We start from the raw sequence: 72,089 nt of genomic DNA on the forward strand, positions 1-72,089 counted from the left end.
ATATGAGAAGAACATAACCCGTGTCATGCCAACAACTGGTTTATTAATAATTAGTGTGTTTAGTTCCGATGTAAAGACCCTATAAGTGAATCAATATTAACGCCAAAATATGCAATCTTTAATAACTTGACAACAGTATCGTAACTATATCCCTTCTTAATAAGTCTATTTAAAGGTTTTGTTAGTTTCTGAGGTGAATACTGACATTTTTGTGCTTTATAAAGAATATTTCCATAAAATATTGGATGTGAAATACCTGAACGTATAAGAAGTCTGCATGTTGAGCTATATTTACGAATGATGTCCTTATACCGATGATAAAATTTAGTAAATGTTTTGACTAGTTTGTGATATCGACAACCCTGGTGTAATAATTTTTCAGTAATACATAAATTTCTCTCGTTAAAATCTAAAACATTGTTACATACACGAGCGAATCGTACAAGTTGAGATATATAAACACCGTAAGATGGTGGCAATGACACGTCACCATCTAAAAATGGATAATTAACGATAGGAAATGAGAAATCATCTCTTTTATCATAAATTTTAGTATTAAGCTTTCCGTTAATGATATATATATCAAGATCGAGGAAAGGGCAGTGGTCATTGTTAGTATTAGCTTTATTAAAGTAAGTTCAACAGGATAAATTTCTTTAGTATACATGCTGAAGTCGTCATTATTGAGAGCCAAAATATCATCCAAATATCTAAAAGTATTATTAAATTTGTGTATCAGATGTTGTTTCGATGGGCCTTTGCTGATTTTTGTCATAAATTGTAACTCATAGCAATACAAAAACAGCTCCGCAATAAGTGGTGCACAGTTAGTTCCCATTGGAATTCCGATAACCTGACGATATACGGAATCTCCAAAGCGAACAAAAATGGTATCTAGTAAAAATTCCAGGGCAGATATAGTATCAAAGCATGTCTAATTGACATAGTTTTTTTGTTTATTACTACTAAAAAATGACCTTAAAGAGTTTGAACATATATATTCACATTCTGACTTTTTAAATGCCCATTTTATTAGGTGTGTGAATTTTTTCTTAATGAGATTGTGAGGCAATGTGGTATATAGGGTAGAAAAATCAAAACTTTGAACAGATTCAAAAGCACCAATATAAGCATGCAATTTATCCTGTACTTCCAACGAGTTTTTGACACTCCAAAAGTAATTAATTCCACTATTTTCGAAGGCCTTATTTGAACAATTTATTATCAGGTTTTTGATTGTACCAAGTGTACTGGAAAGAAGAATAGATAATTTAGTAGTGGAGCAATGGCTAGAAGACGAAATAAATCTATATTTGTAAGGTGTTTTGTGTAGTTTCGGAGGCCAATACATAGTTGGGACTTTCATTTATTTTGGTTCTGCTTGTAAAGCGGTAGCTAAAATTTTATGTTTGTTACAGATGTCGTTTTCTGAAAATGGAGTCAGTTGGAATGTTGGTGAATTGGTGATTTCTTTTTGTAGAACCTCAATGTAAAATTTACGTCAGACAATAATAATATCATTAGCAGCTTTATCAGCCGGTACAAAAACAAATTGCTTGGCTAGTTCTTTTAGTTTATGTTTGATACGAGAAATAGGTTTATTGTGGTTATTGTTAAGAGTAAAATGTTCTTTAAAATGTTGAATATGTATATTAACTATGTTCATTACTGAATTGAAAAAAGAGTTCAAAGATTTTTTGTCAGTTTTTCCCCGTTTTATCCATTTCAAACAGTAAGTACGGAGTGAGTCGTGGATGAGATCACGACACTCATTCCAATTAATAATTGACAGGGGACGATATTTAGGTCCTTTACTGAGGAATGATTTTAACTCTCGGTCTTGAACGATGTTAAGATCTCCTGTTATAACATGGGAAATGGGTCCATAAATGTATTTGGAATTACTATAATTACATGAAGTAGGTGTATTTTCACTGATATTAACATCTTTGCACAATTGGCTATAATTAAACACAAATTTCCGGGTAGATTTCTTGTAAATATAACAAATAAGAGGGAGTTCAGTATCATCAAAATATCCAGGAATTTGTTCTTTAACAGAATGGTCGTTGAAAATACCAGCAATATTAGCAAAATCAAAACCTTTATTGACATACTTTATTTAAATAAAATGTTTTTTATCTTCAGGACGATCAATTTTAGGAAACAGTTTAGAATAACAATATGCTATTATAATTTGAACGATTTCATACTTAGGACTGCTATATGAAATTGTGTTGCAATCCTCTAAAACTTTATTTAACTTATTAATCGGTAATGAACAGAGCTTTGTTAACAGATAATGTTTTCCGTTGTTTTTTGAAATAGAAATTAGGTCCGAAATTTTGGTATGATTGGTCCGAAATTTTCTTTGATTGCGATTTTTTCTACAACCATGAGAACGATTTTTTCGAACAGTTTTAGAAACAATATCCAAAATGTTAACAGAACATTCTTGATATATTGCCAATTTCCATGATATTATCATTAAGACCGAGAGGGTAGACTGTCTGTAATTTTTTAATCCAATTTAATTCAATTATTTTCCGTGATCGTACAAACTTTGAATGAGATTCACCAGGCTGCTTATTTACAAATATTTTGGACACGAGCATCACTGAAGAGACATGTATTGTCGAAATGCGCATCTGGTGCAAGAAAATTGGTACCGCTAATTTTATTACTACTTCCAAAGGTTGAACTGCTAAATATTTAATAGGATGATTGTGCTTCTTAAGGTGTTGATAAATGATACTTTTGAATTAATTGGGTCTTTTAAAAATATACAGATGTATTTGAGTGCGTTTAGATAAATACCGCCAAGTTTCACCTACGTACTGAATACCGCATCCCGGTTTGTTTCATGTGAGTAAATAAATAAGACTGTTTTTTTTTGAAGTTATATCAGTTTCAAATTTTAAAGAAATTGTGGGACCATTAAATGTGGACCTTACCGTATTGTTGGTGGAAAGCCAGGGACATGTAAGTCATTTTTTAGCATGACACTTATCGATAGAAGGGTAACCACGATTTTTATTGTTAAAAATATTAGCGATTGTGGTATTTTTAGATAAGCGATTTTGAAGATTGAGACGTGTAGATACCCTTTAAACAAGTTTAGTATTTAATATTTTTCCATTTCTAATGAAAAACTGTTTTTAAGACTAAACTACAAATTTCCTGTCATATTCAAATATAACATTCTAGACTAAATCGTTATTGTATTAGAATGTAAAGTATGATATATATAGCATATTGTAAACATTGCGTGTTTAAACTTTTATATGTCATTGAACTGTTAACGAACAATCTGCCTTCTGTAGATTTGTATAATCAAATCCTAATGTTGAATATTAATGTTGTTTTATTCCAAAACTAATGACATAGAATGCCATTCTTAAATTGTTCCTAATATGGAATGATAAACAGTTATTGTCTTTTGAAGAGGTAAATATACGGTTTCTTGACTTTTGAGCAAAATAAATATCAGTTTGTTTCTCAAAATATGATTAAACCCCATTTTTACAGAAATAAATGACTGTAATTGTTTCATTCTACATTTCAAGAGACACAGCGCGATAACAAATATTTACTTAAACTAATAGTACATCAATGATGATACCAAATTTTACATGTAAAAGCATGCAAAGTTTGGCACGGTAAATATTACTTTTCTTCAGACGAATATATGTCTTTTTCAAAATGCAATTAATATAGCAAACCCCACTAAAAGACTTCTCTTTCCAACCAAAAAATTCCTCAAATTCCCCAAAATAAAATAAATAAATAACTAAAGGTAGTGTTTGACAGTGCTTAGCAAAATCGGTGTTGAAAAAATTGTGTTGGGGAAGTTCTTTATAAGATTTGACATTTCTATTCCCCGCTATTATACAATTGGTGTGGAAACGCTCCATGAGAATTAACTTCGTTGTCATGGTTTAATTATGGATGTAAGGAATTTTACCCCTGTCTAAAATTCTGTTGACCTCTGACTACACCAAGATTACGAATTATTTTTCATTCACAATTAATTTCAAAATGTACAGAATGATCTTGGTCTTCTTAACAAGGATTTTTTAACGTGATCATATTTACAGTGTTAAGCTTTACTGGTATGTATTTAATGGTGGACTATTAATCCCGAGGATGTCAGCAGCTTAGTAGTCAGTACTTCAGATAATGCCAAAATGTATCGCTTAACTTTCTAATATTGTCGTTTATATTTATGAATTGTAAACTAAGGTTTCAAAGCCCTCAGGCAAGTTGGTTCTAAATTGATTTGGTTATTATCTTTTTTATCCTTTTTCACGATATTTTCTTTTAAATTTTATTAACATACAAACTTTAAGAACAATTGATTAACCTATAAACTTCATGAAAATTTGATTAACCTATAAACTTCATGAAAATTTGATTAACCTATAAACTTCATAAAAGTTTGATTAACCTATAAAGTTTGTATCTTAAAATGCAGTTTATGTTTAAATTTTTTTTTCATTACTTTAAATTGTATGTGTGTAAATATATTGTTATTCAGTCGATTTGAAAAGCTCAGTGTCTTCAAGTCAGTAAAACATTTAAACATTTAATCAATGGTATGCATCCGTGGCGGTTTTCTTGATTATCATTTACATGGAACGCTAAGATTCGAATATTTGAAATCCAATGATGTAAAAATAGATAAAACTTTCATACTTTGATCGTATCAAATTTTATTTATTTTTATTTTTTGAAGTGGGCAGCCGCACAATGTCCAATGATACCAAATATAGAAGATGAACAATACGGTACATCGTCATCAAGTGACCTATAAAGGGCACAAACTTCCAGACGATTCCTTACAATGATCCTTAACTTTATAAGAATGAACCAATCAACGAGCAATGAAGAAGTTGACTTAAAAATAAGCTCATTAGGTTGTCAAGTATGATGAATGTATGTTGTATGATATTTGATACATTACATTTGTATTTGTGCATGAATATGTTTATTGGTTAAGTAGCTACATGCATACGAGGGAGGTAACATAAATTGTGTAAATGATACATTTTATTTGCTAATATTTTCAGATTATGAATATTGTAATTGCTTTCAAGGTAATGTTATTACTGGCTGTCTTGTGTTTGGGACTTTTTGTTTATCCTCACACTGATCATTGCTATATTAGAAATGAGAATTTTACCTTAAATTAAAAATGGTTGTACCAAGTCAGGATCATAAAAGTTATCCATTTCGTTTGATGTGTCATTTTGCAGTGTAATATTTTTGTAAAATGAACAAAGATTTACTGTAACTTCTTCCTTTTTATAGATAATTCGGTTTGACTTAATCCACGAAAATTTAGATACAAGGATAAACAATTTTAAATTCACATGATGAATACTTTGTACACATCACCATATTTGTATGCACGCTAAATGTAAATATATTTCTTCATATAAAAGTAACAAGAATACAGAATGTATTTCAATTTCAGCAAATATTGTCGTTTCCCACTTGTTCTCATTCACTGTTTATTGCTGAGATGCAGCCATACACACACATATTATTATACAACAAAAGTCTTTTGTTATTCATCGATGTTTGACACATGTAAATATGTATGTTCATATGAAGTGACATGAATAAATATATATTTCAATTCCAGAAAAACTGTCGTTGTCCACTTTGTCTCGTGTGCATTCCTGACATGATCACATGTATCATTGTAGATGCACGATTGTCCTCTATTAATTATCTATGCCGGACAAATAATCTGGCATATGATAAGAAAACATATGAAAATCAATTTTATACAGATGCCAAAGTTTTTTCAGATACGTTTTAGGTAATTGGTTGTAAAATGTTTGAGTGATTTTGGAACTTTCTGTATTCTTGTAAGATACGCTTCTGTCGGGGAAAACTGTCGCATTGAATATTTTAATTCCAAGGTATTTGAAGGTCCTTGAAATGTCATTTTTCATTGTTTCAAATTTACCGACGAAATCGTAATTCATCAAACAAGGTTGACATAGATACTCGTATTTTGCCCAGTGCTGTTCATAAGATGACTCAAAGGTATCTGGGTCAGTTAAATATTTAACAAACTCAACAAATTTTATCTCGTCACTATGGTTAACTTCTTTACTTCTCTTTAATCTGATTATTTTCTCTGCAATATTTTTAAAAACTGGTGTGTCTTTTCGAAACATTTTGTCTTTAAAAGCTGAGAGTAGCCTTTCGAAAGGATCACGAACAAAGACGAGTTTCTTGTATGTTTGAAGCTTTGTCTGAATGTCAGAGTAGGAATATTTATCCAGGGTGTTTCCATGTTTCGGCCAGGTGTCATGCACATCACCAGACCCCATTTTATTTATCACGAAGTCTTTATTTGGAAAGTTATCACTTAACGCTAGAAATATTCTCTTCCAGTTTGTACATGCCAATTTCGGCATCATACAAAAGATAAATTTGTACTCGTCATTTACATACATATACTGGTAACTATGTCTCGGTATAGCTACTGGAATGTGTCCAATGTCTTTCAACTTTCGACATACGTTCTGGAGTTGTTGTGCTCTAATTTCTGGCCCTTCGGTAAAACTACGATTACTCAAAATGTTCTCTTCGTGAGCCTATAATAAATAGAAAAAATATCCACAATTTTAAATAAGTTTCTGCTTAGCGGGATATGATAGTATATATATCATTAGTATTACATAAGACTCTTATTAGAGATCATTCTTTAACGAAATTAAGTTTAGGTCATACTTAACATTGATGATTGTTTTTTATCATAAGACTTGTTATAAATGCCTATTTTCAACACATATGTACGGAAAATAATAACTTTAATGATTTAACTGAAGAAGAAAAACATCATTATTTACTAAATCCATCAACGCCTTTACAAACAAATAAGTTTGGATCCTTCTGGAAAAAGTCATTAGAACTGATGACAGGGGATTCTTAACAGCTTGTTTGTTGTTAAAAAAAATTAATGCTGTTGACTGTTTTTATTGTTTGATATGTATGTATATATATTTATTGTGTTTATATATGTTGGTCACAAACTATGAAGTTTCTACGACAATAAATTATTTGATTTTGATTTGATTTGTTATCGTAACAGTTCTTTATACCTGCCATCAATCAGACTGTATTATTTTCCAGCTGCAATGTTAGATTGACACTTGAAATATGATAATATCATGCTGATGTTTTGCTTTGTTCTTAAATCTATTTAAAAGTAAGATCACAAAAATACTTAACTCAGAGGGAAATCAAATCGGAAAGTCCCTAATCACATGGCAAAATCAAATGACAAAACACATCAAAAACGAATGGACAAGAACTGTCATATTCCAGACTTGGTACTGGCATTTTCAAATGTAGAAAATGTTGGATTAAACCTGGTTTTATAGCGCTAAACTTTTCACTTTGTTGACAGTCCCATCAAATTCCGTTATATTTACAATGATGCGTAAACTAAACAGACATAATAAATAAAATAGTCAAAATATGGGTACAGCAGTCATCACCGTGTAACAATGTTTATGTGTTTAGGATAATAATATCTTTCTCGAAAGACAACTAAACCATCTTACATGATACAATTTCTTATCTACACATATGATGAACTTAATTTGTAATTGGGTTGACAGCTTTTAAAGAAGACTTGCTATTATCCAAGGAAAATAATATTACAGATTGTGAATGGTCACGCTGTTGTTCCGTGATAAAAAAAAACAAAACACCTCAATGCATAGTAATGTTTTAAAGAAATATATAAAACTGGTTTGAAGATACTTAAGTAGTCGCAAAGTCTGATACAAATTGGTCTGGTCAAAAAAAATATTTCCTTTAATGAAGATATATATTTTGTCACGCAAACATCTTTCACCGCTGTATCTTGTGTCCGTTTGAACTATATAGAGCACGAATGGATGCGTAGGACGTAAAGCAGTCTTAACCGAACGGTTACTGTATTGTTACTCATTGTGATTTTCATCCTTCGTTCTAGTTTGAATGTTTTCCCTTTAATATGCTAGATAATCAAGTGACACGTATTGTTTTCCTTGCTTTAATATGCTAGATAATCAAGTGACACGTATTGTTTTCCTTGCTTTAATATGCTAGATAATCAAGTGACACGTATTGTTTTCCTTGCTTTAATATGGTCTGCTTTTTAGTCGGGTTGTTGTCACTTTGACATATTCCCCGTTTCCATTCTCAATTTTATTTTATATGGACAAAATGATCATCTCCGAATCATGGAACAGTATGTGCTAGTATCTTATCAAAGCAACACAAATGTGCACCTTAACTTCTTTATGGTAAACAATTTACTTATAATAAGTTCCAGTAAAGTCACAATCTACCGCAAAAGGAAAAAGTTAAATGCATATGATATAACTGTTTACAAATCCATTTGCACGGGTGTCATTCGGTTTAACGAGACGGTGGTCAAGTATTGCGAGACGATCGTGAAAGCTGTGTAACGGATCGTTAAATCGAAAAGACATATGAAAAGTCATTAAATAATGTAATTTAATTAAATATTACAGTAATTTAGTTAATTACACTCAGTCTGACAAATTTACAACAAATTAACACTCTGTCAAAATGGTTCAACATTATGATCAGTATGTGAGAAAATCCAGTTTTAAAAATACATTGTTTTCACTAAATAACAGATTGCTTCTTGACATTTCATTGAGATAAAAAATGTAAATAGACATGCTTTTTTCTCAAATTCGAATAAAATAAAGTACTTTTATCCGAATAAGGGCATTCTATTCGAATGAATCAAATGGTTCTCATAATTATTTTGTATAAACATAATCTGAAACTTGATAAAAAAAAATAATATTTACACAAAATTGATTTTTCGGATCGTGAAAGATCACGTACCGCTTTTTGAAGATCGTGAAAAAGATCTGATGCTACAAAGACGTTCAAGTTATTCTTCAATTATATGACAACTAATATTTGGTATTGAGAAAAAAGTAGATTGGCCAAGATCCTCAATAAATTAAAGCATTTCAAAGTATTAATATTTTCACCTGACCTCGACTTTGCCACATTTTATGGATAAAGATTTAGTGGTGTGGTCAAGTCCGTATCGCGGATGCGTTAAGCTTTAGGATAACTGTCTGTTGTTATGATTGTAAGGTGTACATTTTCGGCTTCTGCAAGGTTTCAAATAACATTGACCTCATTATCATGAATCATTTGGCAATGTTCGTTTTATGTTGTTTGGCCTTTTGCTTATATATGTTACAGTAAATAGGTGAAATTAGGAATTACACGTAATTACTAAACATTTCAGTAAATACCTGTAATTACTAGCCAATTTAGTAATTACATGTATTTACTAGTTGTTTCAGTGATTACTGGTAATCACTGATTTTTTTATGTCATTTTTACAGCTATTTACTAACTTGATGTTTTTGTTTTAAAGTTAAAAATATATTTCAAGATACCAAATAAGAAAGTTAAGGGGTAGGGATTTTAAGGGAGCTTACTTAAGGATGTAGGAATATAAGGCACATCAAAAATGCATACTCTTTAGTGTTTGTGAATTGAAACTGGAAAATTGTTGTTTTATAGGTCTTGAAACTCTGTAAATACATGCAAGCAAGACAATGACATCAATCCAAATTTGATTTTTCATAATTTTGTTAAACTAAAATCTCAATCATGCACTGTGCTTTAAAATAACTTTCTCCAAATATCCTGGATTTCTAACAAACTTGGACAGAAGCTAAATGTTTATGATCATAAGATAATATCCGAAAGTAAAGTTTGTAAAAAAAATCCTTTTTTTCCTATATTACTTATAAACATGATAAATGGACTTTCCCCCTCCCCCCCCCCCCCCCCAGTTAACATTACACACACTCTGCAGTTAAAGTTTATTAAGACATTAGATTTTATAAACCATCCTGGATTTTTACCCAATTTTGCCGAAGCTTCTTATAGCACTAGTCAAAAGATAGTATCTAGAGGAAATTTTTAATGTTTTTCCTCATTTTTTTTAGCCTGCGATTAACTGCAAAAGTAGGTGAGACTATTTAGTCTGCAAAACTCTTACAATTTTAATAGCTTAATACATCGATAACCCATCTCCAGCTAGGGGTTGAATTGAAGGTCACATGAATACGTATTCAATGAGGTCCAAGTATTCACTCGCAAGTGCAGAACTCATCAACCTTCTTTCTCAGCTAATTAAACATAATAGAACCAGATTGTCTGCTAACAGTGAATTATAATTTCACTATATCATTTTTATAAATGATTTAACAACAACAAAAATATATATATATTTTTATATCTCGAAGCTAATGCACATAACAGTTCATTTGTCAACGTATATTTGTTCCACCTAACAGAAGTTCCAGTGGAAACTTTATTATAAACATTGTCATAATACCTGTACCTGTCAGAACAAATATTCTATGCTATTTATTCCGTTAGGAACATCTACTGTAATATTTATTCCTGTAGAAATAATATTCTGGAATAGTTTTTCCATTTGGAAGTTATATTATGAAGGAACTTTTATTCCGTGACAATTCCAGTTCTTAACCTACATAACGTTATCTTTTCTTTATAAGTTATAACTCTAAATATTCTAGGATTTTTTTTAAAAGTTAAAACATAATGCTTTGGGAGAATTTTCCATTTCTGATTTCCATGTCTGCTGAAATTGGTAAAAAATTATCTGTATAATGCTCAACTTTAACCTTTTTGGATTAAAACTAAAGTTACTCTGATTTAACCATATATTTGAAAGTCTATATTTAATCAAGATATTTTTAATACAAATCAACCATTCAATATTTTAAGAGTCCTAACTGATCTTCTATTTAGTATTACCATAACTTTTGATAATCTGACCATAATACAACATTGATTTAGCAGTCAGTAAATAGGTGTAAAAATTCACTTTAAAATTAGTAATTACTGGTAATAACTGGGCCGTTTCAGGAACTACTTGTATTAACTAAGTGCATCGGGAATTACCTGTAATTCCTAATTTCACCTATTTACTGTAACATATACATTGTACCTGTATGCTATAGCTCCACGGTATTTGGTGTATGGTCTTCATGTCTGTCTGCATGTTTCATTTAAGGAATGACTAGGATTTAAGACTAATGCCTTACATTATTTAGGCATTAGACTTACTGCCTAGGATTTAAGCTTAATGCCTAATTTCACTTATTGCCGCTAACATATATACATATTTGACGTCCATTGTATTTGATATATTGAATGATAGTAAGATGTCTTTGTCTGGGCCAGTGGCTGTCGGTCAGATTTCATATACTTTCGACCTTATGTTCCGAATTAATTGGCCAAACATAACTCTCACATTTGTCAGTTTCTGTAAGGACCAGAACGCCTATATTTGGTGTACGGGTGTTTGTAGAGATCTGTACGGCACAGTTCATCTGACATCGACTTCTTTTTATGAACCATTCACAATGTTAAACGTATTTGACACTTCTAGTAAAACCCTTAATATTACAGACGTTCAACAACTATACTAGTATCATAAGTTAAGCAGACGAGACATTTCAGCATTTGCGCTCTTGTATTCTTGAGTCAGTAGTATATACAGTAACGTAGTAGATGTGGATTGATTTCCAAATGAGATAACTATATTATAGTTAAAAAAGTACTGCTGCATAAAATGTTGGTTATCGTTCAATCTCAAATTGTTCAGAAAGATGCTGTTTTTGCTATAAGTTTTTGGTTGATGGTTAACATTTTGGTTTAAGCGTTGCTTACCCATATCATTGGCTTAGTAGTGGCATTCTGCCTGAAATGTACTAGACCGATACTCAGAGCTGAATTTTTCACACTGATTTCGACACATTTTTAGTTAACTTTCGAGGTAAAGTGTTGAATTACAATGTATAAAAAAATTAATAGCTATAATGTTCATTCTTATCAAAATAGTTAAAGGCTTCAACCAGTTGCAGGTATATCAAATGGGAAAAGACATATTGATTTCAGCTTACTAGTATTAAGTCTGGTCACGCATTATCTTTCACGATCAAAATAATGCGTTGTCTGATCTTTCACGATCAAGAAAATTCAAAGTTTTCATAAAAAAATAACACTTTAAAATATGACCATTATAGAGGTACAAAAAGCATGTTTTTTAAAAATTTATTCCATAGACATACCTTTTGTGTTTTTTCATAAAGTACTCCATATTTTCTTTATCTTATTGCACAGTAATGTTGAGGAAGTTAAACCATTTTGACAGACATCATTTTTTGTTCGGATTTGTTACCCGTTTTGAAAATTAAGCGATCTTTTCATAAATTCTGAACTAGAATTTACATTAGAATTATTTCACGATCCGGTACCAGAGCTTTCACGATCGTCTCACAATACTTGACCACCGTTAGATATTCTTTCACGATCATTTTTCTCGTTAAACCGAGTGACACCCGTGATTTTGCTATTTATTATAGATTACCATGAAAATAAATACGTAGACTGGTCAGTTTGATAAAAATGTAGTGATTTCTGGTAGAATTTATTACATTAAACTTGAAAATAAAGACAAAATAGGAACCGAAATTTAAAATATCAAGAATTATCCCATGTTTACGCAAAAACGTCATGTCCAACGTTACATTTTGTGCAAAAGATCGAAGTTCCGTTTCTTTCCTACGTTTTTTTTTACTGATCATCGTAATACTTCACAGTAGTATTACTATTGTTATCATTATTCGCGTGTTAAAGCAAAATCAGTATCACTGAAACCGTAAACCGGAAAAGGGTATTTTAGAAAACGGTCTGAAAAATGTCCAAGCATAATATGCAAGGTAGGCATATATAGGGTTTGCGCATTTATACCGTGAAATTGAAAAAAGCTGAGAGAAATTTTTTTATGATATTTTGAAAGTTTTTTTTTTACTTTTCTCCTGTTTTATGATATTTTTTTGCCGGAAACCATGCGTAAAGTTTCTATTGCAATTACTTTAAAAAGTATAGCCATCTTGACCCAACGAAAAAAGACCGCTGTATTTTCTTTACAATTGAGGTTTTAACCGGCTGGATAGTATAAAATAAGCATAGTTAGGTCATAGATAATATAACTAGGCGGTAAAGATTTTTCTGCTTTTCTTTTAAAACAATATAGTGTTTAATATTTTTTCGTTTTTAGATCGTTTAAAATATTAAGCCATTTACTATATGATTTGTTTCCAGTTTAATTCGAATGAAAATAAAAATGCATGTATAAAGTTACAATACACCCAATGTATGAGAAAGGAATGAGACTATTTTATAAAAAGATATCGGGATCTTAGGTTTTTTTTATAGCATATTTGTTTTATGTAAAAACATTGTCTATCTGCAAATTTTAAATCGTCAAAAGTAACATGTATATAAAGAGAAAAAAACATTTCTGGCAATTATAACAAAAAAAGGATATGCATAATGCCACAAAAATATGAAAATGAGAAATGAATCCCGAATGTTGAACTTCCTAAAAATTTTGCGACAAAGAAAGCATCGCGAAATGATAAAATGTAGAGAGGAAACGGAAACGGGAAGAAATGCAACACCAGGAGTATGTACAAATGTATAAATATACAAAAAATAGGAGAATATGAATTCTAAATCTAATTTATGATAAAAATAAATCTGTGTAAATTTGGAAATTTATATATCGGATTCATTAATGCGAACTGCTGCCGAAATGAAAATTATCAATTATTGCCTGGAAAGACTGACAACTCCTGTAAAAAAATATTCATTAGAAAAATATCCATACAACCACTTAAGATTTATTTGTAAAACTGTGCATTTTTTTCAGACAAACCGAAATCGGTTACCAAATTGACCTCATCAATAATATGCTTGAACGCCTGAAACTTTCTTTGAAATCGTCGAAATCGTCTTATTTTGAGTACCAACATCGTGCACAACGTCATCACGAGCAGGTGTATACATCATACAGAAACAAGTTACTTACTCACTTTCTTAGAAATAAGAAGATGTGGTATAAGTGCCGATGAGACAACTCTATATCCAAGTTACAATTTGTAAAGTAAATCATTATCGGCCAAAGATAGGCCAAAGTACGGTCTTCAACATCGAGCCTTGGCTCACATCGAAAAGCAAGATAAAATTGCCCCCAAAATTGACTTGTGTAAAACCATTCAAACGGGAATACCAAAGGTCTAATTTATATTTAAAAAAATAAGAAACGAGAAACTCTTATGAACCACATCAACAAATAACAACCCCTGAACATCAGATTCATGACTTAGGACAGATGCAAACTAAGGCAACGGGTTAAACGCTTTTATAGGCACGAACCTTCACCCTTACTTGAAACAATAGTGTAACATCACAACATTTAAGGCTTAACATACTTACTTATTTATTGGCTATGTGTGATAATTTAGATAGTCTTCCGAATATTTATGAATCTCTCCACAAATAAAGAACACATTATATAACAATTTCCCTGTAAAATGCCCTACATCCTTTTTTCTTATATACTTAATCATATAAAGAATAGGTATGATAGTTTATTTTCATTCGTTTCATTGATTGATATAGTCTAACGCTTCATTTGATAGGTTTTATGGATTTCAACCCTTGACATCTGCCATTCTTCGATACAAACTAGTGTACACACGAAGGAGGATCTGGACAAGTGGTGAATAGAGAACAATTGGGTGCTAAAATGTAAAGAATAGAAGAAAAAAAACAGACAATATTTATTAAGAATAGAGACAATTGGCTTGAAAAATTAAAGCATGCATAATACAGAATTGAAGGACCCACATCGAGACCCTCATATAGGAAGATACAAATTATAAGACATGTTTAAGTACAATGTCTTTTAGTTTTAGAGTTTAAGGAAGTTCACTTGTCATGTTTTGGAATTTTGTCAGATTTTCGGAATCCTCTGGTTTTATCCATTTAAATGCCTTTAAAAAAAATTGCCCATTGGCCACCATTTTTTTCTTTTTATAGAACTTTTACATGTATAATGATAAGCCATCTGTAAAAGTCTTATACCATTTTAATTTTTTTTGGTAGTTTTTGAGAACTTATCAATAATAAAGCTATGAAAAGTCAAGAGAAAATATTTTCCCGCCAATGTTTCAATGGCTGATATCTCGAAAACAAGCACATTGACCTATATCTATTTTTTGCTCTTTTGATTCCTTTATTAATCCCCTATCAATATAAACCAGTGTTTAGAAAATTCAATTATTTTGAAACTGAGCAACGAACTTCCTTAATTCAAAATAGATAGCAACTAAGTGTTAGTATTGGTATCGATCTATGCAATGACCCAGACATTTATTGTTAAATTATCGAATTCTAACTTGCCTTAAGCATTTATGATTGTACTATATTGTAAGAAGATTAAACTTACAATTGACTTTAAATGCTGCTCCGGTCTATTAACAGTGATGTTAGAACCTGAAATATACCTAAGGGCATAAATATCCTTTAAATGGTCAACACATATATAGTTTTATTCTATGTATTGACCATAATATCATTAGAAATGTTTGCCCGACATTTACACATTTAATTTTCATGATATGCAGATTGGTTTTAATTTGTGAAAAAAAATCTGTTAAAGTCATATATGAAACGAGTTTTTTTTTTATTTTAAGGTTTTTATCTGATTGAACCAAAGCATGCATACATTATTAGATCGTTGGTTTTCCCGTTTGAATGGTTTTACACTTGTAATTTTGGGGCCCTTTATAGCTTGTTGTTCGGTGTGAGCCAAGGCTTCGTGTTGGCCGTACATTGACCTATAATGGTTTACTTTACTAAATTGTTATTTGGATGGAGAGTTGTCTCATTGGCACTCATACAACATCTTCCTATATCTATATACTAAAGTAATTCTCGCATGTATGTTTGTTTTTTAATATATTTATCACCAGTCCTATCAAATTATTACGTATGATCGGCAAATAATTACATTAGATGTATGTTTCATTATAATACTTTATTCTGATTGGCTAACTGAACATCACGTGTTATTCCGTAAGCAGTTGCATTGCTCAATACAACTTTTCATTCATGATAACACGTGGTCCAACAATAAAGTGCACAGGTGAATTAAATAAAAAAATATATAAAATTCGTGTTTTCATGATCATAGCTAAAAAATGTAATTATAAGTATTGAATGCTTCTTTTTGTAACTTTATAGTGTTGTAAAAGCGTTGACCGTGCGCACATTTTTAGAATGAAGCGCTTCCGCGCTTCATACAAAATGTACTTCGGTCAACGCTTTTACACCCCAATAAATTTACAAAAAGAAGCATTCAATTCTTGAATAAAGTTTTATTCAGTGGTTGCTGCTCACAGGCTCATTAACTTTCGAGTTTGTCGCCGTAGTTTACCGAATCGTGACAACGATAACCAATAAGAACAGAGCACGTGGAAAGTTTGACAGATAAGTGATTAGAAAGAGCTACATGTATGACATAAAATATGCACATAAAAAAAAACACGTTTCTCCCTCCACTGTTCTGCTTTTCAAGTTTAGCCAGTAGCGTTTCTCACGAGGTTTGTTAGTTTGTATATAAGAATTACACTTTTCAATGAATTATTGTCTGATAATTATACACGATTTGAATAGTTTGAAATAAAGCATCAACATTCATATCATGATGACAAGCCACAAGCTTGTAGTGGTTGTCGTTGGTTTATATCTGTCATATTTTTTCTCGTTAACTGTTTTGTTATACATGTAGCTGTTAGTTTTTTTCAATTGAAATGTTTCATACTTTTCATGTGTTGATGTCTTTTAAAGCCCACCACACGGTAATGGGTTTTCTCATTGTTGAAGGCCGTACGGTTGCCTATAATTGCTAACATCAACGTCATTTGAACTTTGTTTGACGGTTTGGAGGATAGTTGTCTCATTGGCATTCATACCAAATATCCCTATTGTTATAGTCAAGTAAAAAAAAAAACAATGACACAAGCTATGTATGACCCTCGTAAGGTAAACGTCTTCCGGTAACAGTTATTAAAATAAGTAACTCAGCTGTGAATTATACGACAATTTCTACTATAAATTAAAGATACATATACATATTCAAGCTAAATATATCATTTCTAAACTTACTTTTATATTGATTTGTTTTACATGTTAAAAATAAGCTCCCAATTATTAAACCAGCTATAAATGTAAACGGAATTTTTAACAGTCGCACACTTTTCTTTAACATTTCACTAAATTGGAATGTGTACGAACTTTTAAATCCTCATTGTTAAAGTGATCCTTATTTCTAAAACTTGACCATTAATAATTCATTATTATCTTTGTTTGGTCAACCGACTGTATGTATATGTACAGTAAGTGTTATTTAAAAATTTTATTTGTTTTTCTATTTAATATATAATTCATTGAATATGTATTTAAAAACATTAATCGATATATGATTAACGAAAAGGAAACAAAGAAAATACAGAGAAAATTTTAGAGGAATGTATCAAAATGATAGATGATAGATTAGCATAATTTATGAAATATAATTTTAATTGTTATGAAAAAACTAATCATAGATATACCAAAGAGATAATGCTTCTAACCTGTGTTTGGTAAAGATGTATGAATTAACTCTAAATTGGTAAACTTCAAATTAGAGATCTTCATTTTATAAAGCCTAGGAATGCAGTAAATAGAAACGTGATACAAGCCGGAAAACTTCAAATTGGAGGTCTATATAGTATGAACCGTTACACATGGAGCCAGTAAAAACCTTTTACAGCCGATTTCACTGAGTGTGTAGCCAAAGGTAATATCTTTGGTTAGCTTACTTGTTAGCTGAACCGTGGAGTCATTACTAGGTCAGGTATACTACCCTCCTTTGGAAGTAGTATAGTCCAACAGACAGATAGATTGAATATCTGTCGAACTAGTCTTCTCTTAAAGGAGGTTAGTTTACCTATCCTAACAATGACTTCACGGCTCAGCTAACAAACAAACTAACCAAAGATATTACCTTTGGCTACACACTCAATGAAATCGGGTGTAAAATAATCGTGGCAATTTCACTTTTGCTGGATTAGTGGTATTATTGAAATAAATAAATATGGTATAGATCATGGCCAATTAGCTTTTAAATTATTAACTGAACTGAGAACATTAAGGTCTTGTTCCGTTTTTTCTACCTTTATTTATATCTTGTAAAAGAATTAATATAGACTACTTTTGCTTCAAATTTCACAATATTCCTCCACAAGTTTAACGGTCACCTTCACAAACTACATGTAGTTGACTTGTACCTGTATATTATGTTTTCTTATTGTAGATTTTCTAATTTCAGTAGCTTAATAACATTGGCAATGGCAACGGGGAGTGTGTCAAAGAGACAACAAGCTGCCCAAAAAAACCATAAATCAAATCAAGGCTATTAATAACATGAACTGCAGTAGGGTTAGTTTTAAAACAGAAAAACTGCAACATGTACAATTTTCCAAATCTATCCGTCCACCCAATTATATAAAGGTTCATATCAATCATTCATTGCTCATTTTAAAATTCTGTCTGGGCTTCTCAGGAAGAATAATTTCTCGTATACAGTTGTGATATTCATAAGGTTATATATATAGATTGGCTTTCTGGACGTTCGGTCTCGGTTTTACTTGATGAAAGTTATTTTAAAACACATGTACTCATTTGTATAACTTGTTTACATATTAAAATTTTGTTTACAACAATTAAAACACTTTTTAACAATAATAAAGTTATTATGCATTAGTATTTCTGTGTTATACACGCTGAATACTCCAACATTACATATGAAATGTGACCAGGGCAATAATACAATCTAATGAAAACAGACAGCACCATTGCTGAAATGGAATTAAATCTAATAAACAAACAAAGGTCCACAAGTTAGAGCTGGACAGTTTTCCAGAATTAAAATCTCTTAAACTATTTGAAATGTAGAAATCAAGCCAAAAATTGGAATGAATAGCATGAAATCCACCAAAAGTAAGACCGCGTTCGAAATAGTAGCAGTCTACTGCAACTTCCGAAGCAAGGTTGTCGGCTATTCGAACTTTCTCGAACTCCTGCGTTTAAATTAATTGTGGAATATATGAGCTTCGGTCCTTGCTTGGAAGTTGCATCTACTTCTATATACGCACCACCTGAAATTTTAATCAACGTTCAGTCATTAGGTCTTAATATGGAATTGGAAGAAATCAGAAATTGTCAGAGCAAACGATTGTAGTGATATATATATATATATATATATATATATATATATATATATATATATATATATATATATATATATATATATATATATATATATATATATATATATATATATATATAAAACAAAGTTGTGTACGGTCGATTTCAGTAAATATTCCCATTACCTTGTTGAGCCAACTTTTGCATCAACAAGACACTCCTGTTAAAGGGGCACTAACTGTCAAATTCATGTTCACCGATTTGCCTCTAAATCATATATTTTAATAATAACAATGTAAAACATTTATCCAAACTATCAAAAGTCTAAAATAAACAATTTACAGAGCATGAGGTCGATTTTATGTAGCTTCGTTTTGTGTGTTTTTAGTCTATACGCCATCTAATTAAATATCGAGTTGACTTCAGATGACCATATAAGCGATGTTAACATAAATATAGATATACATAGATTAAGCCAACTCGTGTAATTGAATTTTTATAGGTCTGTTTAGTTCTATTTTATAGATTAAAAATATATGTTTATTATCGTTTTAACCTGTATCAGAATGATTTTTTTGTGAATCGAATCAGTCATCAATGATTTACCTTTGCTTCACTTTCTATGTTGACATTATTTTCCTTCAAATAACCAGTATTGTTCATTTGACTTCTATATATTTGCAGGAAAAAAAATCATTTTTATAAATTAATATTGTTTTTTCAAAGTATATTAATATATGATATATACGAACTCTGATTCTAAATTTCATAATTTTTGGTCAATAATTAAAAAAGTTTTCCATTAGGTCTCTATGTTAATTTTATTTTTTGAAGTTTTGATTACCTGATGGAATAAGTATAAGTGTAACGACCTTCCAACCACATCAAAAACAACACACATGCATATGTGCTTTTAATTTTTGTTAATTTTTATTATTTATTTTAACGTTTTATTATAACCATAAGTCATTCTACATAAATTAGGCAACTGAAGACTCTTTTTTTCTCTTGAAGTTCGTGGCTCATAAAGTACAGCAAGTTTAATTTACAACACTAATAAGCGTAATCAGGTAACCGTATCCGTTTATTATCAAACTTACCCATTTGTTGATAGACTGAATTGGGTCATTCTAGTTTTACATAACAAACCATGAGAGCTTATATATGTATAAAACATACATGTGCTTTTTTCTTTTTATTTCTTTACTAAGTAAGTGGTCCTCATGTTAGCGACTGCACTTTGCATGGGGTTTTAGAATGAAATTCAAAACAGTGTGGCTGTGGCCATTGATTGACACATTAAATTCATCTATTGACTGGGACAATTTACGTGAACGTTTGTCTGTAACGACCACTGTTCACGACGAACCTACGATAGACATTTAAACTGTGGGGTCACCAAAGGTTTCTTAACGCCTTTAATTATAAAATAATTCGAAAAATTAATCAGAAATAACCTTTATGTTTTGATTTATATAATTGGTATAAATCAAAACATCGTGTTATTTCTGATTAATTTTTCGAATTACTTTATTAGGTGTTGAGAACCTTTGGTGACCCAATAGTTTAAGTGTCTTTAAAAGGTACAAAGTGAGCAGTGGTCGTTACATACAAACGTTCACTTAAATTGTCCCAGCCAATGGATGAATTTAATGTGTCAATCAATAGCCACAGTCATGCTGTTTTGAATTTCATTCTAATTATGGGCTAAATTTTATGACAAACTGTCTAGATAAACAAGGTAAAATGTTTGTGTGCATTAAAAATATGTTTAACCACATCACTGTATGACTTATAAATTGACCACGTGTTGTGTTTTGTTTGTTTGATTTTTTTTTTCTGTTTTTGTTTTGTACGAGTGACTCCAGTGTTAGCGTTTGATTTGGTCTATTGCATCGTCCAGAATTTGGGGGGATTTCTGTTATACTGTTATGTATTTACAAGTTAAAATTTAACCCATCTGCATATTCTGAAACAATATAAGTTCATTTTCGTATGTGCTGGCATCTCATATAATGAAGTGAACTTAACATTAAAGATACTATTGAAACTATAAGCTCAGATTCATATTTCGATTATTTCTTGCTACATACACTTCTACAACAGAGTCATGAGGAAATTTTCCTGCCACATAAACTTCTCCAAAATGAGGAAAAACAACAGAGTCAACATAAAATAAGTTGTACGGTCACCAGACGAATAGGTACACTGAAACAATGTGTCTGTGTCCAAAACTCGTAAGTTAAATGTTTCTCGGATTTCTGAGTTTATGTGCCTTGTACCTTTTTTATTGAGTTATGATATTTGAACATCTGTACACTTCTGTTGTCTATATTTTAACAGTTTGTTCTATGAAAGACTTACTTTAAGGTGGTAGACCTTTGTTCGAGGAGATAACTCTTTAAATGAGTAATGCATTTATAAAAGTCAAGTTTCATCAATTTATATTAAGCATTTACCTGAATCAGATTGAAAATTATCTAATGTATACTGGAAGCTTAAAAATATATTGATAAAAATGGCTGACACAAACATACTGCTGATTTTAAGAGTTATTTCCCTTAACTGAAGTCTACCTCCATAATTCAACACTTGTTTCTGTTATCAACGAATGTCATATTTCTTGACACGATTACATTATATCAAAAAAAAATAGGCGGAAGATAATACCGTGGCAACATTCAAACTCATAATTAACATGATTAAGTTAGTGAGGAACCGAAAATAAAAAGGCAAAACAAAAACCAAAACCAAAACCAAAAACTAAAAGACAAATATGTTCACAAAACACTGCGGAGAAAACAAAAGACTGTGCAACATGAACGTAACACGAACAAGGCGTTTAAGAGGTCAGAATTAAAGGACATATAATGTAAACAAACACGCCAGTTTGTTTTGTCTTACTCAATTCATTTTATTGTTGGTTGTTTTCTTGGGAAATAGTACAGATGATAGATATGTCGAAATGGATATTGTTAAATGAATATAGTAATAAATTTTTTTACTCATGGTAATGAAATAACTGAACTATTTGAGCAATGCAGATTATTTATTTGCTACTGCTTTTCTACAAACAAATGAAGTTATTGTTTAATCACAGATCTGATGAAAAAAAAACATGCAAACTTGCATGAGGCAAGCAGAATTGAAGAAGCAGGAGAATGCTTAATAAATAAATAATTAAACAAATGCATTTCAAACATGAATAACAATGATACAAAAAAAAAAAAAAATTGTAATTAAATTTTGAAATTAAACATGATAAAGAAATAATGTCCTTGCTTTGTTTAATATCCAAATTGTTTAAAATAAGTCTTGGTGTATTTAAAGTTGATATACATATGTGAATTAAAAGCATGTTCTACTGGTAGTTCATAGGAATTCCGTGGGCGAATCAATTCATTGCCAATCCACAGCTGGTTAGGATTCGTCTGCGAATGCATCATTTACCGTGGAACATAATCTTGAAAACAAAAGAAACATCAAGTTAAAATAGATGATATCCACCTATTAGTCAACATTATAAAAAAGTAGATCTACAGCTTCACGTAGAAATATTAGTTGTAAAAAGACTCTGAGATAGGTTCATTCATTGCGAGCATTCTTTTACACAATATATACTAAATAATGAATAACTAGTATTGCGTGTGTCTTCAATCTAGTATGCTTCTTCTTCTCAAAGTCAATACTTAACAAACCACTATACTTATTCTTACACAGAATGTTAAAAACAAAATCGAATAAAAATAATCTTCTTATATAAATTATCTGACCTACATGTACAGCATAAATCTTCGAAAGTTCGGTTAACAATAACACTTAGATCTGCGTATTAAGAACTAACTTTATGTCAATAAACTATTGAATATTAATAACAACAGTTGTATTGACTGTCTTGCAATTCAATTTGCTATTCCTCGAAAACAAAATTATACGCCGAATTAAAGAATCTTGGTTATCCAGGAACATTATTGCAGAACAGTATAATTCCATTCTTCTTTAGTTACGGAATACCATCAACTTTTTGAGGATTACATTCATGAGTGTCTTACCTCATCTGTTAATTGCTGCTTGTATATTTAATTCTTATAACTTTCCCTTGATGGTTTTTTTTTATTCGTTAAATTTGTTTTATTATTAGTTCTTGTCATTTAAAATACCCGTTCCCAAATGTTTTTAAAGGTGCATTTGTTATCCTGAAAATCATCGGCAGTATTTTGTTCTCGAAAACCTTGGTAAAATTTGTACCATGTTCTTGTGTTTGTCGAAAGGCAGGAAGCTCTTAAGGAATCGCCTTGAATATTTCTTACTGTCAATCGATCTTATTATTGCAAAAATTTGTTTTAGTGACACATTAAAAGCCTACCACATGGTATAGAAATAATATATATACTTTTAGTTTTCATGTCTTATTTACATATTAAAAGTTTGTTAAAATGTAACTTCAGCAACGGTGTTTTTTTAAATATTTAAAATTAATTTAAATAGTTAATCAAAATCAAACGAATAGTTCACTATCCTGGTTCCTGGTACTACGTTCCAGGTTAAGCTAATAGCCATACTCTCTCTGAGAAGGCGCGTCTTCAAGGACACCATCTTTCAAAAGTTCGCCAACAGGCTGCGTTTTGTTAAGGAATACCTCTGATTTTGAAGGGGATGTTAACCAGTACAAGGTAAACATATATTGGTTTTATGTGTAAAATACTGAATATTGCGATCGGGAACCAGTCTAATAGTTCACTAATTTGAAATGATAGCACATGTCTTTATAAGTAGATAATGTGGACTTACTTGCACGATGTCTGGCAATGTATCAAACTCCACTTGAAATTGTGACCTCCACACATTCCAAATGATGCAATTAATGGACAGTTTATATCCTTGTCTTTGTTAAATGAAGTGCACTCCTTCGATTGTTCTGTTGGAAAGCAAACAACTAATTTTAGTATGTGGTAAATTTGAATGCAATTTATGTCAAGTTTGTTTATTTTTCATTTTAGTTACACATTTTACACTAAACACTAATCTGAATCCTGGTATCTATGGTGAGTTTATCTGAACAAATATACAATTATTTCCTGGCATTTTCTTGGAGCTGACACAAGTCTGAAGACCAGATTAATATACCTCCGAGAACATGTGAAATCACAATTTTTACGACAACACAGCGATTGTTTGATAGTATGCAATATACAATTGATATTCAATATGAGTTTATGTAAGTTGAACATATATATCGAGGTAAAATGACACAAAATACATATAAGTGACATCTGCATACATGGTACAATCAATACATTGACACATATGTATTCACACTCATGCTTTAATTTCATTTTAAAGGAAAATGTACAACAGAATTCCATTAGATATAGGAAGATGTGGTATGAGTGCCAATTAGACAACTCTCCATCCAAATAACAATTCATAAAAGTAAACCATTATAGGTCAAAGTACGGCCTTCAACGCGGAGCCTTGTCTCACACCAAACAACAAGTTTTAAAAGGCCTAAAATTTCTAGACTAAGTGTAAAACCATTCAAACAGGAAAACCAACGGTCTTATCTATATTAAAAAAATAGGTTTAGTTAAAACACATTTTATTGTCTAAATAACAATAGGATTGGATACAATTTATAACAACTTAAGATAGTCCCCTCCATATAAGTACAATATACAAATTTCAAGATGACAGCACTTATATATCCGTTAGGTATCTGTTTAGACTACATGTAACTCAATATCCTCGTTGGCATTTGGTGTAATGTCGGAACATCGGTTAACAATCCTATCAACATTTATATTGGAATGAAAAAAAAAACAAAAACATTTGATATCTAATTCGCTCGTAATAATGCGCCGATCCCTAGTTACCACTGAACATGCATTTTCCAAAAATAAACTTATGCCGGGCATACCTACTTGGGTGGTTAAAGAAGTAAAGCTATTGGCAGAAAGATGTTATATCCGCTATTCAGCTTAAATCAGTTTTGTCTTCGTATTACTAGATTTATTTCACATGACTGTGGGGGGGGGGTTAAGAAGTTCGCTTATTTAAGACCAGTCCATCTATAGACAGGAAGTTTTGGATATATTCAACAATGAAGTGTCCAGTTATTCGTCCCATATCATACTCTCAGATATTTTTTATACGTGTTTGGTGACACTGTCAGGTGATAAGAATTCAATATTAATTATAACGGCAATTATCCTTATCACACACATATCCTTATGCAAATTCAAACATAAGGTCCGCCCGATCAGTTGAAATAACATCGGTAATAACATTAGTAATTTAGTAATACTTACTACAGCTTGGGTCAGTTCCGTCAAGCTTACAATCCTCTGAAATAATCAACAAGTTTCTTAATTATTTCAAAATCCATTTGTATGAAAAAAGAACAAGTAATGATAAAAGTCGACCAAAATTGATCTTGGTTGAACTTAACTATTCTGTTTAGGTTCCCTGTGGTCATATGACTCATAACTTCATCTTGATCTGGCTTCGAAGTGGTAACGTTTGAGACTTCCTGAGGAAATTAATACCAGAAAAGCGCATCTGATGCACAAAATTTATAGAGTTCTGAATTCATTTACACAATAGAATGACAGCTTAACGATTCAAATTTAAAATTGCTCACCTATTATTATTAGAAGTTTGGTCTGAGATATTGTAAATTTTGATAGAACTGGTTCCCGGATATTATTATTGGTTTTACAGCTATCGACTTATCGCATTAGACCTGTTACCTTTTATTAAACTTACATGAACAGGATCTGCTCACCCTTCCGGAGCACCTAAGATCACAACAGTTTATGGTGGAGTTCATGTTGCCTATTCTTCAGTTAGCTATGTTGTGTTTTGTGTAATATTGTTTGTATGTTTGTCTTTTTCTTTTTTAAGTCATGGCGTTGTCAGTTAATTTTCGATTTATTAGTTTGGAATCCCCTCTGGTATCGTGCTCCCCTCTTCTATTCACAGACTGATAATATACACGTATAGGTAGTTATTTGATTTATCAAAAGATCCAAAGACATTGTTTGTCTTCAGTTATTTATATGCTATATTTGAGGAGTGTTTCTGTAGTGCGTCTCCATTTCTTTCGTTGTGTGTATTTTATTTAGAATTGTACGTTTGGACCGTTCTTGACTAGTTGTATGACGAAAAGTTTTATTTGATATGAAAGCAGGAATTCCTTAGGTTTTGTGAACGTTTAGACTTTCGGCGAATAACACACTATTGTAACATTCATGTTTTTTTTCTTTAAAACATTAGAAAAAAATGTAATACTATATTCATTATTTAATCTTACGGCATGTTTGATCTTCACATCTCCATCCAAGTCCGCTGTCCTTCGGCACCATACATTCGGAACATACTTGACCATCCTTATAGTCGTAAGGTCTTGTTTTGTAAGATACACTTTAGAAATAAAAGAATAATCAGCCTATTTTGAAGATTTTCTTTCTCCTTGTTATTCAATCTTATATTAAACATGAAATTCATTTTATTATTTCATTTTATTTGTCATACTGTTTGCAAGTTTAATTAACCGATTGAATATTTTTCCTCGTTCAACACCATTTTCTAGCAAATACAGTAACCGCTAATTGATATTTTATCTGGTAGAAATCCCTATTCTTCTGAGCGTCTGTTTAAATCATCTAATAAATGTATCAGTATTATACAATTCCGTCCGGTCTAATTAGCAAAATAAAGTTTATCATGATCAGTTTACTGGTATTTACACAAAGAAAAAAAGCTTGAATCAGCCTATCGATGTCCTGTAGGAACCTACACTGTCGGTTTGTTGTTTTGATCACCGGTGGAAAGAAACTAATAAACGACATTTTAAATTCCGGTTACATTTGCAATCGTCATGAACATATATCCGAACATGATCACACAAGTAAACACACATGCAACAATTAGAAAACTAATCATATATATCATGTATTTTGATTAACACATTGTGTACACCAGACGCGTATTTCGGCTTCAATGACGCTCTAATAAAAAAATCAAAAAGGACAAATAAAGTACGATGACAAAGAGCATTGAGAGTTCCCAGTGTTACATTTGTCACTTGTTGCAGTATCAACTGAAATGCATTATATTTCATTAGTTTTACATCTTCGAAATCCGTTAGATCATTTAAAGATACAGCACTTCAGACCTTTGAGAAGACAAATATTATCAATTCTAATGTGACATTCGTCAATTGCGTTGATTACACACCCGTTGCAAAATGTGAATATATGGTAAGTAGGCAAATGCAGGGGTGAGTTCAGTTATTTTAAAAATGGGAGGGGAAGGGGGGGGGGGGGGGGGGTTCCAACCCAGGATAAAAGGGGGTTCTATTTATATCTCCCCATTCAAATGCATTGGTCGACCAACAAATGCGGAGATCCAAACCCACGAATCCCCTGGATGGTCAATGCCATAGTTTGCTAAGGCTGTTACTATTATTCCACATCGTATGCTTTATATGAACAAGCAACAAGAGGCCAATCGGTGTAAATGACGTCATCAGTGGCGTAGCTGGGTCATTTTTACGTGTACGCCCGAACCTTGGCGAGGAATATGGAAGGGGGGGGGGGGGTGCCAACCGCTCAATGTCAAAGCACCTGTTGTTGGTAGTGGGTTCGAAAGGGACGAAGGCCCGAAAGCTATCGAGAATGAGATACCATAATTATTCCTGTCAGTAAAAAATCATTGATATCAACATACTTTTGAATCTAAATGGTTTATTTTTTTTGGGTTAAATTTTGTAATATGTTAACTTATTCATGGTGTTAAACTGGAAGCTAGCCTAATGGTCGTTGGTTTTAGAGGAAACGTCCAAACCAATATTACTTTTAAATAAGTTTAAAGGGTGCCGTGAGTGAGCATACAATCAACAAAAGCAGATTTTTATGAACACGAAAAAAAAAATATTTCTAAGAGGTGCAATATAAAAAAAATCTGGAACACCTAGGATTTCTTCCCACAAAAAGTGAATCAATTTATCATTCCTTTAAAGGGATATTTAAAAAATCTAAAAAAATTTTTGATATTTTTTTCTTGATCTGGAATATTTCACGACAATCTATGAAGGTTTATAAATTGAGCATGTAAAACAATTAATTGCGTAAAGAAGAGTCCGGCTATCTGTCTATCAGAAAAGAAGCGAAAAATGAACGAAAACAAATGCTTTCAAAATTTTAGCTTTAAACATTAGTAATAGAAAAAGCTTCTTCGGCATTTTCATAAATTTCGATGAAGGTTTGACAAGTAGTTAATGTAATTGAGAAATAACAAAATATAAGCCCAAACTGCGGCCACTTATTAATTGCAGAAAGAAATACATTTTGTCCTTAAAATGCGGGAAAATTAAAGATATAATTGCATCACTATATTGCTCTGAATACTCTTTTGATCATAAACAGTTTCTGTACAACGTTCGTAAAATTTCACGGAGAGTCATTCTCAAGACTTTATCCACATTCGGAACCTAAATATTGACGCCGCTTTGTCTCGCTTTTGGGACATAAATCACAGGCTCGACAAAAATACACACAGCATATCGAATCTGAGCAGATAGTGAATTGCTTTAAATATAAGAAAAGTACGTAGAATTCATAGTGGATTCAGACTTTTACGAAAGATTCGAACAAATATATTAAAGGATCTATTTGAGTAAACTTAGTCCCTTTTTATTCAAAATTACAATCCATTAAAAAAAAGAAGCACAAGGCTGATGTGCTTTTGACTAGTTTTTCTTATTCTATGTCGATTATTTGTTTTATTTTCAAAATTCAAGTGTACGCCCGGGCGTTTTGACGTAAACGTAGCTACGCGCATGGTCATTGAAAAAAAACCGTAAGATTTAAGCATTCTACCAATATGGAACTTAATGTCAACAAACTCGGCAGATGCATACACACAGATAGCTAAATAAACAACATGAACATAAAATCAAACCAAACAATAAAAGGTTGGAGTAACAACCTTAATTTTTGTAACACAAAACCTTTAACAAAAAATCTATAAAACATGTGTAATAAGCCACAGCCGAATTAAACATTGACTTCTGTTGTATAATAATTACATTTTGGAATAAAAGTGCAGTGATAGAGGAATTGATTATACAATGCCGGATGCACTTTCATCGTCTACACGACTTTCTGCAATTTTAATTTCTTAAAGACATTTCAAACTGGAAACTTTTCATTTTATTACTTAACTGTAAGTACTTACGGAGGCCAATAATCACAGACCCAATACCAAGCATTGTTCCATACTTCTTGTTGATTATCGTGTGAAATGTACAAGTTGTCACATTTATTTACTGCACAACCAACTTTAATGGTCCTCCAATTAACAACCTAGAACAGTTTTTGACATAACTAATTAAATCATTGATGTTTTTGTTACATGTTGACTTATTTCAATATCAGTTGTTTAAAATTCATGCATAAAGTTGGGGATTCAGAGGGGAGCGTAGATTCGTTTGATTATTTTATATAAATATTAACATATAAAATCTTCAAAAATAACTTTTTGACTTGCTTCTCACGGTTGTATTTACGGATTAAAAATTAGGGTTCTCTACCATGCATAGAAATTGTTTTGTATGCACGGTATTTTTATGTATTACAAACATATAACATATCATCGATACATGTTCTTTTATTCGATGATTGTTGCATGCAAGTTGATTTACGTCCGATTTCGACGCTGAAGTTTACTCGATCGTGACATTGATAAACAATCAACACAGAGACTGAGTTCCCTTTTGTTGATAAAATTGTGCTTAACAGTTGTTATATAATTTGGTGTATATCATTTGTTCTTTAAAAATCAGTTATATTTTTTTCAGCAAGTTCGGGAAGTCAATAATTACTAGCTTAAAGGGGCACTAGCTGTCAAATTCATTGTAACCGATTTGACTCAAACTCTCATATTTGGTTTATAACCATGTAAAACATTTATCCAAACTATCAAAAGTCTAAAATAAACAGTTTACAGAGCATGGGGTAGATAATATATAGGTTCGTTTCGTGTGTATTTTAGTCCAGACACCATCTAATTAACTATCGATTTGACCTCAGATGACCATATAAGCGATGTAAACAAAAATAAAGATACGAATAGATTAAACCAACACGTGGAATTGGATTTTTATAGGTCTGTTTGATTTTATTATATAGATTAAAAATAGATGTTTCTCATTGTTTTTAACCATATAAGAATGATTTTATGTGCATCGAATTAGTAATCAAATGATTTACCGTAGTTTCACTTTCATTGTTGACATTCTTTTTCTTTAAATAACCAGTACACGTACAATGCATGCGTTGTTAATCTCTAGCTAGGGGTTAACTTGAAGTTCACATGAATACCGGTTAGAATGATGATGACGTTTTCACTTGCAAGTGAATCTGTCAAAAATTATGTTTAATCGCTTATTTCAACAAAATTAAAGGAAATTGATTGCTAAAAGCAAATTATTATTTCATTATTCCAATTCGATTAATGATTGATCTAAAAAAAATCATACTTTATTTTTTTATATATATCGTAGCTAGTGCCCCTTTAAGGAAAACTTGGATAATATAAAGGATTTTCTTTTTCAAAAAGGTTCAAGCACAATTTTTTCACGGTAAAACTAAGCCATTCAATTTAATAAAAAATCTTCAACTTTGTTTAAAATTTGAAGTTTTTTATGACGTAACACAATATGAAACCCCATTAGTGTGCAACGTTATGTGGCAATTTTTTCAACAAACATGTGAACGTGTCGGTTTGATTTGATTGAAGCTAATTATGTTAGACGTCTGAAGTAGTTTTCATGTACGGAAGATATACAAATTAGATTTTTAAAAAATAATTGCATTGGAAGAAATGCGCTTGTAAGGCAAACGTATTATACTATATCTTTATAATTCGTATATACCTTACAAATCAATACTAATTCCAAAACACGCTACAATATTATTTGACTTGAAAAACAAACTTACTTGTAAATAATGTCCAACAACATTAGTCCATTTGTGTTCCGTATAATTATAATCGGCTTTTTCGTTCATAAACAAGTGCACCATTCTCTCAATAGAATGATTACTTCCTGTAGTAGCGCCTAAATTTTGACCAACACGTACACCATTCGCGCTAGAATAAAAATTGCATCTGATATGAAATAACCCTGTTATATAGCTTATTTGAAAACCAATGTATACATAAATACGAAGAGGAGTATACGACATTTAGACAGTTACTTAATAACATAAAAAAATGAATGTGTTATAGCGGTCAACATGCGGTCATCAACAAAAGACATGTGACTATTCACCGATTACGACTAAGATTAGTCTTAACTTATGATCAAATCAGTATACTTACGATCAATCTTAGTCATGTTTTTTTTTGTGAAATCGACTCCAGATCATACTTAATCACACCGAAGTGTAGAAAGTAGTGGTAGCTTGTACATTTAGTAGTATTAATGAATAACTGATAATCATATTTTGATTGGTCCATACGTGGTAGATATTCTGCATTAACCAAGATGCTTGATCATTTGTTAGCTTTATTTAGTAGATATAGAACAATAGTCAAAGAGTTAACTGGAAACGTATTAATTATCAGTGTTGTTCGGTCACGATTTATTTCACATGTGAAATTATCGGTTTTATTTCACTGAGTAATCACGATAAACCATTTCACACAATACAATGAATACGGATGTTTGTTATGTTCTTGACGTCATAGTCTTTTCTTTCAATTTAATAAAAGACCAAACTAACACAATATATATTCAGTATATAAATTAGAAAACACATAGCTGAGAGAGTGATAGTAATCCTTCGAAGAAAAACAGTGTTAACATTCATTTCAAGGGGTAAAGTATAATGTAGACCTCCAAGGTGACCTTTGAAAGTAATCTTTTACTTTACGAGTAGACAATGGAAACATTAGAAGGTTGTAAATTAGCATTGTGTTACATAATCAGGTTATACTATTAGAAGTTAAATTTACACGATGACTTGAACATTATAATGTGATATGAATGTAAGCCTTGTTTTGTATCTGAACGAGACGCAGTGTCAGATTTTTAATGCACAAGATTAAATTCCATTTGAATTAATAGCAGCCTAATCAGACACAATATTTTGATTGCTGACTAACAAGTCTTTGCTTTTACTCATTTAACCTATTATGTCTGGTTGTTTTGTTCACGCATCGTTGTCAATATAATGGAATCTGATGCGATTGACATACAAGTAAGAGATTAAGCTAGCTATAAAACCAACTAGATTCATTCATTCATTTTTTACATCAGAAAATGCCTGTAACAAGGCAGGAATATGACAGTTGTTATCCAATCGTTAAGTGATATAGATACAATGGATAAGCGTGGATTCTTGAGAAAGAAACCATGAGCCCGGAGGGCGAATGGTTTGTTTTTCATGAATCAACGCTTATCCATTGTATCTATAACTTAAACTATTGTGCTAATGTCTTTTAAAAATTATCGCCTATTCTTAACTAGAAGGTATTGTAAGTGAGTTGAAATAACCATGTAATCGTGTCAAATGATTCATTACAATAAATTGAATATCAAAATTAAACGGTTAAAACAAAAATACAAATATATTATAACACAACACGTCTGTCCTTAAAGATCTTCATACTATCAGGCATCTGAACATTGTCTATTTTTACAAAATAAGATATATATTCGACCTTATTTCTATTAAAATTAAACATGGAAATGGAGAATGTGTCAAAGGGAATACAACCCGACAAAGAACATATATATAGTGCATATAATAAGTATGTTTCCGAAATTTCTAACAAATAGCCTAATTCTAGGCACATCACGATTTTCTAGCATAGGAATTTAGGAATTAACAGATGTAAAATTGTGTAGTAAAACAGATGAAATCATATTATATTAATTTATAAAACAAAAATGGACAAATCATGAGAATTAATCATTTTTGCTTCCAACATGTGGAATAGCCAACAATTATAGTAAAAAAAACCCGATCAAACTCGCTTTTATTACACAAATTATCCACAATAACATACAAAATAGGAACAAAAACTGGAAAAGAAGAGAAAAGGGACAACAAAGAGATCTCAGGGATTCGAACCTAAAAATACAAGTCCGTATCTTACACTCATTTATCTTAACCATGAAACTTCGTGGCTACCAATTCATACTATTCGTTTGCCTATTATGTATATATAAAGGTAGAAGCCCTGTTTGACTGTTGTGCCGATGTATATCATATATTCATTTATATAAATAAAATAGACGTTTAAATCGTAACCAATTGTTTGCAAAGAGGTTTCGTCGATATGTTGATGTCAGTAACACATATCAGAATTCATGGACGGGTTCGAATCCCAGTGAAGGCATATAGAAATCACAAAAATTAAAGGTAAGTTTTTAAAACAATTCCATTAGTGAACAGAAATCAGTTAATCAGTCTATTCAAACTTAATGATATTAGGCACACAAAGGAAACAAAAGAATCTAATATGGTGAGCCCATTTCAGCGACAGATTTAGGAAGCGTTGATTCTAGAAAAAGAATCCACGGTAAATGAATAGGCTGACGTCACCACAATGGTTTAAATGTGTTTGAGCTTTTGATTTTGCCATTTGATTAGGGACTTTCCGTTTTTGAATTTTCCTCGGAGTTCAGTATTTTTGTGATTTTATTTGTTTCATTAGTACCACGTGCATAGCGGAGAAACAGTAATACAAATAATTTAGGTTTAAGTGTTCTTTTGTTGCAGATAGAACCCTCGATTTTCCTCACAAGAGAATATGCTCCCACTTGATATTGTCAAGAAGTTTTTCAAAATAGTTGACCAAAAGTAAAAGGCAAAATTACAACAATACACAAAAACACTTCACAAAAAAGACTGTGCTACACGCGTACTATATTTTCTATTAAATGGTAACGATAGCCTTTTCTAAGAGGATGACATAATTCAAAATTATCACAGGATTGGACTTTGCAGTTTGATATAATACTACCTCGTTATCTCATTATTATTTTATTCAGTATATTAATAAGAATGTTAATTTGATGTTTGACAACTGTTGCATTGACATAACCAAAAATCTTTCGTTCAAGCTTATATTTTATGAACAGGCAAGGTCAATAGTCAAAGTCACAATTCCCTTTTCATACCATTCTCGTCAATCAATTAGCCTTCATTGCAAATATAGCTATTTGAAATACTTTTTAAATGTTTATTTCTGTACACGTCCTAAAATATTTCTGCTCTGTACTTACAACTCTAGGTTTGTGTGCTTAAATACACATTCATCGGCTAATCCTTGTGCTAATTCAGCAAGATCTTGGTCCCAATCCTGAAATGGAAAAAAAAGTTAAATCATCTTGAAAATGGGTGTTTCCATTATTATTATGACTGTCTTCTTTAACCATCGTTCAATCATATACTGTTCTTAACTTTAAACAAACATGAATATAGTGAAATAGTTATCGAAAGGAATATTAAAAAGAGGGAGGACAAATGAAGTAGACAATAAAAATCAGTTAGTCGAAGGACGAGATACAATACAATGACCCAAAAGAAAAGCGACGAAAAGTCTTCAAAACTTACTACTCAGAAAATAAAGATCGAGCAACTGATAATTCTGTTTAAACACATTGGAGATACATATATCAAGTAATAAGATATAAAAAAATATCGGAGTTGTAAATGTTGTTTTCTAAGCCTATGACATCTCCAAAGTCCAAACTTTCTGTGTGCGTTAATTTTCGAAATCCAGGCTTTTGACGGGAAGAAAACGTAATATGCAGGGTTTGACATAAATGATATCGCTAATCCCTCACCCTTTATTTGGAAAGTGATGCACAAGTACGACTGAGATTAGAAATAAATATATGAAAACGTTAGGTTCGCTAACACAAGAAAAGTGCGTTACTTCACCTTAAACATGAACTCTTTTCAATAACAATTACTTGTTTTTTACTTTCCATAATTGCGATCTTTTCCTCGATTATAACCTCAGAAAATGCTTATTTACAGTTACCAGTCTGTAGCAGAATTTGCTTGTCCTTTCAATCTATAACCACGAATATAATGGAATAAGCCGATTTTAAAGTGTGTGCAAATGACTTACCAGCGACCACATATTGCGAGCGTGTTCCTCCTTTCGATATGCTCTGTGTACATCGAGTGCCATGGCGGCCTCCTCGTCTGATATACGACAAGGTTTCTTGACTCCTTTAATATGTAGAGATGCAGCTTCGGTTTCGGTATTAACCTGTTTCTTCTGAGGGTTCCTTATTATATCCCTTTTAGCGTTTACACCAAATGCTGCTTTCTTTCCACGTTGTATTTTATTATTCAAGCTTCGCCATCCACGGCCATGGTTGTACCATGTGTGATGCCATTTCTTATCTTTGTGATACTGATCCTTGGTTCTTCTTTTGATTTTAATTTGGTCTCTTTTACTTGTTTTTATTCCATTTCTTACACTGAAACTGCGTGAAATAAAACCTTTTTGGTCACTTCCCGCCATATTTTTCAATTTTTCGCTTATCGCATTTACAAACAATTTCTCAGCACTCTCGTCAGAGATTTTCGAATCGGAATCTCCCTTTGATGCAGTTTCATCGTTCCCATCTCTGTTAAACAAAATATATTTAGGCTTCATTTGATAAAAAAATACACCAACCAATCAAATGAGATATGCTATTGAAATTTCATGCATTGTATTCCGTTTTATTTAACGTAACATGGTATTCAAATAAAATTGAAAAAGGAAAAGGGGAATGTGTCAAAGCGACAACAACCCGACCATAGAGCAGACAACAACCGAAAGCCACCAATGGGTCTTCAATGTAGCGAGAAACTCCCGCACCCGTAGGCGTCCTTCAGCTGGCCCCTTAAAAAATATGTATACTAGTACAATGATAATGGACGTCAACCTAAACTCCGAATTATACACAAGAAACTAAAATTAAAAATCATTCAAGACTAACAAAGGCCAGTGGCTCCTGACTTGGGAGATGTGCAAAATTGTGGCGGGTTTAAACGTGTTAATGAGATCTCAACCCTCCCCCTATACCTCTAGCCAATGTAGAAAAGTAAACGCATAACAATACGCACATTAAAATTCAGTTCAAGAGAAGTCCGAGTCCGATGTCAGAAGATGTAACAAAAGAAAATACATAAAATGACAATAATTCATAAATAACAACAGACTAGCAGTTAACTGACATGCCAACTCCAGACCTTAATTAAACTGATTGAAAGATTATGTCTTCATCATATGAAGTATGCAGTTTTTAAAGTTTTCAAATTAATCGGGCTTCCTTGATTTAATCTTGACATATGAATCGTATTCTTCAAGTAGGAAGATAATACATACGGTTTGAATCTACATTCATGAAAGTGCATTTAAAGTGTTGTTTTATATTTTCGAGTAATATTTTTTTTAAAAATCATACTATTCACTCCAAATAACAATACTACTTACTCTTCTGAAAGCGGTGGTCCAAGGGCGATATGGTCTGGTAGAGTAACAACACCAGTAAACAACACTGTCAAAATTAGCAAGTGCATTGCTGGGATTATGATGCTTGCAAATCGCATACAGTCGTGTATTTATACCAAATTTGCCATGCTGGGTGTGACACGTTTGCAAATTAAAATATAAAATTTTTCATTTTGTTGAATACGTAAAATTTCAAACCTGCATCTAATAGTTAATTTAACTAAGGTAATCAGTCTAATCCCAAATTAATGAAACCGCGAATAACATTTCTGATTTTCTCACCGTATATATTTGCATAACGAAACGTCTTATGACCTTTCTATAAAATTAAGGAACATATTTGTTTTGTATCATATTGTTTCGGATGATCCGCCTTTCAAATGGAGATTGTGATTTTACCACGTAATAATAATTTTACATTGAAAGTACGTCTGTTTCATATCTTAAGACAAATTAATGAACAGTATGAGAAAAAATCTAATGGGAAAATTCAAACAAACTTGCAATTGAATTAAATTTGATATAGATAATAATGTGCCATAATCACACATGAGGAATGTCTGGGTCAGGGAACTCAAATTCTAAAAAAAAGATTACCTCAAATTTTCAATTCTAGCATCTCATCTGCATATTAATAAGCTATATGTCATTTGATGTGATATTAAAGATACTTAGTTTTCTGTTTCAGTATCTCGTAAAAACAGGTTTCTGTCTACTAAATTACAAGATATATTGACAGGTTAAGTTAACCTACGACTAGCGATTTATTTGATGTATAGAACTCTTCACTTCTGGTTTGACGGAAAGACATGAGAGAAAAAATCAAATACTTTGAATTTATTTATTAGTTTATAATAGAAAATAAACACCACCCAGGGTTTTGGCAGGCTACGTTTCATATAATGTGATCTTCTCTCTGTTCACCTTGAAATATCAAAAAAGGAGAAATCTGATAGTATTGGTCATGTTTCATTTAAAGAATGATGGAGAGTTGTATCATTTACAATCATACCACATCTTCACAAAATCTTCAATTACGGCAAATGAACTTCAAATAAAACATTCGTGTTGTTGTTAATTAAACTTTAAAAAATGAAATAAAAAAATAAGGAAATACTAATTTAGGAGCAATCATAAGAAAGCCGGCGAAAGCTACATTAAATTTAAACAAAAAATATATACATGACTTCCGCTAAATTAAAAAAAAACTGAAATCTTATTATTGAGCGTTGATTAATTGCACATGTTGTTCAACCTTAAATCTGATATATAAGATGATTCACATGAAATCAGTTTTGTTGCATTTAATCAATACAATAGATATATACTTTAAATTAGGTTTATTATAAAGTAATGAAAAGCCAAACCCGTATGTAATCTAACAACACAGTGCTTTGTATATATTTCACCTCCCAAGCAATAAATTAAAACATCATTGATTTGTACATTCTCACCCCCATCAATTTATAAAAGTCTCATTAATTTGCGCTTATGTTCAACCACCCGGAATTTCGTTAATTTAGAATTTCCTACGTTTAGTATATCACGTGATAGTATCAACTTAAGTTAGATATCTATTTTTCAAAAACTTTATGCTTATTACATTGCACAACTTATACGGCTTTCCTATGCCGCATTTTTGTTCATGATATATACTCTATTCCATCTTTATTTTCGGATACAGTTTGTAATCCAGGTGCAATGATTTTTTATTTTGTTATTGCTTATGAAGTTTCTACCTATCTATTGAAGATAACTTTAAATAATAGGCTTACATAACATGTAAGAATAAAAACACGTTATTAATTTCATTTCATACATTCAGAGAATTATCTTAACTTACATATTAGAAATGATACATGTATTCAAAAATGGAAAAAAAACAATTGGTATAATTCTTCGTTTAATTGCAATACTCGCTTGGCGTCATAAACATTTAGCAGATATCATCGTTCTAAACAATGTTTGCCGTGGTGTAGTGGTTAGTGCATCGGACTACTAACACAAAGGTTCCTGGTTCGATTCCCGTCTGGGATGAAAATTTCAGGGACTGAATTTTCGACTCTCCCTTGACACCATTTGCGAGTATGGTCTTGAGGAAACGATGATAGTCCGTCGGAAGGGGACGATAAATGGCTGACCCGTGTTAAGAGAGAGCCATATCTCTTGCACGTTAAAGACACCCTTGTAGATTACGAAAAAGAGCAGGCTAATGCCGCTACAAGGCAGCACCCGCAAAGTGGAAAGGGATTGATATAAGTTGCAAAACTTGTTTCCCAATCCACTATAAATAAATATGTTTAAACTAAACATTGTTTTCTTGTCAAATTATATCTATGTAACGCTGGTTTCAAGAAATTTTGACACACATTGCCATTAACTCAAATAATTTATTTCCAGCCATGTCATCGGACACTTTCATGGATTTTCATTTTAATGATGATAAATAATCATGGGGTCACTGACATTGTTATTTATGGTATTTAACAATCCATTATCTAGTTGCTATTGAAAAACGATTTACGGTATATAACGCGATGTCGTTATGCTTATTTTGACAATTTGTTGTATTTTGTTCACCTACATTTAATGAAATATACTGTACAAACGAAGTTGGTGAGCCAATGATAATTTTTAACGTCATTTAAACAGAAATTCATGTACTGTGAAAAAAAAAACTATAAAGTAGTAATTTTATGATTTTATACAAGTTTAAAAACGTTTTTCGCTAATTTTATGTGCTTTTTATACAAATATTTATCTGTTTTTAGTGTAATATTTTTGGGGTGAGTACAGTGTTGGTATTTGATTTTGTCTGTACCACTGTCGAGTATTTTTGGTGATTTCTGCTATAAGTTTTATTCAATGTTTTTGTTCACATTTGCCTTCATCTCATATACCTTGAGATTAGAAATGATACCAACAGTAGAATGCCTGTTTCATATGTTGAATTGTTTCTTGATATTGACACTGGTTGACGACTTTAAACTAGAAATAACAAGATTTCATCTTTTCAATTGTCAATTACCAATTTCGCTGCAGTAGCAAATCCTCCCTAATTGTATGTCGTATACATATCTAACTCATAAATTTATCTTAAAGTAAGCTCCTTTCATGCTGAGAGAAAGCATGGACCTTATACCATAGGCTTGCAGTTTATGTAACAATCATTGTCATGTTCCATTAAAATGTCAGTAAAATCTATTACAATTCTATAAAAAGGAAAGTAAAGCATTATAGAAGAAACTTATATAAGACCTGTTGCAAGAAATAAAACAAAACTAACAATAAAATAGATAAGCTCTTCTTCAATAGTACTGTTTTATGGTAGGATAGAAATGTCAGGTCTCCACGAACAGTAAATGTCTTTCAAACATTTACTTATCATATCTATTAATAATCTTTTTTTATAACACAAAATACTTAAATTTTATAATTAATCCATATTAATATACATTTTACTATAAAATATGATATATAAAAGTCATCAACAATCAAAACAAAAATAATGGTGATATATTTTTTAAATGTAAGCTTAGTTCTTTTATAGGAAATAAGGACTACTTTGGAAATAGTTGAAATTCTTTATTGGAAGACTAGTTTGAAGGTTGATAAAACCATACATTTTCCGAAATTAGCTATAGCCATTGTGAAATTAATTGGCATTCATCCAAAACATTGTGAAGATTTTATCATATCAGAAATACTTGGCATACGTAAAGTGTTATTCCATCCAGTACTACAGTCAAAATTAACTTTAAATTATTCCCCCCTTTAAATCCTGTTTACATTGACATTTTTCTAACAATATGAAGAATGATTTTTTGACCTGATCAGTACTACAGCAAAAAATATACCATAACATTTGATCACGTCATATACAATAGTAAACATATACCCATGAATTAATAAAGGATCATCTTAAAACTTTCCAGTTTATATCATATATAAAATATTTTGAGAAAAGATGTTGTCTTTAATAGACAAATTGGATTCCAGTACAAAGTGTACATTTTTGTCATAAAGTTTTTTTGTTCTATATAACTCTTTTATTTTTGATTATTATAGAAACAAAACTTTTCCAAACGTAGCAATCATTGTCTATTTAAGAACTAAGTTTGTAATTGTATATGTTGTGAACTAATTGTTATGTTGTACAAATTATAATTTTTGACAGTAATCAGTGTTTTAACACATTTTGTATGGTTCTTTGTTACATATGACGTGGCTCTGTACTTTTAAGATCCCGCTATTATGTTATCGTTCTATTATAATTTTGAAAATACTTTGAACGACAAAATTATTGTATATTTCTTCCTGGTCCACGTTCACGTGACTCTACACTAACAGTTGATGTGAATGCATTCACAGGACTTCAAATCAATCCTTTATGGGTTTTTATTAAATACATATATAAGTAAGTTATGAATGTGGTTGTTAAATTTGATACATGCTTATTGTGCTTCATAGTTAGATATTTGTTTGTATTTGTTCTAATTGAGATTGTGACAGAGGGATGACTGCTGTGCCCTATTTTGACAATTTTACCTATTATGTATGTTTTGTTAACGCATCGTTGTAAATATAATGGAACTTGATGCGACTTTCATATACAAGTGAGAGGTTTAGCGCTATAAAACCATGTTCAATCCACCATTTTTCTTCATATGAAAGTACCTGTACCAAGTCAGGAATATGACAGTTGTTTTCCATTTGTTTGAATTGTTTTATCATTTGATTTTGCCATTTGATTAGGGACTTTCCGTTTTGAATTGTTATCGGAGTTCAGTATTTAGTGATTTTACTTTTTATGAACTTCTAAACACAAATCGATGATACAAGCACTAAGTTTTTTCTTACGAATATTTTTGTCATATTTTCAATGACTACATAATACTGACTTATACTGAGCATGGATACAAAAAAATACATTATGAGAACACAAACATATTTTCCATGGATATAACTTTGATATAAGGAGAAAATAAAAATAGAATTAAAACAATTCAGGTGTCATTACTGCCAGTTTTAGGACAAGGAGAATAACATTTGATGTTACATTAAGTATATATGAATTTGAACTGATAAATTAAAGAAGATACACTTTTATCACCAGGTTTAAAAAGGATGTGTTTAAAAAAATCTTATACTTTGTACAAAACCCTGTACAGATTTTCATTTGTACAAACTTGTAACTTGTTCACGACATATATACAATTTTACAAATGAGTATAAAATTCGAGTATTTTGTTTAAGCCCCAGTCCCACTAGACCACGATCGCACCACGCTCACCGCGATCTAACTTAAATTCAGATCGTGGTGAGGTCGCGGTATGAGCGGCATGAAAATGTAAATTTTCGTTGCTTTCACGATGCTACTACGTCATCATTACGCTTCTACAACGATCCCGCTACGATTATAACACGTTCTCACCGCGCTTATTCTGCGACCTTACTACGCTTATCAAGATCTTTCTACGCTCATCACGTTCTCACAACGACCATACCACGAGTTATCCGATTGCAACACGACCTTACCACGCTTCTGCTGCGATTATAGCACGTTCTTACCACGATTACACTACGTTCAAACCGCGATCTTACTACGCTCTCAGCAATAACGTCAACATCGGGTTCCATATCAATACAGTATCATTCCTTCAGTTCTATTTCTAATTAATACGTAGATTTCTCAAAAAAAAAACAACCAAGCCACCAAAATCTACTAGAACACGTGGGCGTGGTGTTAGGGTTGATGTAGAGGCAGATGGAGCTCTGATAGTAACGAATCTTGATCAAGTAGAGATGTCGGACCGACCAATCCGACCTAAATTACAACCTATTGCTGGTCCATAAAGCTGAAATGACGATATTTTAGTGAACGATAGCAGATATGAAACAGATGTGTCAATAGATATATATAGGAAGATGTGGCACGACGGTGCCAATGAGACAACTCTCAATCCAAGTAATAATCGGCCTTCAACACGGAGCCTTGGCTTACACCGAACAGCAAGATAAAAAAGGCCCCAAAAATTACTAGTGTAAAACCATTCAAACGGGAAAACCAATGGTCTAATCTATATGAAAACAAGAAGCATGGTTGAGCCGTTAGAGAAAATGGACAAGAAGTCCCAATTACATACAGACAAACAAAACCTGCAGAGAATTAATATATTTTATGGGAAAATGACAATGAGAATAATGGTCGCAGTATGAACGTAGTCAGGTCGTGAGAAGAGCGTGATGAGGACGGCAAGGGCGTACTAGAATCGTTCTATGGTCGTGAACAGCGTGGTATAGTCGTAGTGGAAGCGTAGTTGGTCGCGGAGAGAACGTGATGATCGTAGTGAGGTCGTAATAACGTCGCAATGAGATCGTAGCGCAGTTTCTCCGAATAGAATCACGCTTTCGCTACGCTCTCACTACGATGGTACAGCGACCTTTGCGATCTTACTACGATCTTAATGCGCTCTCACTACGCTTCTACTACGATCTGATTTGGCCACGACCGCACCACGATTGTTTTGAACATGTTCAAAGTTGGCCACGCTCATCACGATCTTGAAGACCTCACCACGACCGTGATACGACCTTACTGCGATCTACACGATCGTACTACGATCATCAAAATTTGCATTTTTTTCACAGATCGTAGTGCGATCGTGGCCGAGTGGGACTGGGGTATTACCTGAAAAATAATAATTAATATAAGAAATATTTACATTAACTTTTGTGAAGACTTGATATTTCTATCCTTCAATTTTACAGTGACGGTTTTTTTTTTTATTTACTTTAGTTTTGTTAAATTTCATGAAAGATGTGTTTGAATAGGCCAAATGTTTACACCAGTGTTAATAAAGCTTTCTCAGTAGTACTTTAACATACTTTTAATAAAGTGTTATGTATTTGCTTGACGTTTTAATGTATAAAGATAATGGTTGCTACATCAACTGCTGAGTTGAGCCTACTTCCTTTCATCATACATGTTGGTATCATCCTAATAAGAATAAATTTATGAATCTCAAATCGACAATACATAAATTGTATCGTAACCATGAATAATGCGTTTTCTGATACGATGTTTCCGTGTCAAAAACTAACAAGCAACAAGTGTTCGTGGCTTTATTGAGCTCGAGTTAATCCCTAAGTTTTTTTTCTTACTTTAATTTGTATCTTTGTTTTAGACCATATGAGTATTTGGACGTATGCGTATTCTCGTATGGTTTAGTAGGAGATGGACCATACTTGTATTTGAATCATATTACCTTCCAACATTTTAAAATGCCTAATGGGGGTTTTACGTGCAATATTGCTCCTGTAGTACCACATAACCTTTAAAAGGGCCTTCAAATGTATTGTAATGTTGTTTATTTACTTCTTCATGTTTTTATAATCCTATAGCCCTGGTAGATTGCTTGTTTTATTCAAATTGTGGACATAATTGTTCTTTCAAAATATTTCAATTTGAAGCTTCCCATGGAGGAAATCCCCTACAAATATTGACAGATACCAGGTATTCCATATGGGTTCATTATAGACAAACATTTATCAAAAAGTTGTATTGAGTTTTACAAATTAATATTATTACAATTAAACGAATTAAGTGAATCAGTGTACATTAAATCAATTGAAATTAAATTATTCTAATCCTATTTTGCCACTCTCTCCCCGGATGGTACTTGCTGCTACAAGGAACGTCAGATTTCTTGCATTTATACGTTTCGTTCATTAAATGTTTGTGTCCATGCACGTTCTTTTGCATTTGCATCGTTTGTTTCCAAGAGAAAAACTTGCCTGTTTTGCGGCAGCATGTACTGCTATTCTTTCTGTTTTCCATTATGCAGTTTTTAAAATTAATGTGTGTCAAAAGTTCTATATTACTGACATCATAACAAGAGTTCAATATGCTTGCATCTTTACCAATAATATTATCAACCCTGCATCCCCCATGCTCTATCAAAAACTGGTATTCTCATAGTAAAAAGTTACCTTTTTCAATCTTTTCATTAGTTTTCGACACATTTCATTATATTTTCTCATTGAGTTTAAACATTGAGTTTATTGTCGTGATATACGGGAGATTAACAAATTATAGAAACGTGACTTTTTATAATAGCATTAAGTTTGTATTCAAATTACTTAATTGAACTTTTTATATTAATTCGATATTTCAGTTATGTTGATCTGTAATATACATTTGTATCTATTCAACTTGACCAACTTCTTAAAATCAGTCAGACCGTACGCATACAGTCCGACGGAATGCGTATTTTTTCGTATCCAAATAATCCTATGACTTAAAACATATTCTCAATGATTTATTGAGATTGGGCAACCAGCACACTACTGTTGACTTGGTTTTGGACAGTCTTTGTTGTTGTATACCATATACAGATATCATTTACTCTTTACAAAACTTTGAACTTTTGAAATACTAAGACTTAGATAGATTATCAAAGCTGTATTTGGAAAAGCTTTAATTATTTTGGTCCTCAATGCACTTTAACTTTGTACTTTATTTGTCCTTATTAACTCTTTTTTTTCGAGTTTCACCAATGAGTCTTTTGTCTGGCGCAAGTACAAAATTTCAATCCTGGTATTTTTTATGAGTTTATTTTACTTTCAGATTGGTAGTAAAAACAAGGCACACTTCAATTTATGTTTGACTACTTATTAATTCCGGAGCACCAAGGACTACCCCGGTTTCTTGTGTGGTTCTGGTTTTTCTGGATTTTTTTCTTCTATTTTTTGTACTGTTTACTGTTGTTTGATTGTTTGTCAATTCGTGTTTGCCTTGGGTTAGTCATTGTGTTTTTGATTTAAGAGTTCAAATATTCCTTTGATATCTATAGGCTCTATTTTGGTTGGAGTTTCTGTAATGAAATTTGAATACAAAATTTCAACACTTTTTATTTTAGATTAAAAAAAATCAAGACTACTTGACACGATTCCATATTAGACATAATAAAGATATAAGTAGGGGGCATTCACAACTAGAAAGTCAAAGAGAAAACAACGACGTTTGAGCACAAAAAGACAAAAGACAAAGCAGTCATAAAACACTATAGAGAGAACAAAAGTTATGCAACACAAATCAGATACTAATGGGCATTAGCTCAAAATTAGGGAAAGTTAATGAAAACAAACGCTTGCCGTTTTGAGTTGTCTTACACATTCATTTTGTCTTTTTGTCGTCTTCTTTAAAGGCCGTGTATGATGGTCGAAATGTTGAATTCAAAAACTATTAGCCCTTCCTCTAGTTTTTGTCGAACAAGTTTTATTGACATGATTTATGCTCTTCAACTTTGTATTGTTTGGCTTTTTAACTATTTTGATATCACTGATGAGTCTTATGTAGACGAAACGCGCGTCTGGCGTACTAAATTATAATCCTGGTACTTTTGATAACTATTTACACCACTGGGTCGATGCCACTGCTGGTGGACGTTTCGTCCCCGAGGGTATCACCAGCCCAGTAGTCAGCACTTCGGTGTTGACATGAATATCAATAATGTGATCATTTTTATAAATTTCCTGATACAAAACTTTAAATTTTTCGAAAAACTAAGGATTTTCTTGTCCCAGGAATAGATTACCTTAGCCGTATTTGGCTCAACTTTTTGGAATTTTGGATCCTCTATGCTCTTCAACTTTGTATTGTTTGGCTTTTTAACTATTTTGATATGAGCGTCACTGATGAGTCTTATGTAGACGAAACGCGCGTCTGGCGTACTAAATTATAATCCTGGTACTTTTGATAACTATTTACACCACTGGGTTGATGCCACTGCTGGTGGACGTTTCGTCCCCGAGGGTATCACCAGCCCAGTAGTCAGCACTTCGGTGTTGACATGAATATCAATAATGTGATCATTTTTATAAATTTCCTGATACAAAACTTTAAATTTTTCGAAAAACTAAGGATTTTCTTGTCCCAGGAATAGATTACCTTAGCCGTATTTGGCTCAACTTTTTGGAATTTTGGATCCTCTATGCTCTTCAACTTTGTATTGTTTGGCTTTTTAACTATTTTGATATGAGCGTCACTGATGAGTCTTATGTAGACGAAACGCGCGTCTGGCGTACTAAATTATAATCCTGGTACTTTTGATAACTATTTACACCACTGGGTCGATGCCACTGCTGGTGGACGTTTCGTCCCCGAGGGTATCACCAGCCCAGTAGTCAGCACTTCGGTGTTGACATGAATATCAATAATGTGATCATTTTTATAAATTTCCTGATACAAAACTTTAAATTTTTCGAAAAACTAAGGATTTTCTTGTCCCAGGAATAGATTACCTTAGCCGTATTTGGCTCAACTTTTTGGAATTTTGGATCCTCTATGTTCTTCAACTTTGTATTGTTTGGCTTTTTAACTATTTTGATATGAGCGTCACTGATGAGTCTTATGTAGACGAAACGCGCGTCTGGCGTACTAAATTATAATCCTGGTACTTTTGATAACTATTTACACCACTGGGTTGATGCCACTGCTGGTGGACGTTTCGTCCCCGAGGGTATCACCAGCCCAGTAGTCAGCACTTCGGTGTTGACATGAATATCAATAATGTGATCATTTTTATAAATTTCCTGATACAAAACTTTAAATTTTTCGAAAAACTAAGGATTTTCTTGTCCCAGGAATAGATTACCTTAGCCGTATTTGGCACAACTTTTTGGAATTTTGGATCCTCTATGCTCTTCAACTTTGTATTGTTTGGCTTTTTAACTATTTTGATATGAGCGTCACTGATGAGTCTTATGTAGACGAAACGCGCGTCTGGCGTACTAAATTATAATCCTGGTACTTTTGATAACTATTTACACCACTGGGTTGATGCCACTGCTGGTGGACGTTTCGTCCCCGAGGGTATCACCAGCCCAGTAGTCAGCACTTCGGTGTTGACATGAATATCAATAATGTGATCATTTTTATAAATTTCCTGATACAAAACTTTAAATTTTTCGAAAAACTAAGGATTTTCTTGTCCCAGGAATAGATTACCTTAGCCGTATTTGGCACAACTTTTTGGAATTTTGGATCCTCTATGCTCTTCAACTTTGTATTGTTTGGCTTTTTAACTATTTTGATATGAGCGTCACTGATGAGTCTTATGTAGACGAAACGCGCGTCTGGCGTACTAAATTATAATCCTGGTACTTTTGATAACTATTTACACCACTGGGTCGATGCCACTGCTGGTGGACGTTTCGTCCCCGAGGGTATCACCAGCCCAGTAGTCAGCACTTCGGTGTTGACATGAATATCAATAATGTGATCATTTTTATAAATTTCCTGATACAAAACTTTAAATTTTTCGAAAAACTAAGGATTTTCTTGTCCCAGGAATAGATTACCTTAGCCGTATTTGTCACAACTTTTTGGAATTTTGGATCCTCTATGCTCTTCAACTTTGTATTGTTTGGCTTTTTAACTATTTTGATATGAGCGTCACTGATGAGTCTTATGTAGACGAAACGCGCGTCTGGCGTACTAAATTATAATCCTGGTACTTTTGATAACTATTTACACCACTGGGTTGATGCCACTGCTGGTGGACGTTTCGTCCCCGAGGGTATCACCAGCCCAGTAGTCAGCACTTCGGTGTTGACATGAATATCAATAATGTGATCATTTTTATAAATTTCCTGATACAAAACTTTAAATTTTTCGAAAAACTAAGGATTTTCTTGTCCCAGGAATAGATTACCTTAGCCGTATTTGTCACAACTTTTTGGAATTTTGGATCCTCTATGCTCTTCAACTTTGTATTGTTTGGCTTTTTAACTATTTTGATATGAGCGTCACTGATGAGTCTTATGTAGACGAAACGCGCGTCTGGCGTACTAAATTATAATCCTGGTACTTTTGATAACTATTTACACCACTGGGTCGATGCCACTGCTGGTGGACGTTTCGTCCCCGAGGGTATCACCAGCCCAGTAGTCAGCACTTCGGTGTTGACATGAATATCAATAATGTGATCATTTTTATAAATTTCCTGATACAAAACTTTAAATTTTTCGAAAAACTAAGGATTTTCTTGTCCCAGGAATAGATTACCTTAGCCGTATTTGGCACAACTTTTTGGAATTTTGGATCCTCTATGTTCTTCAACTTTGTATTGTTTGGCTTTTTAACTATTTTGATATGAGCGTCACTGATGAGTCTTATGTAGACGAAACGCGCTTCTGGCGTACTAAATTATAATCCTGGTACTTTTGATAACTATTTACACCACTGGGTCGATGCCACTGCTGGTGGACGTTTCGTCCCCGAGGGTATCACCAGCCCAGTAGTCAGCACTTCGGTGTTGACATGAATATCAATAATGTGATCATTTTTATAAATTTCCTGATACAAAACTTTAAATTTTTCGAAAAACTAAGGATTTTCTTGTCCCAGGAATAGATTACCTTAGCCGTATTTGTCACAACTTTTTGGAATTTTGGATCCTCTATGCTCTTCAACTTTGTATTGTTTGGCTTTTTAACTATTTTGATATGAGCGTCACTGATGAGTCTTATGTAGACGAAACGCGCGTCTGGCGTACTAAATTATAATCCTGGTACTTTTGATAACTATTTACACCACTGGGTTGATGCCACTGCTGGTGGACGTTTCGTCCCCGAGGGTATCACCAGCCCAGTAGTCAGCACTTCGGTGTTGACATGAATATCAATAATGTGATCATTTTTATAAATTTCCTGATACAAAACTTTAAATTTTTCGAAAAACTAAGGATTTTCTTGTCCCAGGAATAGATTACCTTAGCCGTATTTGGCACAACTTTTGGAATTTTGGATCCTCTATGCTCTTCAACTTTGTATTGTTTGGCTTTTTAACTATTTTGATATGAGCGTCACTGATGAGTCTTATGTAGACGAAACGCGCGTCTGGCGTACTAAATTATAATCCTGGTACTTTTGATAACTAATTACAATCAACTGTTCGCAAAACATTCAATGTGGTTTGATACTAGGGATTATCTTCACGAGGAATAGATTATTTTAGCAATAGTTTGGGATTTTGGGTCCACAATACTCTTCAACTTCGTACTTTGTTATACCCCAGTCCCACTAGGCCACGATCGCACTACGATCTGTGAAAAAAATGCAAATTTTGATGATCGTAGTACGATCGTGTAGATCGCAGTAAGGTCGTATCACGGTCGTGGTGAGGTCTTCAAGATCGTGATGAGCGTGGTTAACTTTGAACATGTTCAAAACAATCGTGGTGTGGTTGTGGCCAAATCAGATCGTAGAAGAAGCGTAGTGAGAGCGCATTAAGATCGTAGTAAGATCGCAAAGGTCGCTGTACCATCGTAGTGAGAGCGTAGCGAAAGCGTGATTCTATTCAAAGAAACTACGCTACGATCTCATTGCGACGTTATTACGACCTCACTACGATCATCACGTTCTCTCCGCGACCAAACCACGCTTCCACTACTACTATACCACGCTGTTCACGACCATAGAACGATTCTAGCACGCCCTTGCCGTCCTCATCACGCTCTTCTCACGACCTGACTACGTTCATACTGCGACCATTATTCTCATTGTCATTTTCCCATAAAATATATTAATTCTCTGCAGGTTTTGTTTGTCTGTATGTAATTGGGACTTCTTGTCCATTTTCTCTAACGGCTCAACCATGCTTCTTGTTTTCATATAGATTAGACCGTTGGTTTTCCCGTTTGAATGGTTTTACATTAGTAATTTTTGGGGCCTTTTTTATCTTGCTGTTCGGTGTAAGCCAAGGCTCCGTGTTGAAGGCCGATTATTACTTGGATTGAGAGTTGTCTCATTGGCACCGTCATGCCACATCTTCCTATATATATCTATTGACACATCTGTTTCATATCTGCTATCGTTCACTAAAATATCGTCATTTCAGCTTTATGGACCAGCAATAGGTTGTAATTTAGGTCGGATTGGTCGGTCCGACATCTCTACTTGATCAAGATTCGTTACTATCAGAGCTCCATCTGCCTCTACATCAACCCTAACACCACGCCCACGTGTTCTAGTAGATTTTGGTGGCTTGATTGTTTTTTTTTTTTCGAGAAATCTACGTATTAATTAGAAATAGAACTGAAGGAATGATACTGTATTGATATGGAACCCGATGTTGACGTTATTGCTGAGAGCGTAGTAAGATCGTCGTTTGAACGTAGTGTAATCGTGGTAAGAACGTGCTATAATCGCAGCAGAAGCGTGGTAAGGTCGTGTTGCAATCGGATAACTCGTGGTATGGTCGTTGTGAGAACGTGATGAGCGTAGAAAGATCTTGATAAGCGAAGTAAGGTCGCAGAATAAGCGCGGTGAGAACGTGTTATAATCGTAGCGGGATCGTTGTAGAAGCGTAATGAGGACGTAGTAGCATCGTGAAAGCAACGAAAATTTACATTTTCATGCCGCTCATACCACGACCTCACCACGATCTGAATTTAAGTTAGATCGCGGTGAGCGTGGTGCGATCGTGGTCTAGTGGGACTGGGGCTTTAGGCCCTATTCAGTGGCGGATCCAGGGGGTCTGGGGGTTGGAACCCCCTTCTTTTTTGGCCGATCAATGCATTTGAATGGGAGCATATAGCTGGAACACCCCCTTTTACTCTGGGTTGGGAACCCCCTTTTAAAATGGCTGGATCCGCCACTGCTTATTAGTTTTTCTGATTCAAGAGTCACTGATAAATCTTTTCAAAAACAAAATGCGCGTCTGGCAAACAAATGTTTAATCCTGGTATCTATAACAAGTGTATTTGTATATTTTTTTACACTTGGTGAACATCTTTGAAAATATCAAATAAAGTAACTGAACTAAGTGAACAATGCAGATTATTTATTTGCTATTGCTTTTCTACAAACAAATGGAGACAATCTTGAATGATACATTTTATGAAATGAAAACATATATGATGTAGGTAGAATTAAAACAGGATAATTTGACAAGTTTAATAATAATAAAAGGGTAAGTTTACGTAAGGAATAATCAAACAAAATATTTACAAAAGAGTAGCTCATTTAAAAGATTAATCAAACAAAACAATCACAAAAGAGAAAGCATAAGTATGAATAATATAAAAAAAAACAATAACAAAAGAGAAAGCATAAGTAAGAAATATCATAGCAAAATAACAACAAAAGAGAAAGCATAAGTAAGGAATAATATAACAAAATAACAACAAAAGAGAAAGCATAAGTAAGGAATAATATAACAAAATAATAACAAAAGAGAAAGCATAAGTAAGGAATAATATAACAAAAGAGAAAGCATAAGTAAGGAATAATATAACATAATAATAACAAAAAAGAAAGCATAAGTAAGGAATAATATAACAAAATAATAACAAAAGAGAAAGCATAAGTAAGAAATATCATAACAAAATAATAACAAAAGAGAAAGCATAAGTAAGAAATATCATAACAAAAAAATTAACAAAAAAGAGAGAGCATAAGTAAGAAATATCATGACAAAATAACAACAAAAGATAAAGCATAAGTAAGGAATAATATAACAAAATATCAACAAAAGTGAAAGCTTGAGTGAGGAATAGTAAAACCAAATCATTTGAAACATTAGTTACAAGAATAACAAAAGCTATGCAATAAATACTTGATATATTTTATAACTGAAATTGATAAAGAAATAAATGTCTTTCTCTCGCTTAATGTCAAAAAGTTTTTCACTATGATATGATGTTGTTAAGCTTGGTACACAAATGAAAATTAAAAGCATGTTCTACTGTTAGTCCATAAGAATATCCGTTAGGCGATTCAATTCATTTCCAATCATAGTTTCTCCACAGCTGGTTAGGATTCTTCTACGAAAGCGTCATTTACCGTGGAACATAATCTTGAAAATAAAATAAAATTTCAGAAATTAAAAAAGTCAATGTCCACTTTTAAATTAATTTTTATAAAGTAGATTTATAACTATGTCGGAGTGTCGATTGCTAAATGATATTGTTTTAAAGGTGATGTCGTTCTTCAACTTACCATCAATTTCCTTTTTTACTCAAATCTGAGAGAGGGTTAAGTTCTCGAAAACCTACATTAATCTTCCACATGTTTTTATCAACTGTCTCCAAACAGGAGGCTCTTAAGTAAATTTGTCTCGTATATGTAAGTTGTCATTGTCTTGCAAATGAGAGGTCTATCTGCCTATTAAACCAGGTTTAATCCACCATTTTCTACATTAGAGAATTCCAGTACCAATTCAGGAATATGACAGTAGTAAGCCATTCGTTTAATGTGTTTGAGCTTTTGATCTTGCCATTTGACTACGGGCTTTTCTTTTGGAATATTCCTCAGAGTTAATTTGTTGTTGTTGTTTTTTTACTTTTTATTTCTTTTAAGAAAAACTAGGTTTTTACAGCAGATCAAGAGCTTGACACATCGTTTATAAAATTGTCTCTTGTCCCTTGCAAAAAGTATCTGATTAAAATAATACCGTTGTTTTTATTTGTTGTTGTGTTATTATCTCGCTTACATATCCCGGTAATCAATTTCCCTCGTATAGTTTAAAATTTTCAAAATAAGTCATATAAAGTTTTTTTTCATTATCATCATAAAAACGATATTTCGGCAACGGCAATTCACAAAGATTAAAAACTTATGTCGACATCTAATCAAATTAAGAAAACAGATCAATAGGTTTAAATGATAGTGCATGTCGCTATGAACCGTTAATATGGACTTACTTGCACGATGTCTGGCAATAAATTAAAGCCCATTTGAAATTTTCACCTCCACATATTCCCATTATTGCAAAATATGGACACCTTGGATCCTGGTCGTCATTGAATTTAGTGCACTCCTTCGATTGTTCTGTTGGAAAACAAATAGCTAATTTAAGTATGTGATGAACTTAAATTAAATGGTGGCACTTAGTTATACAATTCACTGGCGAGTTTTTTATTATAGCTTCCTAAACGCTGAGTTAACGCTCGATTGTCCCCTGGCAAGTTCGTGGAACTGACATAAACCTGTTCAAGATTTTTGTTAATGAAACTAATACCACTAATAGCATCTGCGAGAACTTTCGAAATCTCTATGACATCATTAAACGACAACAGTTTTGTGAATGGTTTGATAACTGGCAACTTTGTTTTTTTTATATTGGCCTGTATTTAAGTTAGGCTAACTACATGAACATATATATCTAAGCAAATTTATGCATTGGACACATAGGTAACATATGCATACATAAAAACAATACATTGAGATATGTATGTAAAAGTACGTCTAAACAAGTGAAACCGTACAACAGATCCATCCATTGGAACACTAGGGAAGGTGATACATAACTGAAAACACATATCATATCTATAATTACTATATAAATATAAACAATCATTCTGTCAAGCACCTGACCACATAGAGTTAATATAGCTGTTACATGTTATCTTTATTTTCTAATGGGCAAACCTAGATATCTGGTTGGTACTTTATAGACTTTTATGGACCAAGACCTACATGTTTTCAAGCAGAAAATATCAGAATTCATTGATAACTTTAGGCATGTGTTTAATATGAGTATAACAAAATGTGACAGAGCTATTGTTATGGAGTTCTAATTGGTCGAACCATTTAGAATAATTCTTTCCGGATCTTGTTTATTCAAGAAGAAGAGATATGTATCGTCTTTCATTTGGAACTCGCACTTTCAGTTGATCAATTATATACCTCAATATTTCTTCCCAAGGTCAGCTGTTCGTCGGACTTACTACACCAAGAAAACTGATATATATATGTAGGTTACATTATGTTGAAAGTGATGCTAACAAATGTTGTCTTATTCAATCAATCGATTTTTAATTACTCTTAGCTAAATAATAGACTATTTTGTCATAATTTCTTAAAAAGAAAAGATAAAAGCTTTATGTGTTAGGCTAAAAAATGCATTGTTGGGTCGTCCTTTTGATGTTTTGCTATATATAATCACAGGTACCATTCCACTAACGTTATATCATCATTTGTATTCGGCGTAATACTGTATAATAATTGTTGTTTATCAATCCTCTCAACTTTTATAATTTATCAAGAAATATTTACATTTCAATAAAAATGAACGATAAATGAATTTTGTCCGCGTTATTGTGTCGATTGCCAGATGACGATGAACATTTTCCGGTTAATAAGGCTATGTAAAGAAATAAGTCCTACCCATTACTTCAGATTTCATCAATTCTGAATTACTTTCATAACATATACTTACGGCAGTCTGGATCAGATCCGTCAAGCTTACAATCGCCTAAAATAATCAATGTGTTTCATAATTATTCAAATTTCTGGGTTTGAGCGTTCCTGATGAAGATTAATCCAAACATGTACATCTGACGGACGAAATGTATATAGTGCTTATTTAACCAACATAATAAAATCACTACTGAACGTTAAAACATTTCAAACTCTTACTATCAATTTCAATGTAGTGTTAGGCTATCACAAGTTTTCATAATTTTTGCTCTTGTATATACCGGTAGTTATCTTGGTTATTGGTTGCACACAGAAATTCCAATAAATAAAATTGAGAAAGGAAATGGGGAATGTGTAGAGGTATCAACAACCCGACCATAGAGCAGACAACAGCCGAAGGCAATTAATGGGTCTTCAATGTAGCGAGAAACTCCCGCACCCGTCAGCGGGCCCCTTAAAAACATGTACACTAGTACAGTGATAATGGACGTCATACTAAACTCTGAATTATACACAAGAAACTAAAATTAAAAATCATACAAGACTAACAAAGGCCAGAGGCTCCTGACTTGGGACAGGCGCAAAATTGCGGCGGGGTTAAACATGTTTATGAGATCTTAACCCTCCCCCTATACCTCTAGTCAATGTAGAAAAGTAAACGCATACCAATACGCACATTAAAATTCAGTTCAAGAGAAGTCCGAGTCCGATGTCAGAAGATGTAACAAAAGAAAATAAATAAAATTACAATAATACATAAATAACAACAGACTACTAGCAGTTAACTGATTAGCCAGCTCCAGACCTCAACTGAAACTGATTGAAAGGTTATGTCTTCAATATATGAATATCAGGCGCAATCCCTCCCGTTAGGGGTTTTGTATCATACTATCATAACATATATGAGAAGATCATAACTCGTGTCATGCCAACAACTGTTTTCTTTTTAAATAAATGTGTTTAGTTCCGATGCAAAGACCCTTTAAGTGAATCAATATTAAAGCCAACATTTGCAATCTTTAATTACCTGACAACAGTATCGTAACTATATTCCTTCTTAATAAATAAAGGCAACAGTTGTATACCGCTGTTCAAAACTCATAAATCCATGGACAAAAAACAAAATCAGGGTAACAAACTAAAACTGAGGGAAACGCATTAAATATAAGAGAACAACGACACAACATTAAAATGTAACACACACACACACACACACACACAGAAAGAAACGGACTAAGCATAAGACAAAATATAATAAGTCTGTTTGAAGGTTTTGTAAGCTTTTGAGGTGAATACTGACATGTTTGTGCTTTGTAAAGAATATTACCATAAAAGATTGGTCGTGAAATACCTGACCGTAAAAGATGTCTGCATGTTCAGTTATATTTACGAATTATTTCCTTATACCGATGATAAAATTTGGTAAATGTTTTGACTAATTTGTGATATCGAAAATATCGAAATAATTTTTCAGTAATACATCAATTTCATAAAAAAAAACATGCATATATTTTCTTTATTTTGTAGCATGCATGTTATTTAACTAACATATAGATTCTTCCACTACATCAAATGTCGTTGATATGTATCCAGTCGAAACAATCTGCTTCTTTTCAGATTTTTAGATAATAATCAGACAATCATAATCAAATTTTCAGCATGATCTGAAAACAAATGTGTTTCCTTTATTTGACCTCAACAGACATGGTCACCTTTTTTATGACGTCACAATGAAAGTTCAAGAAGAGGGAATACAATAAGACGTCATAATCGAATTTTGAACAATGACAAACAGAGTTCAATCAAACTACATGTTGATTAAATAAAACGAATCAACAGGTCAGAAAGTATAAATCGAGTAAGAATTAGAGAAATGAGGATAAACTTTTAATTTATTGAAAAGATACCAACACATGGTTATTCCTGAGATGTTCATTTTAATTTTGTATTTGCTAATCTTATGTTGTGCGCTTCCAATCTTTTCGTTGTGTTTTCTTAGATTTTTGCTCTAACTTATCTAATATTATCTCTCGGCGTGCAATTTTGCATAAAAGAGGATTCGAAGTTCCTTATAGATTAGTGATTTTCGGCAAACGACAACCTATATTACACGCAGTAATTGTTATTGATATGTTTTTAATTTGTTTTAAACATTTATTTGGTGATTTTTAATATAATATTGAATAATTTAACTATAAAAATTAATCTCAACTTACGGCATAATTGATCTACACATTTCCATCCAAGTCCACTGTCCTTTGGTACCATGCATTCAGAACATGCTTGGCCATTCGTATAGTCGTAAGGTCTCAATTTGGAAGATACACTAAACAAAATATAAGAAATTTTTTTTTTAAAAGTTTGCTTTTTCCCTGTGACATAATGTTTTATTATAGCTCATAGTTATATTAATTCGATATATTGGATTACTACCTTTGTAGCAAAAATCAAGGACAGCTCTGCATTTTATAAATAATTATAAATTTTTAACTGATGTTTGCATTAATGTTTCATGTTCTGTTCGACTCGGCTTCTGTCAAAATCCATTATTTATTTAGGTGGACGATACACATTTTATTACTAGATTTATATTTGTGGTAGAGACGGCCATGAACTTGATGCACGTGTTAATTTTTAAACTTTGTCAGGTTTATTCAGTCAGTTGCATTAATTAGTTAGTAGCAGTATAGCAGTGCAAAAATTCAAATCAAATTTTTACAGTTCCTAAAAATACCGCCAGTTCGTAAAAACCGTATTTCCAGTAAGAAAAGTAAGAAAATTGAAACACCAGTTGTACAGTTTTCAGTTATACGGAATTGACATTTGACGGAAATACTAAGGAAGCAAGGCATCAGGGCTCCACCAACTTTTACCAAAGAGTAGTAATTGGAACTATTAAATGAGAATACAGGACATGATAATGCAGTTATGCCCGAAATTTCATTTGAACAAATTATTAAGGAATATGAAACATGCGGTAGTCTTGGGCATCTCACAGCTGTTTGTCAAACGTTACCATCAAACTCATTTTCAGAAATAACAAGTTGGGAGTAACGGTCGTGATGATTCCAATACAGATATACGAGGACGCACCGTTCTTTTTTTTCGTGGTCGGAAAGTGTGTAAAACTTTCTTATCAGGAAATTGTTACAATGGGACAAAATGTTTATTCGCCCATGTCAATACTAGATCATATAGTTGTGCCACGCTGAACAGTAGGCGTCACAAAAACAACCGCAGGCTAAGGATTGACTAGTGTCTACGCCTATTGATGTCGATCACTCATCAATGATTCAATAAATAAGAAAGACTATTCATTAACCTATGTAAGAATTGACGACGCTATAAATAAAATTAAGTCATTAAGAATTAAAAGTCAATTATGAAAGTGTGACGTAACCGATACATTCAAATTAAAACCTGTACATAATTCTTTATGGCGATTTTATGGATTAAAATGGAATGACATGTACTGTTTTTATATTCGTGTAGCATTTGGTTGCCGTTCAAGTCCCAAGATATCCAATACATTATCAATGGCAATATGTTGGATCTTACACAATAATTACGGTTTGTGGCACGTGTTACATTTGTTTGATGATTTTCTCCTGATTAACAATCCTTACGTAGACACTACAAGGAATATGAACACAATGGTATATATATTTAATAGTTAAAAGATTCCTCTCAGCACTCATAAAACAGTTGGTCCATCTTTTTCATTATAATATAACGGCATAATTCTCGATTCAATGCATATAATTACTAAATTACCTGATGAGAAACTTGTTAAAATTAAGAATATTTTATTCAGCTGTCTTAATAGACGTTCATGTACTGAGCGTTACATCCCACCGCTCCTTTGTTTTACCAGGGGTGATCTGAGCCGGATTTCATGAATTGTAAATGGTTTTTCGTTTTTGAATTTAAAACAGCTGGGATGTACAATAGTTATACCATTTGGACTTGGTGTGTCTGTGTAAGATCACCCTCTGGCCTCCGGCCATCGGGTGATCTTACACTACCACACGATGTCCTTATAGGATAACTATTACTGAAATGTTTTATTGGGTCATCTCAATCATGCATGTAAAGTAATTATACCAGGGAGATTGTGTCGTACTTTAATTATTGACATTAGCTAGCACCCTTCGTAAAAGAACTTAATCATCATGTTATAATTACAAAGGGATGTAGAGATGACATGGCAATGTGGTTTATATATCTAAGTCAGTGGAATGGTATATCATTTTTATTAGCGATAACTTTAATAATGCGTCGGATTTTCATTTCTTTACGGATACTTCATCAATAATTGGATACGGAGGTTATTTTGGGGAAAAAATGGTTTCAAGGCATTTTGCCCGACGGTTTTATTCGACCCGATGAGGAGTCTTTCACAAAGGCTTACTTAGAATTGTATCCAACTGTTATTACTGCTATATATTTGCCTTTCTTATATGGTGTTCAAGTTTAGTTAACCGACAAACAAAAATTTTCCTTATTTCAACATTTATCACAGAAAATAAATTCGCCGCCATTGAGAGGTATATTCGGTCTAGTAAACGTCTGTTCTAATGTATTCAATATATTTATAGATATAAAGCAGGTCTGTACGGTCTGAATGGGATTATATTTTTAATAATGTTCAATTTACAACGGTTATCATTGACTTTGCAGAAAAGAAAACTTGAATTAACCTTTTCAGAACTTTGATATTGTGTAGCAACCTACACTTCCGATATTCTGTTCAGACCCCCTGTTGGACTAATCCAATAAAAAACATTTAAATGTATTGATGTTTAATTTTCAATTGATGAGTTATATATATTTTAGAAAAAGGAATTATATTTCCTTAATTTTAAAAATCGAATACTAGGACCATCCACATTTTGTTTTGTTACTTAACTGTAAATACTTACGGAGGCCAGTAGTCACAAACCCAATACCAAGCGTTTTTCCATACTTCTTTTTGGGTTGGGGTAGATATATACAAGTTGTCGCATTTATTCATTGCACAACCAACTTGAATGGTCTTCCAATTAACTACCTAAAACAGTAATGTGACAGTAAATTGTGAACTATACATTTCTATGTAGCAACATTCCATCAGCGCATACATACGGAGTACATATCTCCCAATTGGGACAATATCCTTAATGCGCCTCCGATTGAGGAACACAAAAGTTGTTTGTAAACAAAAAATCTCTGTGTAGTGATATTGGACATGTTTCAATTTTTAACAAGTGACTGAGCCTAACCATTTGTGATGATCTGGAAAGTAATGGACCTTAGAATAAATGTGTAAAAGCTATGGAGTTATTATATGTATTCCAGTATTAAATTTTCAAAGAAATTATTGTGTAAAAAAAAGGGATTTTTTACCATGAAGAGCCGCATCACGAAAGGATTTTCGGGGTATGCTAATTTACGGAAAAATGAATCACACTTCGTCTCCAGATTTAACCACATACATGTATGTGAAAATGTCTCAGCTTCGAAACAAGCCATCATACATAGACAACTTTACGATATGGGCTGAGCTAGAGAAGATAACGTTACCATTACGGCCTATGGAGAAACAATTGCGCATATTGCCCCAATTGCTACGATATTCCCGGGCTTGTATTTCCTATCATGATTACGTTGATAGCGGGTTGCTATTACACCAAGAGTTCTAAATAGTGAACTTGAAATCATCACTTCGTAAATTTTACGGAAGGCATCACGAGTTGTTTGATAGTTATGGAATAACCGTTTCATATATGATATCGGATATGTTCCTTATGTCGTAACTACAATCCCGAATGTAACCTACCGAATTATACTATTTACCGGATTTTTAATAACATAGGCAACACGACGGTTACCCTTTCGGAACACCTGAGATCACCCCCAAATTTTGGTGTTGCTTAGTCTTTAGTTTTCTTTGTTGTGTATTGTGTACTATTATTTGTCTGCTTGTCTTTTTTTTTTCAATATATGAGTTTGACTGTCTCTCTGGTATCTTTCGCTACTCTTCTACATTGTATGTGATCCTTGAAGCTTTTGTACTTGACTATCGATTGTTCCTATCTTCATATATATGTAGTGACGTCTTCAAGAGGGTGTACACGTATCTACCATTTCATTGGAAAACAAATAAATTTAGGCATAGATATTGTTCAACTCCCTTCAATCGGCAGTACACGCAATTTAAACGTTCCCTTTAAATATAAAATCGATCTTGTTGCATTTCAGTTGAACCGTATTTAGTTTAATTTACAGTAAATGCAAGACTTGTCATTTTTAAAACAATACTAGTTTTTAAAAAAATCATTTCTTAATTTAACATTTCGCCTCAGCATTATCGAACAAAGTCATCTGTGATTCTATTAATCGATCGCGATTAAGTCATGAGACAGACCAGTTATATTATTCTATCATGTGAGCGAGACTTAATCGTGAAGCTGTCAAGCTTTGTAATTTTATCATGCGATCGCGATTAAATCGTGATTCTATCTTTCAATCGCGATTAAATCGTGAAACAGTCAAGCACTATAATTCTTTCAAGTGCACACGATCAAATTTCTGCAGTTTCATCATGTGATGCAGATTAAAACATGTAACCGTCAAGCTATGTGATTATAAGCGCGAATAAATCGTGAGACATCCAAGCACATAAGTTTTATCATGTGACCACGATTAAATCGTGTTATAGTCAAACACAATATGTACACCATACGTTTTGAATTCATAGTAAAATGCGACAATCATGTTAAATCTTGGTTTAATCATACTGATTCAAATATTAATGGTGTTCTACGTTTGACGTAGTTTGTGTGTATGGAAGTGATACAATTTTCATGTATAGAAGTGTTGCAAATAAGCATAAATAAATTATTTAGTGAGAGAACATAATCTTTATAGTGGGGAGTGAGTTATATTGGTGACCTATTGGTGACCTTCGGCTGTTGTCTGCTCTATGGTCAGATTGTTGTCGTTTTGACACATTCCCTATTTCCTTTCTCAATTTTATATATCTTAACTTACTTGTAAATAGTGTCCTACAACACCAATCCATTGATGGTCCTTATAATTATAATTGTCTTTCTCATTCATATACAAGCCCACCATTCTCTCAATAGAATGGTCACTTCCTGTTGTAGCGCCTAAATTTTGACCAACATGTACACCATCAGGGCTAGAACAGAAATAAATCTCGGGTATAAGATTAAAGCCTTTCTTTAAAACCAAGTATACATGAAAAAATTATGTGGAGTAATTTTCAATTAGACAGTTATCCAACAACACTACAATATGTATAATGTAGCGACCAAACCGTCTTCAACAAAAAAGATTTAATGTTAAAACAAACTCGAGATCTAGAAAGTTGTTATGACATATACATTTATTTTTATCTAAAAAAAAATTAACAGATGATTATATCTTTCATACGAAGCGAGAATTGAATACCGCTTGTTGTTATACTTCAAGTTAAAATTGCCAGATTTTGATTGGCAAAAAGGTAATTGGTAACACATTTTACATTTAATGATTTTAAACCCAAATGGATCGAAAATTCCTAAAAAAAGATAAAGCTTTATGTAAACACAGAACAAAGTTATATTTGACGGTTGTAAATAAACTTGACGTTACATAATCAGGTAAAACTATTAGAGAAGTTAAATGATATTTAGGCGAGAACATGTTAATCTGATCATAATATAAACTCTGCTATGTACCTGACCAACAAGTGTTTTCTCTTACTCCTAAATGACACGTGCTAAGTAAATAAAGACAACAGTACAAAACCGCTGTTCAAAAGTAAATCGATTTAGAAAACAAATCCGGGTTAAAAACTAAAACTAAGAGAAACACATCAAATATAAGAGGAAAAGAACAAAACAACAGAAATACTAAAGTGCAACAAAAAACCTAACGATAATGCAAAACACTTAGAAACGAACTGTAAAATAACGATTGCTATTTTCTTGACTTGGTACAGGACATTTTAATAAAAAATGGTGGGAAAAAAAGTAGCAGCAATATCAATTATCAAGTCTCAGGTTTCGCAAGGCCGACGATTGATCCTACGGCCTCCTGAAATCGAGAAGAACATGATTCGATATTATTGAGGAGGTTTTAAAAAAAATAATAATCACCATGGTCAAAAGTAAAAGGCAGAATTACAAACAACAATATACGAAACGCTTCACAGAAAACGAGACCGGGCTAAAAAAAAACACCAAACAAAATGAGAGTAATTTTACTCCACGTTGACTACCTTTTTTCAGTTCAAGATACATGTAACGAAAGGATAACTTTTTATATAATTTTACAGGATTATATTTTCCAAACTAATTTAACATTGGTAATGACAAACGAACAATTTGACGCTCGACGCCGTTACTTCATCGTTGTTTAAATTGAAAATATGTTGGTATATTAAAAAACAAATACTTGGGATGTGAAATAGCTGCGTCGTGGAGGCTACATGGTTTAATATATTCGTTCAAGCTTTTAATTCATCAGGAATAAGGACCATAGTCAGTTTTAATTTTAGTTAAAGAGACAATATAAAAAAAATGCGGTGCTAATGAGACAATTCTCCAAAAGAGACCAAATTAAATAACAAAGAAATTAATAACTATAGGTTACAATACGGCTTTAAACAATGAGCAAAGACCATACCGCACAGTCAGCCATAAACAGTTTCAATATAACAAATGACAATGCAATTCTAGAATCTGACTAAACCATACTGTTCTCATTAGCAGAAAAGGTTTCCTTAATTATTTCGCCCATTGAATTTTTCTTTTTGTGCTGGTTACAACAATTTAAATGATTTTTTCTGGGTTCTGAAGGACAATTCTTTAGGTATCGGTTTTCTTTCGATGCCCCCCCCCTTTTTCCTCTTACAAACATAATCATCACTTACGACTGCAGGTTTGTGTGCTTAAATGTGCATTCATCTGCTAATCCTTGTGCTAAGTCAGCAAGTGTTCCATTCCAATCCTGAAATCAAGAAAAATGTAAACATAATAAGGACATGCTTTAGAAATATTAGTAGTATGAAAAACTTCTTAAAAGGAAATTCGCTATGATGAAAGACATTTAAAGGAGGAGGAAGATGTGAATAAAAAGCCGCAGGTTAAAAACAAAACCGTCTGTATGTAATAGCTTTAAAACAAAATAAAAAATAACCGAGTGTGACTGTGAAAATTAAAATGAATAATGAAAACTAAGCAAAATTAAAACAACACGGTTTTCTTAAAAAAAAAAAAAAAAAAAAAAAAAAAAAAACACACACACACACACACACACACACACACCTAATTTTGAGTATGTAAGAATGTACTCAAGTCCAGTAAATCGAGTAGAAATTGACGATATCAATGTATGCTGTAAATTAACAAGTTTAGGCTATTTTCACTTTAAATCAGTTCCTGATCTATTTTCGCTAAATTGATTTATGACTTCTTAAAAGCGATAAACTACTGTTGCCTTTATTGTTTTTCTCAGTATAAATGTTCAGTGTTTTTTTTCTTCTCCAGTGTCTTCTATAGATGGTGTTAATATATATATATAAACAATATATGTATAGTGATTGTATGCTTCTAAAAATGGATAAGCATCCTGTAATTAAAAAATGTATACCGAAGAGATGAGTAGATGATCATTTATGTACACTAAAAGAATAATGCGTGTATTGTATCAGAGAATCTTTTTTAAATTACAACGAGAAGGTAATACCTCCCGAAACGAAAACTTATTTTCATAAGCTAGAGTTAATGTGGGGGAAAGGTCTCTGCGCAGTGCTAGGCGGTGTTGTCGTAGAAAATAGAAATAAAAAGTACAGATTCCATCCCCGATCGGGGAGGAAGTTACAAATTGGATCTACTCTAATATCGTAAGGTTGATTTTCTAGACACTTTCTATATATATGGGCTTTTATCATAATTTCCCTCCCGTTTATATGATCCGTTCATCCTATATTGACTCCTAAAATTCAAGAGTCTATCTTAAAATGAGGGTACATTTTATATGGCCTTCCAAATACCGTTTCAATCCCTAACATCACTGAAGAGACATTTATTGTCGAAATCCGGATCTGGTGTACTAAAAAAATATTGACACCGTATGTTTGTGGCATAACATCGTGGCCACAAGTTAAATTTTGTTTTTCTGATTAGTATTAAATTTATATTAAGATCCATTTTGTTACATCTTGAGATCAATTTTATTTGGCAATCGCCAACGGCAGTCAGCAGGGTTAAAGAACATCAGTTTTTCGACCTGTTAGTCAAATGCGTTTTGTTTAAATATACTTTTCCACTTTTTTGGTCTTTTGGAAACTGTTGTTTGTGCTGTTTTTAGACCCTTTCTACAACGAAATTTGTTTTACATGCACACGTATAAAAATTGTGGTTTTTATCCAACGCAATCATAGGTTTAAACGTAGTTTTCAATTTAGACTCGTTTTATTTTCGTGTATTTTGTAGTGTACTGAATCATAATTATATGATCCATCGCCCCGTAAGATTTATCGTTGACTTTTTATTCAGTCATTTAATATATAGAGATTAATACATGGCCTTTTCCATATCAGCCTTGGTATCATCCCGAGACCCCCATATCAGCCCGAGACGGAGTCGAGGTGCTGATATGGGTCGAGGGATGATACCCAGGCTGATATGGAAAAGGTCATGTATTAATCACTTTATCATATACTTCCGACAATAGTTTTATGTAAGGCAAATAAACAAATGCAATAATTAAAACAGTCAAAAACTTTATAAAGAAAATAAATTATGAATCAAATATACTATAATTGTCCAACAACAGCATCACTACCTCCTTATATATGTATATATATGTACATTTCCTATAGAGGCATTTTGAAAGATTGAAAATTTGGAAAAGTTTTATGATCATTACAAATCCATGTTTGTTGTACTATAAACTGATTCATAATTGTCAATGGCATTTGTTAGCAAGTACTAAACTATCCCCATAAAAGTTCCCGTAAATTTTGACGTCGTCATAAAAAACATCTGACGTCACAATGGAGAAGTAAACAACCGATACCAGAAACACCGGAAGTAACTTGCACGAGAGGCACTATTATGGGTTTTGTGCACGAGATGCACATGATATGGGTTATCAGCCCGGGTGGGAAATTATGGCTTGTGTACTTCGCCTCATTACACATATGCAAACGCTATCATATCAATGCTAAGTATATGATAAATTTACATATATATATATTTATATCGTAATACCGTATCATCCTTCGACCCATATAAATATATATATACATGTAAATATATTAAATGACTGAATAAATAGTCAACGATAAATCTTACGGGGCGATGGATCATATAATTATGATTCAGTACACTACAAAATATAATATATAACAAGTCTAAAAGGGTACAACATCACCAAAAACACAATAAAACGAACAATATGTTAGATATTTCGGATAACAGATATCCTTCCTCGGTAATAGCACGATGACAAATGAATCATGTCAATTGAAATTAAGACTCTATGAAAATCTTGAAATTAATACGAAGTTGTAGAATGTTGTTTATATTTTCTTCGTCATTTCTATTTTTTGTTCATTTTTGGTCATAGCCTTGTATTGTTTGTCGTTTTGATAAATGGTCATGGTGTTGTAAGTTTTTCTTGTGATTGTTTACTGTCTTCATGGTGTATTCTGCCTCTAATGAATTATTTTTGATAAAATGAAATAAAGTTGATTTAAAAAGTTTGTGTCAAGTACTTACCATTGTCCACATATTGTTTGCGGATTCCTTTTTTCGATACGCTCTGTGTACAGCCACTGCCCTGGTGGCCTCCTCGTCTGATAAACGACAAGGTTTCATGACTCCTTTAATGTCAAGTGATGCAGCTTCGGTTGCGCTATTAACCTGTCTTTTTTGGGGATTACTCATAATATCCCTTGTAAGATCATTACCAAATACTGAATTCCTTCCACGCTTCATTCTGTTAGAATAGCTACGCCATCTGTGTCCATTGTTGAACCAATCGTAATACCGTTTCATTGTACTGGTTGTTTCTTTTTTTTCCCCATCCTTCTTGAATTTCAATGTGTTTTCAGTTTGCTCTCTTTTAATTGCTTTTATGATATCTCTGTCTGTAAGTTTTCGTGTACTAGAATCTTGTTGATTATTTTCTGTACTACTTTTCTCTTTATCAATTATCGCATTTGCTATCAATTTCTCGGCAATGTCTTCAGAGATTTTCGAATCAAAATCATCATGTGGTGGATTTTCATCGCTCACATTTCTGTAACACAAAATGTATATAGGCTAAACTCGATAAAAACTGCAATTAAATATATTAAACCTTCAAATGAGGTTTGTCATAACATTTATGCATTTTTGTTCGTTCTTGCATTGCTTTGTGTAACATAAAACTGAAGCTTTGCAGTTTTTATATATTAGCTGTACATTACATTTTGATGTTGATGTAACTGTGACTTCAAACTATCACAATGTCATTTTACAAATTACATTGTTTGAACTAAAATCGTATTCCAATCTTTATTTTATAGACATAACAGATGATTTGATAAAAGTGATGGATTTCCACGGCTATATTTAACTAATGTACTATGAACTGACTGCATATAGCTGTCAATATGAGGGAAAATATTCCAGCTATGTTAATTCAGTTAGCTGAGAACTAGTATTCGATATTTAAAAAAACAATATTGACATCTCTTATGTGTTTAAGTATTGAAAGTGTTGATAACGTTGATTCGTTGAAAACAAATCGTAGATTAATTTTGGGAAGTTGTGTTCACACCTCTTTTTTAAGGCATTTCACAGAAACAAATGCACAAAATCTGATGGAATTTATAAGATTAACAAATATTTAACAATTTTTATTTCTTATAAAGAAAGATTTTTTGGAAATTTTATTATCAACATTGGTTGCTGAAGAGAAAGATAGGATAAGATGGGTGTCATCCCGAATTTCCAGTGTGCACTCTACCAGAAACGTACAAAACCAGGAGAAAAAAGGTTTATTTGCGGAGATGCTTACAACGGTTTCAAGAAGTACTTGTTTAAAAACTTTATGCTCAAGGTTAAAGAAAGACGATGTTTCATGCAGCAAATGTCGTAACAGATATTACAGATCTTACCAGGCATCTTCGAACACTCTCTGATGATGTAGTTTACCAACCCCAGCGAAAAAAACCCAACAGAACAAGACTTGTGTTCTCCAAAACACATTTCACTTTCTTTACATAGTGTGAAAGGACCTTACCACTCTTCATGTTGTATTTGCAAACGAAGAGGTCATAAGTTTGTTGTTGTTCCATCATGTGTCATGTTGAAGAGTAATCTTATATTTCTTTAAAAGAACTTTTGTAAAAACTGTAGTGATGTTGGTGTTGATTAATTTCAATTCAACAAAACAACAACATTTTCTACTGTGTGTTTTCTTTTCTTTTTTTTCTTTTTTTCTATGATCGTAGATCTGTAGATATGGACACATATTGGTTGCTAGGTAGTTATGACAATAATTTTGCAGAATAAATATTCACATTGATTTGTAATTGAATTAGTAACAACAATGCAGATTCTTTCAATTTAGTGGCTGAATATAAAACATAAATAGAGTTATCTGTATTTATCACTATTTTACTGATTTCATAGCAACCATTTTAATCGTTGCTAAGCAACATTATATATAAAACAGATTCAAAATAACACCATTTTCAGACTGCACCAAGTATAGGATTACAATTAAATTTGGAGGTGGGGCCAAAAACGGCCCTTACCACCCCTTGTCTTTAAAAGCTTATTAATTCATACCTGCTAACTGTCGCTATTTGCGGGGAATTTCCCCCCATGAGAGCTTCTTAAAGAAATTTTATGAGAGTAATTTTGTCCTCAATTTTAATTATATAAACAAAACAGTTAGTTTTACAATGGCTATAGCCTTTAAAAAGTATGAAGAAGACAAAAATAACATAAGAATACATTTGAATGCTCCCTTGGAGGTTTCTTAGAACCATAAGATCCATCTTGCACGCAAAACCCCTATGGGCATTTTGAAAATTTGGCAGGTATGTATTATGATACTGAAATTCCGAGAAAAAAAATTTCCCCCTGCATCCCGAAAAATTAATCAAAGATTTCGAAAAGGTCCAAATAAGTGTAAATCCCGTGTTAACACAAAACTAAAGACCCAACTAAACGTCCCGAAAAGTATCCCTTCTAGAGTTCAGTTTATTTGATTTTCCGAAATTAAAATCAAGAAAACTATTTTAAACAAATTCTTCTTCAGACAGGTAAATTGATATAGGTTACATACATGTATACTAGCTGGTCTGGATTTTAATGATAAATATATATAAATATATATATCATTAAAATCCAGACCAGCTAATATATGTTACATGTATCAATTTAAAAGTCTTAAGATGAATTTGTGTAAAAAGAAATATTATATTATATTATATGTAACCAATGCAAAGCATAAAATATATATAGATTATAACATGCTATTTTTCATATCAGACCCTTTTTCAGCCCGAAAGCCGATAGGCTCGATGCATGATTTTGATCATGGGCTAAAAAGGAAGTCTTATATGAAAAATTACATTGTTATGTTCTTTTTATCATAAACTTCAGCAGAAGTCATACAGAATAAAACTATTTTTAAAACTTTGAAACAATGTATTTGTTGTTATATTTTTTTTCATTTTTCAATAATTATATATTTTCCTGATTCTTAATATTTTGTATCCAATTGTGTTGTTTTACACTATTAAGTTTTTTTCCCCGGATCAGTTGATATAAAGCGGAAGCAGTTGATATAAACCGGAAGCAGTTGATAACAACAGTCATATCACACGGGTAATACAATTCTTAAAATTCAATGAATAATATTATGTACAAATCAATTTTATCACGGGGTACAATTATACCATCATTTTAATACTAGTTTATGATAAATTTTGTTAAAGGTCACGCACACTGTAAGACTGTCTTTCTTTAATACAATACTAATGCGGAACATCAAAGATGAGATTAGTTTTTAACCCGACATTGACTCATTGTACATTAAAATGTACCACACTTGAATACATTGACCTCTTATCTTGTCGACTTTAAAGTCCGTCAACAGAAGAGACCATGATGAAATTTGAAATTTAAATAACTCTTAATTTTCACGGTAACGTAGATTTTCCAACAGCGTCGTAGTCACTGTGCTTAAACGGCTGTGGGTAACTTAAGTTACCCACAGCCCAAGATGGAGCCGCCTTGCGTCGGTTAGATACTTTTCTTCTATAGAATAACAATACCACGAATGCACCAATTAAACAACTGAATTTAAAAGTTGTATTAATCGTTTAGGGAAACCCCTAAACTGTAAAGGTGATTAAATTCTACAAAAAAAACGATCACAGCACGATTTAAAAAAACACTTAGGCTGTCCGTAACTTCAAAACAACTTGTCCGTAACTTTTTTCATCATACCAATAGAGATGTCCGTAACTTTCAAAGAATCGACATACGCGGATGTAATGTTTAAACTGATGATAGAGATTGCATCGAATACATATTCACAAAACGAAGTAGATGTCTAGTATGATATAATTCATTGTATCGATGGAAGACAAAATTCGGAAAAATATGAAAAAAATCACGATAAATCCGCAAAACTCGGGTCTCATTTTGTATAACGTCGGGGTACCCGAATCGCCTAGTTCGGAGGGTTGTTTCTGATCATAGCAGATAAACTGTTGAAACATCATTGTTCGTTTTTATTTTTGAACAAGTAGACTACACAAGTATTTTTTACACATACATGTAGCATGTATACACTTACTGATTATCTGCCAGCAACGACAAGGGTAGCGTGAATCCGGGATTTTGGAGGGGAACCCAAATTGCCCAGGCATGCAGTGGATAGACTATACGAGACTTAAGTGCACAAACTTTTCCCGTCTTTTTGAAAAAGCCAAAAACACTTTTCTCTCATCCCCACAAAAACAAATCCCATCAGCATTGACAGTAAAATAAAAGGGGTGTCAATCTGGACACACTGGGACGTTGCGCACGGTGATATTGCGGCACCCTGGCTGAGCTTTACAGTAAATGGGAAAACTTTAAAAAACGACATTTTGTATAAATGAATAAAACTAGTTTTACAGCTAGCTACATATTTCATTTGTATGCAAGTTGCATTAAATCTCATTAAACTGAATAAAATTAAAAGACACAATAGGTAAAAGTCAGTGACAATAAAAGGAAAAGAGCAGACAACATAGTATATAAAAATATAAATAACTACGTAGGACAACAGGGTAATTTAGTAGTCTAACAACCCCTGATAACATACAAAGAGAGAAAAAAAAACATAGATCTACTAGGAAACATATTCAAAAAATCATAACACTATAACTAACTGGTGGCATGTATAAATACCGAGCCGCGTCAGAGAGTATTCATCAAAATACACATAGAAAGAAACAGAGGTGAAGGTAAACCGCAAACATATAATTAAACTCAAAACATTAAAGAGTATGGAAAAACCTTGGTCTGACAAGCGAAAAACGTCGATAAGACGCACATCAGTAAATAAAAGTTCAAACCATAACCAGGATGGAGTACCACAAACCCCACATAAAACTTCTGTGATGTAAGTATGATGCGTTAATAAAATCACATTTGGTGGTGAATGAGTAGTATAAGCGGCCGCGAAGGTTACAAATATGATGTTAATTGTCTTCTAATTGTTGAAATTATAATTCTTAAAATTTTAAATCAAAAGTTACCCACATCTAAAAATAAAGTTACGGACAGTCTGCTTAGTTTCGATCAAAAAGTTACGGACATCTTATGCATTTTTTAAAGTTGACCTTGCGCTTTAGTGAACTCTATATTAACAAATTTATGGTAATTGTTAGTCATTTCTTTATTCAATAATCCTATGAATATTTACATTCTGCATGAAAAACGTCGCAAAAAGTACATTTTGTATGAATTAAATATCAACGAGTTTAGAGTCCGCCATCTTGGGCTGTGGGTAACTTAAGTTACCCACAGCCGTTTAAGCACAGTGGTAGTGATAAGTTCATTTAATACACCAAGGTTGAAAAAAGCTCTAGT

At 32.4% G+C, this 72,089-nt stretch overlaps 2 protein-coding genes and 1 long non-coding RNA gene across 3 annotated transcripts; all 3 read right to left on the reverse strand.

The window, feature by feature from the left end:
- Positions 1–4,490: 4,490 nt before the first annotated feature.
- LOC143062916 (carbohydrate sulfotransferase 11-like) lies at positions 4,491–17,305 on the reverse strand. Its single transcript, XM_076234742.1, has 3 exons — positions 17,128–17,305; positions 15,407–15,453; positions 4,491–6,614 (listed from the first exon to the last, which is right to left on the reverse strand). Exons 1-3 carry the CDS (start codon positions 17,228–17,230, stop codon positions 5,730–5,732), a joined length of 1,035 nt encoding a protein of 344 aa, XP_076090857.1. The 5' UTR covers positions 17,231–17,305; the 3' UTR covers positions 4,491–5,729.
- Positions 17,306–22,266: 4,961 nt separating this feature from the next.
- Positions 22,267–34,625, reverse strand: LOC143062122 (cysteine-rich venom protein Cau1-like). The gene is made up of 7 exons (XM_076233934.1): positions 34,508–34,625; positions 31,212–31,362; positions 29,449–29,576; positions 26,522–26,631; positions 25,518–25,553; positions 24,001–24,127; positions 22,267–22,672 (listed from the first exon to the last, which is right to left on the reverse strand). Exons 2-7 carry the CDS (start codon positions 31,293–31,295, stop codon positions 22,630–22,632), a joined length of 528 nt encoding a protein of 175 aa, XP_076090049.1. The 5' UTR covers positions 31,296–31,362; positions 34,508–34,625; the 3' UTR covers positions 22,267–22,629.
- Positions 34,626–53,456: 18,831 nt separating this feature from the next.
- Positions 53,457–57,261, reverse strand: LOC143062123 (uncharacterized). The gene is made up of 3 exons (XR_012974559.1): positions 57,165–57,261; positions 54,968–55,003; positions 53,457–53,577 (listed from the first exon to the last, which is right to left on the reverse strand). It is a non-coding gene; the product is annotated as an uncharacterized LOC143062123 (long non-coding RNA).
- Between the last annotated feature and the right edge of the window lie 14,828 nt (positions 57,262–72,089).

This window comes from Mytilus galloprovincialis, chromosome 2 (genome assembly GCF_965363235.1).
Source record: "Mytilus galloprovincialis chromosome 2, xbMytGall1.hap1.1, whole genome shotgun sequence".
Taxonomy (NCBI): Eukaryota; Metazoa; Mollusca; class Bivalvia; order Mytilida; family Mytilidae; genus Mytilus; species Mytilus galloprovincialis.

Coding starts and splice junctions, on each gene's coding strand:
- LOC143062916 (XM_076234742.1), bottom strand. CDS start 17,230: ATGTTAAAGAAAAGTGTGCGACTGTTAAAAATTCCGTTTACATTTATA. Junction 15,454..17,127: donor TAAAACAAATCAATATAAAA/GTAAGTTTAGAA, acceptor GGTATATTTCAG/GTTCTAACATCACTGTTAAT. Junction 6,615..15,406: donor AGCAGCATTTAAAGTCAATT/GTAAGTTTAATC, acceptor TATTTATTATAG/GCTCACGAAGAGAACATTTT.
- LOC143062122 (XM_076233934.1), bottom strand. CDS start 31,295: ATGGTGCACTTGTTTATGAACGAAAAAGCCGATTATAATTATACGGAA. Junction 26,632..29,448: donor GTCTGTGATTATTGGCCTCC/GTAAGTACTTAC, acceptor TTATTTCTAAAG/TGTATCTTACAAAACAAGAC. Junction 24,128..25,517: donor CGGAACTGACCCAAGCTGTA/GTAAGTATTACT, acceptor GCTTTCCAACAG/AACAATCGAAGGAGTGCACT.